The 72,089-nt window shown below is 37.2% G+C and overlaps 1 protein-coding gene across 1 annotated transcript; it reads left to right on the top strand.

Moving 5' to 3' along the window:
- Positions 1-68,574: 68,574 nt before the first annotated feature.
- LOC115992179 (tyrosine decarboxylase 1-like) lies at positions 68,575-70,461 on the top strand. Its single transcript, XM_031116265.1, has one exon. It carries the CDS (start codon positions 68,702-68,704, stop codon positions 70,247-70,249), a length of 1,548 nt encoding a protein of 515 aa, XP_030972125.1. The 5' UTR covers positions 68,575-68,701; the 3' UTR covers positions 70,250-70,461.
- The last annotated feature ends 1,628 nt before the right edge of the window (positions 70,462-72,089 follow it).

The following is a 72,089-nucleotide window of genomic DNA, read 5'->3' as shown; positions in this document are numbered from 1 at the left end:
AAGAAAAACAATATTTAAGGCTATAGAATACCAATTAAGGTTTAGTCACCCCAAACTTCAATTGCTTCTTCAGAAATTTATATCAGACTCCTAAATAAATATTAAATAGTTAAGAAATCCTATACTCCAATTCTCTAGTAATTGCAAAATCATCCCTATTTTTTTCTTAGGATTTGACTTATCTCTAATACTTTTTTAACTAGACATTTCATTTTATTTTAAATACATAATAACAAGTGATAATGGGCTTTTTTCTTATTAAAATAAAAGGAGATTCTAGTTTAAAAAGTACTGGAGGTAAGTCAAATCATTTTTCATGAGTTTTTTTATTAAAAAATTGCGAAAATAAGGTACTTTCTTACCCACTCCCACAAATCAACCCAGGGGTATTTGTCCATCATTGGTTCCAACTATAATTATCATCTACATGTCAAAGGACCAAGCAATAAAACAGCATAGCAAAATCATGTGTATTTTGTGCATAATTGGTTCTCATCCATAATGGCAAAACGGCATAGTAATAGTGTTGTTATTAATCAAAGTTAGGCAAGCTATGGCCTTTTCTTTTTGCTTTTTCTTTTTTGCTATCGGTGACCTAACCGTGGAGGTGGAAGAGCCATGGAAGAGATAGAGAGAGAAACGTGTAAAGAGAAAGAGAGAGAGATGTGCGTGGAGAGAGAAAGAGTCAAACATATAAATTTTTTTGGGTTTAGAAATAAGTATGGAATGTATTAAATAAGGGATAATAAATAAGATCAATTAGAATATTTGCATTAATGAGGGTTTTTATTTTTAATGTTGGATCTATTTAAATACAATGGTTTAAAAAAAGTGTAACTCTTTAGAGTTACACTAGGTGTAACTTGAATCCATCTCTATATATATGTGATTGGTGGAACAAAAAGTAAAATACAAAATGTGGTACAAAGGATTTGTATTATATCTTATATTTCTAGTTTGCTACATTTTTTGGAGATATTTTAGTGCACTACTTATATATTGAGGTTGAGGTTGACAAAGTAAGTATCGATCAGTTTAGTCATGTACTTGAACTCATGTGATTTGGGCTGTTTGGGTTTGGGTTTGTGTTTGACAAGATGTACTTGTGTCAAATTTATAAAAAAAAAAAAAATATATATATATATATATATATATAATAGAAAAGCCCAACAAAGCAAGCAGTTAAGGAAACTCTCCAACTGTTTATTAGGTAAATAAACTTTATAGCTATATACCACTAAGATTTAAACTTATAAGTTAGTGAGCAAAAATTGTAAATTACAAGTAAGATTTTAAAACTAAAGATAATAAATAGAAAATAAAATAACTCTATAATTATCTTTTAAAGTTCATTAAATTTTTTCTTCTTCATGAAATTTTTTTATAAACATTTAAATTTAATTAATTAACATATATATTAGCAATTTTTGTTTCTATTATTTGTTAATTATTGAATCTAATTAGCTAGTTCGTGTATAAGCATATATTTATGTTTATGTTTATGTTTTGTCTCCATATATATTTATTTTTAGTTGCATCTTTGTGCATGCATGTGTATGCTTCTATATATGTGCACATACTTTTTGACACTAACATTTATTTTAAACTAGAAGCAAAAAAAAAAAACCACCCAGATAACCATCACCTTGAGACTATTAGTCCATCTTCCATTTATATCAACATCAAAGTCATTGTCTATGTAAAGCAAAGTTATATGAATTTTCTCTACCCGAAATTAGTATTGTAGGGCCATGATTTGGTTCCAAAGCCCAATGTGTAAATGGATCTAGACCCAATAAGCCCAATACAATGAATTTGTACAGAGTGGGCTAGAAAACTAGGCTCTAATGAGTTGGATAACAGTTAGAATGGATTTAGAAGACAATCAAGCAGAAGTAGATAGGATTTATCTAAGTAAATTCGTCATCGGCACAATCCAAGGAGGTCAGTTCTTGTATATATTAATTGAAGTTGGTTATGGATACAATTTTGATTGCTACAGTGCTTTCTCTCTCAATTTTTTGATCCCTTTCTCTTAAGGTCTCCTTTCTATTTTATACTATCTTCCCCTTTCATCTCTACCCTCCACGTGCAGATTAGATTGTTGGTGTTCGTTCTCGTCCCATCAGCACCTTCCTGAAGTCTTTGAGTAGTAGCTGGAAGGCTGAAAACTACTGTTCAGGTATCACTTCCTTATTAATGCGCCCAGAAAGTTAGCTATAGAGCATTCAATGCGGTGATAGCAACTTTATCTTAGATATTTCCTTGCTTTCATTTGTCCTGTTCCTTCCTAATACTTATCTTTATCTATGGAATGGTCTGGAATGTTACTCTTAATGGCAAACCACATCTTCCGACCTTGGGTTTGATCAGCTGAGGTGACACTCCTCCTCGGACACCTTCTTGGGCGATCATGACCAGACCTTACCCCTTTGCATAGTAACATGGATCCTTATGATTGTGCTTGTTCGTCCTTGGACTAATTAATGTCCTCAGATTGGGCCCCTGGCCCAATACATATGTAGATATATACTCCTGGGCCTTTCACCACCCACAATAGCTCCTTGAAATTCTTCTTTTTGGCTCCTCGGGAAGGAAGAAGGATTTTGATGCCACAATAATTGCTTCGTGCTTGTCACATCTCACCTCTTGATTGTGCAGGTGCCTTTTTAACTGTCCACGGCATGCTCCTGAAATTTTGGCATCCAAGATGGGCCTTCATTAAATTTTTACAGCTCCATGTACCTCACGTTTTATAGCGCGATGCAGATCATCAGCTAAGAATTTTGTTGGAACCCAGGCGGGAATTTTCCCACTTGCAACTTTTCTTTGATATAAATGTTAGGACATATGTGATTCAATGTTAGGAACATATGTCAACATTTTATGTAATTGGCTAATCCTTAGAAAAAAGGCACTTGTAATTTTGGTAGATCTAGGATGAGTTTAATGCTTCAAGAAACAAGGTTTCAAGTTCAAGTGTTAAAGCCATGCAAGTCTGTCCAAGAAGCAAGTCTGTCCAAGAATCAAGTCAGAAAGTGTAGGATTTTAAAACTCGACAGCTAGCATCTATCGAGGTTTAAAAGCTGCTAAAGCCCGTGGCTCGACAGCTAGCTCAATAGATAGTATATCTATCGAAGTTTATGAAGTTCAGTTTTTAAAGCTGATTTTCATCCAATCCGTGAGTGTATGTTTGGGTTTTATTTTCTCCCTAAACATATATAAGGATTATTTTAAGGGCTGTAAAAGATGACGAAAGTTGCGCAAGAGAACAATTCCACAAGTGTGAAGAAAGTGTGACCGGAAACCTAGTTTGTCCTAGTTCTTCAAGAAGCTGCTGTGTTTGTACACTATAGGGTTTTGTGACCAAGCAACTTCATGATCTTCATCATCTGAATGAACTGAAGAACTTTGTAGCCAACATCCTTCTCAAGTTGATGATCTAGTTATATATTGGGATTCGCGCAATTGGTTAGTCACGTACTGGGAGCTGTGCATTGAAAAGGAGAGATTTTCACTATAGAACAAGTTCAATTGAGTATTGGGGTAAGGGTTCAACTGTAGGTTGGTATAAGATACTAGGATTCCTTTACTTGTAACTGCATGTTTTAATAATAGTGGATTCTCAGGAGTTGTGACCTTAAATTTACCCGGTGGGGTTTTGCCTCGGTGGTTTTCCCCATTCGTAAATAAATCACCCGTGTCAAATTTAATTTTCACTGCATTTACTTAATTGGTGATTTGTTTGTGCTACCACACTTATTGCATGTTAATTAACTTAATTAATTCACTTGGCTAATTAATTTATTAATCTTTGTTGTGTGATCTATTGACCCCTGTTTGTCATGGATAGAGGATAGTCTCTTATTATACCTCATTTATTTGATGGCACTAACTATGCATATTGGAAAGTACGCATGAGAGCTTTCTTGTAGTCTTTAGATAAGAAAGTGCGGCAAGCTATGGAGATAGGCTGAACCAAGCCTACAGAAGCGCCGGCTGACTAGGATGATGCTAAAATCAATACGGCAAACTTCAATAGCAAGGCATTAAATGCTCTATTTAGTGCAGTCACGAATGAGGAATTCAAGAAAATATCATCTATTGAAACTACTAAGGAAGCATGGACCACCCTCCAGACAACCTATGAAAGAACCAAGGCTTTTAAGGATTCAAACCTTTAGAAGCTCATTAACAACTTTGAAGAGATCAATATGAAGGAGGATGAGTCGTTTGATGAGTTCTATGCCAAGCTTAAAGACATAGTAAACTCAGCATTTAATCTTGGAGAAATCATTCCTGAACCCAAGATTGTGAGAAAGGTGCTCAGATCTCTACTCGAGAGATTCCATGCCAAGATCATTGCCATTGAGGAATCAAAAGACATTGACAAAATTCCTTTGGCAAAGTTGGTTGGCAATCTACAGACCTATGAGTTGGGTTTGACAAGGATCAAGAAATCGAGCAAGAGCAAGAGCATGGCATTGAAGGCCAAGAGTAGTGATATTAATGAGTCTTCTAATGATGAAGATTCTAAGATGAAGTCCTACATCACTAGGCAATTCAAGAAGTTCATGAAGAATGTCAATGCAAAGGGCTTTGACAAGGACCATAGATAGTCGAGTTCTTCAAGTCTAAGAGCCAAGACAAAGGGAAGAAGGATGCTAGGGATGGCAGTCAATACACTATTCCCTCTGGACCAAAGTGCTTTAGGTGTCAAGGTTTCGGTCATATGAAACAAAAGTGTCCTACGTATCTTAAGACCATTGGAAAGAGTAAGGCACTTGCTGCTACATTGAGTGACACTGAGCTTGATGATGATTCTAATAATGAGGATGATGGAATCCTAAATGCCTTCACTGCCACCGTAAATCCTACTGAAAGGATTGTTGAAGATGTCGATGAAGAAGAGGAATTGGTGGAGTCCAAGTTTGAAAAGATGGATGAGCAAGATGACATCCACACAACCTATGCAAAATTATACAAGGTCTCAGAAAAGCATGAGAAGTTGTATAGACCAAGAAGCTTAGTGATGTGGAGCTTGAGCGGGAATAAATCTCTACAAAGTTTGATGAAGCAAATCTGACCATTGGAGCACTGAGATTTGAGAATAATTTCTTGGCTGAGAAGACCAAGAAGCTTGAGGCAGAACTATTCCAAGTTAGAGCTCAGCTGGAAAGGACTTCAAGTGCTAAGCTCGATGAGAAGCTCAGTCTTCAGAAATATGCTTCTGATTGAACCGGTTTAAGGTATGATTTCTCCTTTTCTAGTATTGCTTCTGCTAATACTACTATTTTTGTTCCTCCTGCTAATAATGTTGAAATTGAGAACAATGAAGTTAAAAATGAATTAGCTAGTGAGAACATAGATAAGGTTAAGTCTATCTTAGGAGCACCCCCTAAACTTGCTAAGAATGAGACTAAAAACCCTAGGGCTAAGAAGAGAAATAATCAAAAGCCTAAACAGAAAAAGCAGCATTTCTGTCATCACTGTGGAGTAGCTGAACATACTCAACCTAATTGATACAAGTGGTTAGCCACTTAAAAGAGCAATAGCATGATCACGTCGAGAGATTAGAATAGGTTTGCATCCTCTTTTGCTCCTTTTGGAGATCTTCTCAAAACCTTCATATTCCTTTCGAACTTGAACGGTTTTAATTTTTCTCTCCCACCACCAGATCAAGGGTTCTCTAAACGAAAAGGTTCTTCCAAGGTGTGGAAGGTAAAGGCCTCAAAGTGATTCTATCACTTTCTTTCTCTCTCTCTCTCTCCTTCGTGTTTTTATTTTTGCATTACTTGTGTGTTTTGCTTTATCGTTTTGAGTCAGTCTAGTTTTATGCATTGCTTTGTTTTGTTTAAAATATTTTTGTTTGGTTAGTTTTCAGTTTTGTTTTATTTTGTTTTTCATATAAAAAAAATTGAAAAATCAGAAAAATATAAAAACAGTGTGTGTATGTGTACATTGGTACTTGTGTACCTTAGATGGCCATTAAAACAAAGGTTTCTAAACTTTGTATCTCTTGTAGCATAGATGAGCATTTCTATGCACAACTAAGCAAGTGAGCTTTGTGACTCGTGTTTGTGATAAGTAAGGTTAAGTAATCTCTTGTACTTAACACTTGTGTCACTCTTTTTGACAGGAAGGACTAGAAAATCCTAAGAGAAAGGCATAAATAACCATCTTACCATTGTTACCTGCCAATCAAGAAATGACATTTATATGCCTTGGCATAGCAAAAGTAGAATGTCAAATGCTTAACATCATTAGGTATTTCTTTTCGATCTCTCATATGCCCATGCATGATATGCTTATTAAAAGAAAAATATGCAAAGAAAAATAAAAGCAAAAAGATCAAAATGCTTTATATGATTGCAAGTGTGTATTCTAGGAGATGTGGGAGTTATAGGATGTACCTCGAAGGTGATAGTCTCCATCAAACAGTTATGATTATGTGTGAGTTAAAGTAATTTTCTCATATCTCAAATCGTCAAAAAATGTAGACACTTATACAATCTTGCGATGTTTTTCACACACAACACACAATATTCTTTACTACTTTTGATACATGTGCAGGTACAATGTGATTTGGCCATCACAAGGAATACATGTGTTATTGTATGCTTATTAAACTGTCTTAACTTGTTTTTGAAATATAAAATTGAGTAGACTTGTTTAGTGTGTGTGTGTTTTGGGATCTATATGCTTAATTTTCTCGATTGAGAGATGTTTTTGAGAGATTAAAATGTTGTTTGGATCCTTGGTTGAGTTGTATATTTGATTGCATTCATGTTAGTGTTTTTCTCTTCTTGAAAAACTATTTTTGAGAAATCTTAATAGCTCCTCGATGCCTCTCAACACCTGGCTTATCTATCAAGCTCTTCAATTTTTTTTATCGCAATCTTCTCGATAGCTCCTCGATCCATCAAGCTTGTTTTTGTTGTGGAAACCTCTGGACAGCTGCTTGATAGCTGTATCTCTTCATGCCTTTAAAGCTCGACACCTCTCTACACCTCTCGATCTGTCGGGAATTATAAGCTTCCTATAAATACGTGCTTCGCGATTCAGATCTCATTTTTCTCGATCTCTCTCGATACTTCTGTGTCTTCTCACCTCCCAAACACATTTCTCTCACTTCAAACTCCTTTTCCAAGAGTTTTTCGGCCTCAAGATAATCTTCTTTCCTCTGGTATGATCTTTTTCACTCATTCTATCATGCATTTCATGTTTTCTGACCTAACTTTTGGGATTCTTGATAAACTTTGGGCGTTTTCAAAATTGGTGGAGTTTTTGTGAAATTTTTGCGATGGGCTTGGTGAAAATGACTTTAAATCATCATACATTGCATCACATGTGCATTATAACACTGCTTCATGCATTTTAGATGTGTGTTTACATTGTTGAAATGATTGTGTGCTGGTAGGATTGGATTGGGTTAAGCCCATGATGTCTTTACTATTGCATATCACATGCTCATGCGTTTTCATGCATACGTACCTTTAATTCTTTATATTTTGATATATTGATTGTGTTGGTGCTTTTCTGCGTGTCTCTCTTTCCCCCATTTCTCCTTCTTTTGGTTAGTTGCGTCCTAAACAAAAATCTACTCCGTCTCGGAAGCCTCTTCATTTCGAGGCATCCACTTCTTCTGACCCCACTCCTTCTCACTTTTGGTTTCATGATGAGAAGGCTAAATCGGACTTCTTTGAGAACTTCTCTAGATGAGGCGTTCATTCGGAATGCCTAGTCATTTTGTCGGACATCTCCGACACTAACCTACCCACTGTCATTCACAGTAGGGGTTGGGAGTCACTGTGTGACGTCCCGGTCACTTTTTCATCCTTGCTTATCCAGGAGTTCTACTCCAACATGCATGGATTTGATTATTCAGTACCTCTTTTTGCTACTCGCGTTCGAGGTACATGCATCATGGTCACTCTGAATATTGTATTCGACGTGCTCCGTGTCCTGAGGGTAGAGCATCCTGACTACCCCAGTCGTGATTGTCTGAGGACTATGTCCAAAGACGAGCTCATATCCTCTTTTTGTGAGCATCCTTCTGATTGGGGTGATCGTCAATTCACCTCTTGTTCGGCCTTTGCTAAAGGCCCTAGGTTTCTTAACATGGTTATGACTTTTGTTTTGCATCTTCTTTCTCACTATAACTCTATTACCAAGCCTCATGCTCGTTTTTTGCTTTCTCTTCTAGAGCATCTTACTATAGATTTCCCTCTCATTTTATTCTCTCCATCATAGATGTATATAGGGATTCGGTGACCCATGATAAGCTTATCTTCCTTTCAGCTATCACGAGGATTTTACGCCATTTTTCTACTCCCTTTCCCGTTTCTGACCACTTCCATGTTATGTATGCCATAGACGCTGCTACTGTTAAATGAAGCGAGGTGCAATTACGTTCGAGGCGGTCCGGGTCAGTAGCTCCTCCCACTTCTTCAGCTCCATCCACCTCCGCTCCCTCTTCTTCTGTGGTAGGTGTGACTCTTGATGCGATCATGGCATAGCTTCAGCGCATGGAGCTCGCCTTGACACTTTCAGTGACGAGTTGTGTTAGGTGAACACCCGTGTTTGTCGTATTTCCAGATGCCAGGCTCGCCTTGGTGGTTTTGTAAAGTCTCCCTCTCCTCCCCCCAAGGCATCTGAGGACGATGACTATAGTGACCTAAAAAGGGGGGTCTTGCATTCCATGGAATCTCATATCGCCTAAGGAAGCACATAGGAATGTATTTATAAGGAATGACCTCCCTTCAATGTGTAGATGCCTTTTCCCCCACTGCTGTATGCTTTGGGGGAAAACAAAACCGTGAGGGGTATGAAGCCCGAAAGTGAACAATATCTACACAAGTGGGGTGGGGTTGTTACATGATGGTATCAGAGCCATGCCCTAGCCAGAAGTGTGGGTCCCACACATGAGGATGCGTGTGCTCGTAAGGAGGGTGGATTGTAATGACTCAAAAAGAGGAGTCTTGCATTCCATGGAATCTCACATCGCCTAGGGAAGCACATGGGAATGTGTTTATAAGGAATGTCCTCCTTTCAATGACGACTCCAACGATGATGATGATGAGGATGAGGATGCTAGCTCACCCAGTGATGACGAGATGTCTATTTGATACTTACCCTTTTTCACCCGTGACAAAAAGGGGAAGTAGTTTTGGCATATGAGAGTAGTCGTACTTGTAGGGGAAAGGTTAGTATAGGAGATTTTTGTTAGGGGGAATGTTCATTTTTTTTAGGGATGTAGTAAGGATTTTATGTATCTTTTTCTTTTCTTTCTATTTTAGATACATTATTCATGTACCTTAGATTTTATGATCATATTGTGATAGCAAACCTTGTACTTGTTGATACATATACATTTGAGGTTGTTATTATAGTTCTTTCACCTGTCTTTACATGTGTTGTTTCTTTTCCTTCTTTATACACATGTTTCTTACTTATTGTATGCAATCTATTATTTCTGTTTCACACTAAGATGCCTTGATGAGTATTGTTTTAAAGTGTTTCAGAAATACAGGTTGTCAAAGTCTACTTGCCATAAGCTCTCTTCTTACAAAATTTTTCAAGAGTTTGTGTTAGGATAGATTTTATTGTATTCAACAAGTGAATATGAGTTAAGTGATTTATGACTTCTCTCATATGTTCATTTGTTTGTTGTGGTTTTGTAATGGATTGCCAAAGGGGGAGATTATTAGGACATTTGTGATTCAATGTTAGGAACATATGTCGACATTTTATGTAATTGGCTAATCTTTTGACAAAACGCACTTTACTTGTAAATGGGTAGATCTAGGATGAGTTTAATGCTTTAAGAAACAAGGTTTCAAGTTCAATCCTTAAAGCCATGCAAGTCTATCAAAGAATTAAGTCAGAAAGTGCAGGATTTTAAAGCTCAACAGCTAACTCGACAGCTAGCATCTATCAAGGTTCAAAAGCTGCTAACGCCCATGGCTCGACAGCTAGCTCGATAGATAGGATATCTGTTGAGGTTTATGAAGTTTAGTTTTTCAAGCTGATTTTCATCCAATCCATGGGTGTATGTTTAGGCTTTTTTTTGCTCACAACCCTAAACATATATAAGGATTATTTTAAGGGTTATAAAAGGTGACGAAAGTTGCATAAGAGCACAATTCCACAAATGTGAAAGAAAGTGTAACCGGAAACCTAATTTGCCCTAATTCTTCAAAAAAACTGTTGTGTTTGTACATCGTAGGGTTTTGTGACCAAGCAACTTCATGATCTTCATCGTCTGGATGAAATGAAGAATTTTGCAGCCAACATCCTTCTCAAGTTAGTGATCAAGTCGCGTACTGGGATTTGCACAATTGGTTAGTCACGTACTGGGAGCCATGCATTGAAAAGGAGAAATTGTCACTACAGAACAAGTCTAATTAGGTATTGGGGTAAGGGTTCAATTATAGGTTGGTATAAGGTACTAAAATTTCTTTACTTGTAACTACTTGTTTTGATAATAGTGGATTCTCGAGAGTGGTGACCTTAAATTCACCCGGTAGGGTTTTGCCTCAGTGGTTTTCCCTATTCGTAAATAAATCACCCGTGTCAAATTTAATTTCCACTGCATTTAGTTAATTGGTGATTTCTTTGTGCTACCACACTTATTGCATGTTAATTGACTTAATTAATTCACTTGGCTAATTAATTGGTTAATTTATCACAATGGGTCAATACGGTCTTGGCCTATCAATAAATACTACCTAAATAAATCAGCTTTCTCACTTTAGCACTTATACATTGAACCTGCACACTTATTAAACCTACTCGAGCCTTCGCCAATCTCAAGAACCTGTCTGAGGAGACCTTTCCTCTTCTACGTAAGTCTTTATAATCCCTTCCACTTATTTTTCCCTTTTCTTTTTCTTTTTTTCTCTCTTTTCCTCCTTAGCTTCTCTTATTTCTCCTAATCTCTTTAGTACCTTCCACTCCCTCTTATGAATGGGTAGATTCGCCTACTTAGTAGACTCTGAGGAGCATTTAGAGAGCTTCAAAGCTCGATGTAGGATTCCTTTAGGGGTATCTATTAGATATTGCAAGGAAGGCAGTGGTTTGCGGAAAGGTGAGGGAGAGAGGTGGTAATCCCAATGATTACCTTTATAGAAGGAGGGATGAGAATCCCTATGGGCACGGTCACTGGGGACTATCTTAGAGCCCATAGGTTAGCTCCTACCCAGTGTGCCTCGAATATGTTTAAAATCTTAAGTAATGTAGATGCCTTTAATGAGAGAATGGGCTTAAACCTCACCCACCACGACATAAACTGGATTTACAACCTCCACCACTTAACCGGGCAGGGGTATTACCTAAAATCTAGGTATCCTGTGTTCAGGCTCATCCAATGCCTTTTTGATTCCAACAAAGGCCTTAAAAAGGGCTTTTTGATTCTATCAAGGGAGTGGCACGAAAGCCTTCCTTGTCCGACAAGAGAAGGGATAATAGGTGGGATTCTAGGTTTAGATTTATAATTTCAAAGTTACCCCCTTTTTCTTTTTCTTTTGTTCGTGTTTGTACATAAAGCTTCCTTTGATTTGCATGATTTTTCGCTAACGATGTTTTTTTGTTTCTCCTGATGTTTTTGTAGATAGGAACGCGGCTATACCTAACTTCAATCTCATGAACCAGCCAAATTAGGATAAAATTTTGAAGGCTGAGGTGTTTGTCCATACAGATGACCAATTAAGGATGGCCCTACTGATCTTGGACTACATCCCAATTTCCAAGAGTTTCTTGGCACCAAAGTGTGTCATTAAAGCTAGGGATCCTCGACTGCATTAGATCAGTGTTGTTGCTCCAGGCTTTCTGACCATCGGCCCAATACCAGAAGACACTTTCGCCACCACCCATTTCCTAGAGGGCATACCAAGGGTAGCACTACCCTTCCAATGCATTGCTAAAGAGGCAACCTTATCACAACCAACCACCAAGAAGGAGGAGGAGGAAGAAGAAAAAGAAGTGGTTGAGTTGACTGACTCTGAAGATGAATTTGCTATCTTCGACCAACCATTATCTCCATAGCCTCAAGTCAGTGATTCTAGCCACCCTTCTTTGGTTCAAGCAAACAACTCCCAAGAAGACACCTCTATCCTTGAAGAGATGGGGATTTAGCACAAGCAAATATCAACTCTCCTGGAGCTTCTGGAGTCCTAACCTAAGGGGAAGGTAGCCCAGACAAAGCTTCCTACCCCACCACCCCTCAACCCACCCGATCTGATCCCGCTGACCACAAAAGGAAGAAAGATCAGAAGGGTCAAGAAGTGATAGAGATGGGAAGAGCCCATCCCTCCCAGGAGGATGAGCCCTAAGGGGGGGCAAGCAGCATAGAGGCATGTAGACAAAGCCAGCCAATGAAAGAGAGAGGAGGGGTGAGCACCGAGTTTCACCCTCAGCCTGGGCTTTACCCTTGGAGCTAGATGGAGCTCCTCTTTCTAGCAATGCCTCCATCCGAGACTTCCAAAGGGGGCATGGCTGGGTATGTAGCTAATGCCATGGAGCAACCCCTACTCCTACCCAAGGATATGGCTGACCTTAGATCCGTGAGAAAGTATGAGGTCTTCCTTGGCTTGAAAAGGGATCTAGCCATGGTAAGTTTTTTTCTTTTTAAATTTTTTTTTACCCTTCTTATTTTCTTTTCTATTATTTATTTATTTTTTTTTTTAATCGTGCTCCTCCTCCTTTCTAAGCCATTCAAGCCACTTTTAGGGTTGAGGAGATGGTGAATAGTTCCCATTACATAATGAAGGAAGAAGAGGGAAGGCGAATTGTAGTTGTGGACACCTTCCATGTGGCTGAGAAGAGTAACCAGGAGTTGAAGACTAAGCTAACTGAGGTAGAGAGGGCCAAGAGAAGTGCAAAAGCGGCCTTGGATAGCATTAAAAGACAGGCCGAAGGTCAGCGAGTGCTCTTTCGCCAGGCTGAGGACTAACTGGCCGCCTCCAAAGAACAAGTGACAGCCTTAAAGAAAAAATTGGAGGAGGTCGAAAAGACAAAGGAGCAAGCAGAGAAGTCTAGGGATAAGGCCAAATAGGGCGGGTACGATATAAGTGTGGCAGAGACTGAGGAAGCCCTTAGGGCTGAGGTCTTGGGGGTATGTAGGAACTACCTCCAAGTATGGAATGAAGCACTCAACCAAGTTGGGGTTGAGGCTTCTTCCATACTTAGGAAGGCAGAAAGTATATACTACCCCCCTGCCATCCAAGCATCTGGTCTGGCTAGCTCTAGGATTGACATCGCCCTCGAGGTGGCAGAAGAGGGCGAGGCCAGCCCAACCAACGTCTTACCTTCCTTTGATAATACTTCCAAAGGGTCCAAGGATCCTGGGGCTGTTGAAAAGGAAGTGAGTGCAACCAAGGGAGTGGCCTTCGATGCCACGAAGCTCCCAACTGGCACTTAAGACCCTCCTGCCGAGAAAGAAGCTCCTAAAAAAATGGAGATAATCCTGGCCACCCTTCCCTTGCCTACTAAGGGTGATCTTAGAAGTAAAGGCTCTGAGGCTCCAGAAGCTGAATCTACTCAGCCCATCAAGGCCCCTCCCAAAGAGAGAATTGTAATAAAAAAGAAATAGCTTTTAGCATAGTTCTCTTTTGTTTTGTTTTGTTGTGTTTTGTTTGCAACTTTTGTTTTGGTTTTCAAAGTTTGTAACCAAGTTGCCCTTTTGTATTCAATCTGCCTTGCTTTAAGGCTTTAATTAATGAAAGTTATGCATATTTTCTTTCTTCCTATGATTCTTATACTAGTGTCCATATAATTTCTATCTTATCTAACACTGAATAAACGTAGTAATGAGGTAAAACTCTTCTCATTAATCTACATAAGTAGCAGATTAGTTATCCCATCTCATATGGTCAGCAGCAAAACAAGTTAAATCTTCTAAGTCCATCATCTCAACAAAGCATAATTTTAACATCAAGAACATACATAGTAATGTAGCATACATACAGGTCTAAACTTCCTATGTTCCCTACTCATTAGTAAGTTTAAAGGACCAGAGGGATAATCAATTCTCAAACAAATACAGGTATGCCTGCAAATTCTTTAAGTGATGCTCATGAGCATCCACTTGAGCTTGTTATCACAGTGAAAATATTTGCTATTTAGAGTGGCTGATTATACTTGACATTCAAGTAATCAATAATAAGTACTAATTTACCTTAAGCATGTAGCCCAAAGAGTCTGAAATAACTAAGACTTTGCCCTAACATTTGGCAAAATGATAGAAAGTATTAATTTACCCAAAGTATGTGGTCCGAGGAGTCAGACATAGCTGAGGTTCTATTTAATACTGAAATAGATAATAGGAAGTATTAATTTACCCAAAGCATGTGGTCCGAAAAACTAGGCATAGTTAAGGTTCTGTTTAATACTGAAATAGATGTTAGGGAGTATTAATTTATCCAAAGCATGTGGTTTGAGAAATCAGGCATAGTTAAGGTTCTGTTTAATACTGAAATAGATGTTAGGGAGTATTAATTTACCCAATGCATGTGGTCCGAGGGATCAGGCATAGCTAAGGTTCTGTTTAATACTGAAATAGATGTCAGGGAATATTAATTTACCCAAAACATGTGGTCCGAGGAATCAGGCATAGTTAAGGTTCTATTTAATACCTAAATAGATGTCAGAACGCATGATACATAATATAATAAACCAAATTTATGGTAAAGGAAGCTTTTATTAATAATAATACCTTCTCAGGTTGTTTACATTCCAGGGATGGGGTACAACATTTTCATCTAGATCTTCAAGATGATATGCACCTATTCTTGCCACTAATGTGATGTGATATGGCCCTTCCTAGTTAAAGCCTAACTTTCCCCAAGTTAGGTTCTTAGCAGTACCCAAAACTTTCCTTAACACTAAGTCTCCAGGTGCTATTGGTCTTAACTTCACGTTGGCATCATATCCTTGCTTAAGCTTGTGTTGATAATAGACTAATTGGATCATAGCATTTCCTCTTCGTTCTTCAATTAAATCTAAGCTCTTCCCCAATAGCCCTCAACACCATAAGTCATTGAAAAGGGCGCTTCCCCTGTTGACCTATAAGGTGTAGTCTAATATGTCCAAAGGACATGTGACAACTCTTCCACCCATTTTCCCTTCGCATCATCTAACCTCTTCTTGAGTCCATTCACTATAACCTTATTGACAGCCCTTAGCTTGTCCATTCCCTAGTGGGTAAGCTAGGGTGGAATATCTATTTGTGATTCCCAAGTCACAATAGTATCTCCTGAAGGCTTTGCTATCAAACTGAAGGCCATTGTTTGAGATGAGGGTATGAGGGATCCTGAACCGAGTGAAAATATTCTTCCAAACAAATCTCTTGGCATCCACGTCCCTGATATTTGCCAATGGTTCAGCTTCAACCCATTTGGTGAAGTAATCTGTGCTGACCAGTGGATATCTCTTATTCCCTACTGCCTTAGGGAAAAGACCCACAATGTCTAAGCCCCATTGAGCAAATGGCCAAGGGTTGGACAGAGGATTAAGGACTCCTCCAGGTTGGTGAATGTTTGGTGCAAATCTTTGACGTTGTCGCACTTCTTAACATATTCTTGTGCTTCCTTTTGCATGTCCGACCTCTAGTATCCCTAAGTGAGGGCTTTCTAAGACTAAGATCTGCCTCCTATGTGGCTCCCACAAATCCCTTCATGTAACTACTCAAGGAGTAGCTCTGATGCTTCAGGGTGTATGCACAACAAGTATGGCCCAAAAAAAGAGTGCTTGTACAATTTTTAGTCCTCAAACAACCAAAATTGAGGAGCCTTTCTTCATACCTTTTCGGCTTTTGGCTTCTCCTTGGGCAAGATATTCCCTTTGAGGAACATCACTATAGGATCCATCTAGTTAAGCCCTACCTTGATTTGATAGACATGGACCATCTCCTTCTTCACCTCAGTAGGCTTGCACAAATCCTTAACAAGTATGACCTGAGGTAAACCCTGTGCCTAGGAGATTGTAAGAGTAGTCAAGGATTCTGCATGTGTGTTTCCACTCCTCGGGATATGCAATAAGTTGAAAGATTCAAACCCTGATTGTAAGTGTCTAACCTGATTCAGATATTCCTACATTCTCACGTCCCTAGCCTTTAATTCCCCCTTCACCTGGCCTACGACCAATCTTGAATCTAAGAACATCTTTACTGCCTTTCTACCCTTTTTTTGAACCACGGCCATCCCCACCAATAGAGCCTCATACTTAGCCTCATTGTTTATGGCCTAGAAACCCAGTCTTAATGACTTTTCAATAGTGATCTTCTCAAGAGATACTAGAACTAGCCCCACTCAATATCCTCGCTAATTTGCTACACCATCAAGATATACTCTCCAAGATACTCTTGTAGGGAGATCAATCCAACTAATTTCCCATCCATGCCCTACTTCTCTACCTCTTCCTTCATGGGGATTCAGCGAACTCGACCACCAAATCTATAAGGACTTAACCCTTGACTAAGGTACGAGGCATGTATTTGATGTCAAAAGCTCTTAGGATTGTACCCCACTTAGCAATCCTCCCTATGTAATCAACACTCCGAAATAGAGACCTAAGCGGAAGCTAGGTTAAAACAACAACTGTGTGTGATTGGAAGTAGTGGGGGAGTTTACGTGTAGCGTGCACCACCACTAAATGGCCTTCTCTAGTGGTAAGTAACACACCTCGGCCTTGTGTAGTGACTTGTTTACATAATAAACTGGCCTCTGTACACCACTATCAACTCGCACTAACACTAAGCTCACCGCATGAGAGGCCACAGCAATATAAGCAAATAAGACCTCATCCACCTCAGGCCTGGACATGATAGGTGGATGAGAAAGGTATTCCTTAAGCTGTTGAAAGGCCAAGGCACAATCATCGGTCCACTCAAATCCCTTCCACTTATTCAACAATAGGAAGAAGGGTCTACATCTATCCATTGAATGAAAGATGAACCGATTCAAGGCAGTAGTTATTCCTGTTAGCTTCTGGACCTCCTTGGGATTCTGAGGTGGTTGTAGACTATTAATTTCTTTAATCTGATTGAGATTGTCCTTAATTCCACAGTGAGTGACCATATAGCCCAAAAACTTGCTTGATCCCACGCCAATAGAGCACTTGGAAGCATTAAGGCTTAGCTTGTGTTTCCTCAATATTTCAAAAATATTCCTGAGGTCTCCCATATGCTCAGTCACCAACTTACTCTTCACCACCATGTCATCTATGTAGACCTCAATATTTTTACCCAATTATGACTCAAACATTCTAGTCGTCATCCTCTGATCGGTAGACCCTGTGTTTTTCAAACCAAAAGGCATTACTTTGTAGTGGTAATGTCTAGTAGGAGTGAAAAAAGCTGTCTTTTCCTAATCACCCAAGGCTACTAGTATCAGGTGGTATCCTTGAAAGGCATCTAAGAAGCACATCCGAGGATGTCCTATGGTTGCATCTACCAGGTGGTCTATTTAAGGCATAGGGAAAGGGTCTTTTGGATAAGCCTTATTTAGATCTGTGAAGTCCACATGCACTCGCCACTTCCCATTCTTCTTCTTCACCACCACAGTATTGGCTAGCCACTCAGGGTAGAACACCTTCTTAATAGCCCCCGCCTGCTTAAGTTTCATCACCTTGTCTTTAACAACATCAAAATGATACTTAGACGAGCACCAAGGTGGTTGGTTTTTGGAGGTGACAGATGGATTGACATTCATATGATGACAGATGAAGCTCAAATCCACCTCCGGAGCTTCGTAGGCGTTCCATGCAAACACATCAACATTCCTCCTGAGAAATTCTATTAGCTCTTCCTTCTCCTGAGGAGGCAACTGAGCTCCGACTTGAAAAAAAAAATTCTAAATCATCACCAATAACAACCTTCTCTAAATCCTCACACTTTGCCTTCTCGGCTGGCCCATTGATAGGTAACGCCGGAGTCTTTGATTGTTACAAGCCTCTCTCAGCAGAGGCCGAGGACTTGACTTCGGGTTGATATAAGATTGCAGCCATTAGACACTGCCAAGCCATTGATTGACTCTTAACAAGCTCTTTGATCTGGTCTCCTGACGAATATTTCAAATTTTGATGCAGAGTTAAAGAAACAGCTCCTAGGGTATGAAGCCAAGGTTTGGCCACAATGGCTGTGTAAGAGGAGTAAGCATCCACCACAATGACATCCACTTCAACCACCTCTGAACCTGCCTGCACAAGCAGCCTAATCTGACCTCTCAGAAATGATGACTTTCCCATCAAAACTCACCAAAGGTGAATCATAGGCTGTCAAATCCTCGGGCTTCAAGTTCAGCCCTTGTATAAGTCAAGGTATATATCTCTGCACCACTACCCTGGTCCATTAGCACCTTCTTCACATCATACCCTCCTATCCTGAGAGTGACCATTAAGGCATCATCGTGTGGCTATATCGTTCTGATTTTGTCCTCGTCTGAAAAAGTCAACGCCGATCGAATCTCTACTCTAGCCCTATTCGGCTCAAAATTAGAGTCCTCAGTTGGTAGTCGAGCTACAGACATCACTCTAGAGGGATGAGAACCGGTTCTCCCAAAAGTAGCAAAGATGACATTAATTATGCCTAAATGAGGTCTTGAAAAAGCATCTCCTCAGGAGTCTGAACCTGTTTGGCCTCCCTGGCCATTGGGATGATACAAAAATTGCTTCAACCTTCCTTCTCGAACCAGCTAGTCCAGATGATCCCACAAAGTTCTACAATCCTCTGTGGTGTGTCCCTGGTCCTGATGGTATTGGCAATGAAGGCTCTGATTGCGCCTCATAGGGTCTCCTCCCATCTTATTTAGCCATTTAAAGAACAACTCATTCTTAATCTTCTCTAGAACTTGGTATACTAGTTCTCGGAATACCGCGTTAACCACTTGTGTATTGGTGGGCCCCAATTACCCAACATAATCTCTCCGAGGAAAATTATTGTTGTATTGGTCTGACTTGAAATCCCTTCCCCTATTACAGGTCTTCCTCAACCCTTTTATACTTATCAATTCAGTCCATGAGCTAGCGCACACTAGTGGCAAGTTTCCTAGTCAAAGACTTCCTTAAACCATGCTTAGCAAGTAGGCCGACCTTGAAAGTCCTGATGGTCACATCATCAAAGTCACCATCTATCTCATTGAACATCACCCAGTATCTGTCTGAATATGTTTTCAGGGTCTCTCCCTCTCACATGGTTAAGGACAGTAAGGAATCCAAAGGCCAAGGAACCCTACTACAAGTAATAAAATGAGAGCCAAATTCCCGGGTGAGCTCCTTAAAGGAATCTATGGAACCTACTCCCAGGCCATCAAATCATCTCATCGCCATGAGCCCAGGCTGGATGGGAACACCTTGCACATCAAGGCCTTGTTCTTGGAATGGACAGCCATTCTCTTGTTGAAGTAGCTTACATGCTCCACAGGGTCCATTTAACCATTGTAAATGGTGAATGTTGGCTGATTGAATCACCGAGGAAGTCTTGTCCCTTCAATCCTGTGTGTAAAAGGCAACCTGAAAATTTGGTTCAATGCCCTACTCATAGTGTCGTTTCCCAGGCCTTTATGAGGTAGGCTCCTATACCTACGTTCATGTTAGTGCTCCTCGTCACAGGAGAGAGACTCACTGGGTGGGGTTTTTTACCTTGGCCTATAGCTAACATCCTCCTCGTCACCAGAGGAAACATTAGAGTTGGAGGGAGTTCGCTTTCTTTGTGCATGGTGCAGCTTCCTCCTCAAGTGGTCAATCTCTAGCTGCATAGCCCTAGCATTCTGCTCCCAGGAGACATGACTCCCACCTTGAGAATGGTTTCCACTAGTATGCGTGGTATGCATGCTAACCTCCCGGTCCCTTTTCCTCTCAAGATTAAGGAAATGATCTTAACGTTGGGACCCCGTGGATTCTCCCTAGTATGGACCTGATCCTACCATGATTAACCATTACACTCACTATCACACAAGTTCTTTCCCATAGACGACGCCAATTATAGGGCCACGATTTGGTTCCCAAGCCCAATGTGTAAATAGATCTAGGCCCAATCAACCCAATACAATGAATTTGTAAAGAGTAAGCTAGAAAACTAGGCTCTAATAAGTTAGATAACAGTTAGAATGGATTTTGAAGACAATCAAGTAGAAGTAGATAGGATTTATCTAAGTAAATTTTTCCTCGGCACAGTCCAAGGAGATTAGTTCTTGTATATATTAATTGAAGTTTGTTACAGATACAATTTTGATTGCTACAGTGCTTTCTCTCTCAATTGTCCAATCTCTTTCTCTTAGGGTCTCCTTTCTATTTTATACTATCTTCCCCTTTCATCTCTACCCTCCATGTGCAGATCAAATTTGGTGTTCGTTCTCGTCCCATCAGCACCTTCCTAAAGTCTTTGAGTAATAGCTGGAAGGCTGAAAACTATTGTTCAAGTATCACTTCCTCATTAATGTAGCCAGAGAGTTAGCTGCAGAGCATTCAATGCGGTGGTAGTAGCTTTATCTTAGATATTTTTCTAGCTTTCCTTTGTCTTGTTCCTTCCTGATACTTATCTTTATCTATGGAATGGTTTGGAATGTTACTCTTGATGGCAGACCACATCTTTCGACCTCGGCTTCGATTAGCCGAGGTGGCACTCCTCCTCGGACCCCTTCCTGGGTGATCATGACTAGACCTTACCCCTTTGCATAGTAACATGGATCCTTATGATAGTGCTTGTTCTTCCTCGGACTAATTAATGTCCTTGGATTGGGCCCCTGCCCCAATACGTATGTAGATATATACTCCTGGGCCTTTCACCCCCCACAAGTATATATTAAAATTTACCAATACAATAATTTTAATTCTTTTTTGAAAAAAGATGACAAATTAAGAAAGGTAAAGGAGATGATCCAAAATTATGGTAACCCCTATTGCTAATTATAATAATAATACTTATTGACATCCAAAATTAAGGTAAATACAAGTCGTCATGGTTATCCTCCAATTATACAGTATTAAATATATTGATTGAAAAGAATAATTTTTTGTAGATTATGGTGCTCACATGTATTTTTTATTTATGACTGAAATAGTAATGGCCCTGCTCATTTTCAATTGAGAAGGATAAATGATTGAGTGCCTTATAAATAGTGAATCTTCTTTTTCGTTAAATCATAGGATATTTCTCTCTGTATATGTTAGCATCGCATTGAGAAGATTGGTAAACAGTAATATTTTCAAGATAATATCAATGACAATGTCATTCAAACTATTATATTTGCTTTATCTTTATTTCATTTCAAACTTATTTAGAATTTTTCCAATTCAAGTTATAAATAATTTTTTTTTTTTTCCAATCACAATTGTAGGATTTTTTTGCTAAAACATTAGTCATTCACTAACATTTAGAGTTTTTTTAGATACCGCTTATTACTGAAAACTAAAAACATTGTAACAAAATAATTTTTAAATGTGTGAATAGTATCGTGGGACCCAGTTTTAAAGTTGATTTTGTCAAATTCCGTACTTGCGGGTCCAAGTGAACAGTGCATGAGACCCACAGAAAACGCAAACATAGGCTATTTCAGCAGTATCCAAACTCTCTCTTATACATATAAGTTGGTGAGCAGAAAATGATATAAATTAGCGTTATAAATCAAAAATAAAAGTGCAAAATAAAATAACTTTATAATTTCCTTTTAAAACCTATTAAATCTGTTCTTCTTTGTTAATTTTTGTATGTAAACATTTAAATTTATGTTCTTAAAGTATATTGTTACTCAATTAGTTGCTTTTTGTTTCTCTAAATTATTAATTGTTGATTTAGTTTGTTAGTTTATTTATATGTATAAGTTTTTGTTTTTGTTTTGTTCATGTTTAGGTGTGTTTGTGGTCTTGCTTTAGCTCTGTCTTTATTCTAAACTACTTGTAAACCTTCTCAATGTGCGGATAAGTCTCAACTCATTCGATTAGATTTGAAAATTTATATTTGTAATTTTTATCTTTTGAAGTTTTCATTATGGTTGGGTATGTGAAGCTCTCCTTTAGTAAAATAAAATAAAATAAATAATAAATATATAAATATATTGTTATGTTCCCGAATTTCTAGACATATAGCTAGTTTTTAGTTTAAGCATTTCCTTATATGATTCTTGAAAAATACTAATCAACGAAGAGTGGGGAACCTCTAGCTGGTTTTTGTTTAGTAAAAAAGAAACAAAATGTTTGATAATTTTAATATTAAGTTGCACAAATGAGAAAATTCATCAAGAACATGTTCAATAATGATTGTAATCAAGTTATGATCTAGAAAAAATATAATGATGAACTTATCAAGTTGATATTACTCATGGATGAAACAACGTTATTTAAAAAAATATAAAAAAAAAAAAAAACATTATTTAAATAATGTTTCTTTAAGTTCAATATAAATCTCCAAGAACACATGTAATGTGACTAAAAAAGAAGCAAGAGACATGAATGCTACATTGTGATTAGCCAAAAAAAACTTTAGTCAATTGATATCTTTCTTTAATGTTGCATGCTCAAGTCTTAGTTTGTCAAAATAAATAAATGGAGTCTTTAAGATTTTCAAACCATAAAATAAAAAATTTTAAAAAAATAATCCCAAGATTTTTCTCTTGCTATATAAGCGCTAAAAAAATTACACTATTAATAGAATTTCTTCTTGCCAAATGGACGTCCTCCGTTTTCCCAATCAGCGGCATAATTGGTAATTTCATCTTCTTCTTTTTGGTAATTTCATCTTTAAGATAGAAGCAACCGAGAATAAGAGCATTAACTTTAAGATAGGAGCAACCGAGAATATTGAAATACAAAATTTGTTAGTACTCCTGTCATAAATATAAAGCCGTTATATATATAAAATTTTAAAATATATAGCAATATTAATTTTTTTTTAGTGAGAATTATAGCAATTTATTACAACCAAGTTTATAGTCAAACTTTCACAATACAAAAATGATAATTTTGACATCCTAATTAAGTGACGAGGAACATGCTAATTAGCTTAATTGTTTTTCATAACTTGAAAACTTCCAAAATATGTTCTCATTTTCGGTGACTCAAGTTCAAAATTTAGAGTTTTGAGTTATAAAGACTGAAAACAAAAATTCAGCCAAACACACTTTCTTAACGTGGGACTTTAGAATTGAGTGACAAAAACTAAGTTTTGAGTTACAGTTATGCTCAAACTAATAGGCCAAAAACGTATTAACCCCTCATGATAAATTAAGTGATTAGTTAGCCATGTTTATTGATTAATCAAATTAACATGCAAAGCACGTGATAGCACAAACAAATCACCAAATAACTAAATTATGCAACGGAAAATAAATTGACACGATGATTTGTTTACAAATGGGGAAAACCTACACAACAAAAACCCCCAACCGAATGATTTTAAAGTCACCATTCCCAAGAATCCACTATTATCAAAACAAATAATTACAAGTAAAGGAATACCAGTACCTTATACCAACCTACAGTTGAACCCTTATCCCAATACCTAATTAGACTTGTTCTGTAGTGATAATCTTTCATTTTCAATGCACGACTCTCAGTACGTGACTAACCAATTGCGCGGATCCCAGTGCGTGACTTGATCACCAACTTGAGAAGAATGTTGGTTGCAAAGTTCTTCAATTCATTCAGACAATGAAGATCATGAAATTGCTTGGTCATAAAACCTTATGGTGTACAAAATATAACAGCTTCTTAAAGAGAATGAAGAACTAGGGCAAACTAAGTTTCGATTACACTTTTCTTCACACTTGTGCACTTGTGCAACTATGCGTAACCATGTACGGCCCTTAAAACAATCCTTATCTATGTTTAGGGTTGTGAGAAAAGAAAGCCCAAACATTTACCCACAGATTGGATGAAAAACAGAACAAAAAATCTGAATTTTATAAACCTCAATAGATAGCCATCTATCGAGCTTGCTGTCGAGCCACGGGCTTCAGCAACTTTTAAACCTCAATAGATGCTAGCTGTCAAGTTTTAAAATCCTGTACTTTCTGACTTGATTCTTGGATAGACTTGCATGGCTTTAATACTTGAACTCAAAACCTTATTTCTTGAAGCATTAAACACATCCTAGATCTACCCAATTACAAGTAAAGTGCGTTTTATCAAAGGATTAGCCAATTACATAAAGTAGTGACATATGTTCCTAACATTGAATCACATATGTCCGAACAATCTCCCCCTTTGGCAATCTGTGACAAAACCACAACAAACAAATGAGATATGAGAGAAGTTATAAATTACTTTACTCATATTCACTTGTTGAATACACTAAAATCTATCCTAACACAAACTTTTGAAAAATTTTGCAAGAAGAGAGTTTATGGTAAGTAGACTTTGACAACCTGTATTTCTGAAACATTTTAAACAAAACCCATCAAGGCATCTTAGTGTGAAACAGAAATAATAGATTGCATACATTATATAAGAAACATGTGTCTAAAGATAGAAAAGAAACAACACATGGAGAGATAGGTGAAAGAACATACATCAATATATATATATATATATATGAAAATCAAATATAAGTACAATGTATGTCAAAATGGACACAAGACCAATATACAAGATGTAATGTATCTGAAATAGAAAAAAATACATCAAAACCTTACTACATCCCTCAACATATGAACACTCTCCCTACCTCCTAAACTACCCCTCCCCCTATGAGTATGACTACTCTCATCTCAAAACTATTCCCCCCTTTTTGTCACGAGTGACAAAGGGGTAAGTACATCAAGTAGACATCTCATCATCACTCAGCGAGCCATCATCATCATCCTCAACATCATCAGCACTGCCGAAGCCATCACTCTCATCCTCAAATGCCTCTGGAGAGGAAGCCATTGTGTAACCACCCATCATAGCCTGTCGTTATGTGATACAACCGACATGGGTGTTCACCTGACACAACTCTTCGCTAAGAGTGTCAAGGCGAGCATCCATGCACACAAGCTGTGCCATGATGGCCTCAAGTGTGACACCACCCGCAGAAGAAAAAGGAGCAAAGGTGGATGGAATGGTAGAAGCTAAAGGAGCTGCTGTCTGCGTCTGGGCTGCCTCAAGAGAAGTTGTGCAAAACTTTGCTTAACGATAGCAGCGTCAATGGCACACATAAAAGAAAAGTGGGGAGACTCCGGATAAGAGACAGAAAAGTGGTGAAGGAGCCTCATGATAGCGGAAGGAAAGATGAGCTTATCATAAGTCGCCGTGTTCTTATAGATATCTATAAGGGAAAGTATAAAGTGTGAGGGGAAATCAATAGTGAGACTCTCAATGAGAGACAACAAAAATCGAGCACGAGGCTCTGTGATAGTGTTGTAATGAGACAACGGATGAAGAATAAATGTCATCACTATGTTTAGAAATCTCGAACCTTTAGCAAAGGCCGAGCATGAGGTGTTTTAATGGTCACCCCATGAAGAAGGTGTCTTACAAAACAGAGACGAGAGTTCATCCTTGGACACTATCCTTAGACGCTGACAGCCAGAGTAGTCAAGATGCGCTACCCTAGGCACGTGTAGTACCTCGGAGACAATCTTCGGAGTAACTACCATGCATATGTCCGAAATGCAAGTAGAAAACTGGGGTATAGAGTAATCAAATCCGTGCATATTGGAGTAGAACTCCTATATAATCACGAAAGGGCATGTGACCGGGTGTATCAGATATGACAAAATAGCAAAACAGATATGACAAAATAGCAAAACAGAATGTTTCGCAAGTATCTTGCGAGAAGGCCTTACTCGCGAGACACTTGTGAAAACCAGCTATCACCATTTGTCATGACTCTTCGCATTCCAATCATTTGCTGAGCACATACTTCACTTCGGGGGAAGGCTTCTTTGCGGGCTACCCGCGAAAACTCCTTTGATCTTCAATTTGCCTTGAGTCTTCACTATGATGCCCCAATTTGATTGATTGTGTGATGTGTGTGGGTGTGTGATGAGTCCCACATCGGGTATTTACTAGGTAAATCTGGACTTTATTAACAACTTCAAGGAGCCTCAATTGTGACTAGTCCTTTTGAGGTATAGCGCAGATGTGACTAGCCCTTTTTTTTGGGTCGTTACATATGGTATCAAAGTCGGCCTGGTAACCCCGTGTGGGCTCAAAGACACTATCCCACAAATTAGGCTCTAACTAAGACGTTAGGGATTTAAGTGGAGGAGATTGTGATGTTCCAATTTAATTGATTATGTAATGTGTGAGGGTGTGTGATGAGTCCCACATCGGGTATTTACTGGGTTGAACCGAGCTTTATTAACAATTGCAAGGAGCCTCAATTGTGACTAGTCCTTTTGAGGTATAGCGCATATGTGGCTAGCGCTTTTCCTTGGGTCGTTACATATGGTATCAGAGCCAGCTCGATAACCCCATATAGGCTCGGAGACACTACTCCACAAAGTGGGCCCTAATGAAGACGTTAGAGATTTAAGTGAGGGAGATTGTGATACCCCAATTTGATTGATTGTGTGATGTGTTTAGATGTGTGATGAGTCCCACATCGGTTATTTACTAGGTAGATTTAGGCTTTATGAAAAATTTCAAGGAGCCTCAATTATGACTAGTCCTTTTGAGGTATAGGGCAGATGTGGCTAGCGCTTTTCTTTGGATCGTTACATTCACAATCTCTCTTACACACAACCCATACAATGAAATCCCATATAAACTACAGGGTACATAAGATGAATGTAACCAAGATAAACACCAAACCAAACATCAAAGAAGCATGTTAAGTACTTAAACACATCAACAACTCTAGATGCAAAGCATTCTTAGATCAAAACACATACTAGACAAGTCTTACCAATTTTATTTTCCAAAAGCAAGTAAGACAGTTTAGTAAGCTTATACTACCACATGTATTTCTTGTGATGGCCAAATCACACTGTACTTGTACAATAATATCAAGAGTAGTAACGAATCTATGTGTTATGTGTGAAACTTTTGCAAGAAAGCATTAGTGTCTCATCATATGAAAAAAAAATGATATAGGAGAATCAGGAACATTCACACACAATCATACTTGTTTGATGGGGACCATCACCTTTGAAGTACATCATATAACTCTCACATCTCCTAGAAACATGCTTGTAATCATATTCAAAAGCATTTTGATTTTTTTTTGGTTTTTCATGTTCTTTGCATAATTTTCTTGTAAGCATATAACGACATATCATGCATGAGTATATAAGAGAGAGAAAAGAATAAGATATGAATGATATAAGATTAACCAAATCATACAAATCACATAATGAGTCACAAAGCTCACATTGCTTTGTTGTGCATGAAGATGCTTATCTAAGCTACAAGTGATACAAAGTTGAGAAAATTTGTTTCAAAGGTCATCCAAGCTACACAAGTAGTGTACACAAATAAATACTGTTTTTGTATTTTTTAGATTTTTTATTTATTGAAAGCGATAAACAAAACACAAAACCAAACATATTAGAAGCAATAAAGACTACACTGATGCAGATGCATAAGGGAGGGAGGAAAGAATCAAGCCAAAGAGCTTACACCAATGTTTTGGTATAAGAATTCAAACTAAGGACTGTGGCCACAAAGGAGAGTATGCCTCGACTGAGGGGACTATGGCAAAGAAAAGTGGAATCGCCACCTAGATTAGGTCTAGGAACCATATTGGGCCTTTTGGGCCAATCACTTACATACATCGGTCCACACACTATATTATGGGTCTAGAGTTTTGGTAAGGCTTGGGATGGTGTTAAGCACCCAAGACCGCCTGGCTTGTAGGCTGACCTCCATTATGTATTGCTAGGCCATATTTAATTAAAGAGTTTATTAAGAGAGCCCTAATCAATAACCTAAACATACATCATGCACTTAAGGAAATAACAAGCATAACATATTAAAAATCACAATATAAAAGGAAACAAATAAAACATAATAAAATAAATAAATTAAATATGGCAAGTTGACAATTAAATATAAACACACAAGGAAAAGATATTAGATAAACCAAATATGGTAAAAAGATTCAAATAAACATAGAAAATAATTAAACTCAATTAATTAACCTAAACATAGACAAACAGAATCAAATATCATGTGAAAAATAACAAAATAAATAAAAATAAGAATTTTTCCTTAATTTGGGTTCCGGGTGCAAACGCATACTCAAAAATGCATACGTATCATTTAGCATAGATTTGCAAATTACATTTTTATAGATTTAATCATTCAAAGATGTAAACATAGAAATCAGATAAGCATGTTAGAACCCTAAGCACTAAACTAACATAAAGGAAAAAAAACAAGGCATCAACATAAACAGATAAACATAAAACAAAACAAACAATTATATTAAACTAACATCAACTCAATAATCATCTCAAACTTAAGAGGAATCATGTGAGAATGAACTAAAGAAACAAAAAGAGAACAAAGACAAAATATGCTAAGCCACGGTGAGATTAATAAACAAAAAAGAAAAAAAAGAAAAAAAGAAAAAGATCATAAAATCAACCTAAACAAGTAAGAACACTTAACATAGCATTAAATAAAGAATCATGTGAATCCTATGTAGCAAATTGGGAAATCATGGAAAAGAGACTTACCTTGCTTTAGAATCACAGATTTGAGATTGTTTAACCAACCCCTCAGTGCCTACATTACAAAGATTAGATGGAAAAGAAAAATATAATCAAAGAACACAACAATAGTTAGCAATCACAACTCAAGAACAAAAAGTTTTGAGAAATCAATTTAGCAAAATAGTTTCTGCCTTAGAACTAACTAAAAAGAGGTTTTTAATTTGTAAAAAATGTGCTAAGGTGCTGCCCTAGGGTTTTGATAAGAGAAAGAAGGGTTTTAGAGAATATGGATTGGGTTTATGGGCTGGGTCATTTCAAATCATGATATTTTGGGCCCTTAAAATGAAGTTTTAAAACCCAGAAAATCAAATTGCCCAATTAGCCTAACTTCAAATGGTCATAACTTACTCAATATAAGTCCAAATTAGGCAAAATTTCTGTTCAAATGGAAGCTCAGGATGTCTAATTGCCAATGAAACAACCCTCACTTAAACAGTCTTTGTGGATTAAAGGTTTTGGTCAAAATAGTGAGCAAAGGTCATTTTTTAGTGTCTATTTCAAAGCAATTTGAGCACTTTTGAGTTGTGATTACGTCCAAACTATTATGAACTCTTTATTTATCCTTGGTTTACATATGTTAAGCTCATCATTGGGGTTGGGGACCAAAATTTATTAATGGGTACAAAATGTAGTATCTACAGATGCTCATCTTTTAACTTTGCTTGCACTGCAAGTATAGTTAAAAGCTTAAAGAGACAACATTTTGCAAGTTAATAAACTTTGAGTCCACACACACAGAGTACACACAAACATGCAAGCAAACATGCAACCATAGGGGCGTGCTCAAAAAGGTGATTGGTGTACTTCCAACAAGAAGTGTGAGAAACCACATAAAAGAAAAAACAGAGATGTTTTCGAGTTTTAAGGACTCTACCTTCATGACACACATATATGCAAGCTATCATGCAAACAAGAAATGTACCATAATAAAATCTAGGATGATTTCAAGTTTTAAGGGCTCTACCTTTGAGTTTTAAAGACTCTTTAGTTGGGGGACCACTCGAAGCGAGAAATTTACATCCAAACACAAATAGACCACATAAGAATGAGAAATTTACACCAAAGGGGACCACTTGATCAAGCAACTTACATCCAAACACAAATAAGCCACTCAAGAATGAGAAATTTACACCAAAGGGACCACTCTACTGGGCAATTTACGTTGAAATACAAACAGGCCACTCAAAAATGAGAAATTTATGCCAAAGACACAAATAATCATACATGACTCACACAAACACACAACCACACAAGGTTTGCAAAAAGAAACACACAGGATTCATGCAAACATGCAAGAATACAAAACATAACTACACATGACTCACATAAGAATAAGAACAAACAAACACATAAGACTCACATAAAACATTAAACAAACATGTGATAACAAAAGATAACAAATGGATGAACACAACAATGTAGGAGGCACACAAATATAACAAAGCATGCAAACACACAAAAAAGCTAAACAAGATTAGCCTAGGGCCCAAGATAAAATGAGGACGGGCCTAAGGCCCGACATAAATCAAGGAGAGGCCGAAGGCCCAAATGGAGTATGAGATGGGCCGAAGGCTCAAGATGGAACAAGGACATAAAAAGCAAACAAACACATGAAAAACCACACCAGGCATCAAACATGTAAATAAACACCCAAGACAACAAAAATAGACAACAAAAGATCATAGAAGTGCAAGGATTGCAAGAAAACTTGAAGATACCAAAGACAAGCACAGACATGACAACTTCTAAAGAAGTGACAAGCACAAAAAACCACAAAGAATGAAGGAGAACAAAGATGACACAAAGGATAAAAAACTCAAGGTCAAACAGACTCTAAGAAAACAAGACACGAAACAAGACCATCTTAAAAGGCATAGTAAAAATAGGAACCGAACACTTGATTCATTATGGATAACTTTTGAGATGTTCATTCATTAGGACGCATCTTCCTTGTGGGGTCCACCTTACCCTTATCTTAACTAATTCACTTTTTTTTTTTTTTTTTTACCCTAACTTTTGCCTAGGCTGCCCTTACGGGTTTTCAACCTAGCAAGCATTTTTTTTTTTTTTTTAACATTTTTTTTGGCCCTAACTTTTGCCTAGACCACCTTTGTGGGTTTTTAGCGTAGCGGGCTTTTTAACTTTGACAAGAAGTAAACAAGCAGGATGCAATGAACAAGTGCAATAACTTATCCTCAAAAAGACTTTTTGATTCAAAATTCTCAATACATGAGTTGTACAATTTAAATGATGTGATGTGGCTGCACCACACAAGGTTGCCTACGTACCTAAAAGGGATCAAGCCTAACGTAGTTCACATGAACAACTTCAATTAATCAAAAAGGACTTTTACTTGGCTTATAATGATGGCTCGGTTCTTGGCTCACAAAGAAATGGATAACAAAGGCTCAAACTTAATTTCTGGAGTGTTATAACTTGGTCATGGATTACTTTTCATCATTTTTGAACTTTCTTCACTTCCACTTCACTTTTCATCTTCTTTTTTTCTTTTTGCATTTCACTTCACTTCACTTTTTCACTTTTTTTTTTTTTTTTTTCCCTTTTCACTTTTGATTCACTTTTTTTTTCCCCTCTTTCCATCACTTTATTCGTGCATTGCCCCTAGTGTAGGGGGTAATCCTTGAAAAGGGTTACCTTGAAAGAATTTGAAGGCTCAAAAGGGTTGAGCAAAGGGAAATGTGTTTAGGATAGTAGAATAATGACCTCTCTTCATCCCAATTTCCATTGTTCAATTACAAGTAAACATGCAACATTACATATTGAGAATCAAATTATCTTGAAACTTTGGGAACTTATCATAAAACTCAAACCATTGCAAACTACTCCCTCCATCCCAATTTGTTTGTCCTGTTTCAAAAATCAAACTTTTTAAAGGAAATTATTTATTGTCTTGTCTATCTTATAAAAATGTATAAGTTTCCAAAACAACCCTTAAATAAATTTATCAGAAAATTGGATTATTAAATCTGAAATTACTTGCACAAAAATTTGCTCCTTACCTATGTTAGCATTTTTGAAATTATATGTACAAATTCTAACTTGTCCTTTTAATCATATTTGAAAAATCTACAACTACCACGATAGAAAAACGATTGGGTATTGGCTCCAAGCATTTTGGATTACTTCAAATACAAATTCTAGTTTATCTTTTAATCAAATCTTAAAACCCAATACTTCTAAAATATAAATTCTATTGGCTCCAAGTTAGGAATTTTATTGGAGTCAATTCTGAAATTTTTTTGAAAAGGGGCGGCAAAAAAAGAATTAATCTACTACTAAGTGAAATTTTTTTGCAATACTCCAATGCCTATAATTCTCATATGTAAATACTCTGTACTCCCTAGATCTAAAGAATTCCTAATCTAAATCCAATCCAACCTTTTCCATTATCCTTTGGCTAATTGGTTCCATGCCAAAATAAAAATCTATCTATTGCCTTGCCTCATCTCCTTCATCACTATCCTCTCTTCAATTCTTATCTTTCCAAACAAATTAAGATGAGTGACTTGATATAAACAAACCTTTTACAACCCAAATTAAGAATCGTGTTGCTGGTATATTAGAGACAAAGCCAATATTGTTAGTGACCAAAGATGTGTAGTGAGATCATGCTGGATTCAAAAAGTTCTTCCTGCAATTCGAGCTAAATGCCCACGTGATATGGAGGATATCATATTTATTCAACAAGACAATGTTAGACCTCACATTGACCCTAATGACACTGAATTTCTTGAAGATGCATCTAGTGATGGGTTCAATATACATTTGTCCTATCAACCACCTTAACATGAATGTCTTAGATGTTGGATTTTTTAGAGCCATTCAATCACTACAGCAGCAAGAAGAACTTTCAATTGTCAATGACTTAGAAAAAGCTTTTAATGAATTGCCACCGCAAAGTCTTAATTGTGTTTTCTTAAGTTTACGACAATGCATGATTGAAGTGATCAAAGACTTTGGGGGGAATAATTATAAGTTGCCGCATATGGGAAAAGAAAAATTGGAGAAGCAAGGTCCTCTTCCTCTCCAACTTGAATGTGGTCCTGATATCAATGAGAGAGTCTTTCTTTATCTACAGTAGATAGAAGTCATTCATTTGCTGCAAAGTTTGTTTTGTTTTGTTTTTTTGTTTTTTGTTTTTTTTCCCTTCTTTTGGATATTTCTTAAATCCTTAAATTTGTAGTGAGGTTTTTTTTTTTTTTTTTTTTTTTTTTTTTTTTTTGGGAGAGAATGGCATGTGTGGCCACACTAAAAAAAAAAAAAAATTCCCAACTTTCGCATAATACATTACACAATTACATTCCACGATAGTGTGCTGCAGACCACTACAGAAAGTAGTATTCGCGTGCCCAAAACAAAAAGGAGCTCATCTTTGCATATTTGATGGTAGAGTGAATCAAGGCCTTATTAAGAGTTAAATATTCATTTGGGATACTTATATATTGTTCAGATCAAAACTAATCTCAAGATGGTTTATAGCCTTTTTCTTATGTTGCTTGTCGGATTGTTCAGTTTATTTTTTTAAATTTTTTTTTCTGGGTTTCATTTGGAGAGAATGGCGTGTAAAGCCACATTAGAAAGATTTTTTATTTTTTATTTATTTATTTTTTATTATTATTATTAAAGAGAGAAAATGGCGTTTAAGATGCAAAGTAAATTGATTCTCATGCAATGAAAAACTTGACTTTGTACGATTTTTTATCAGCTTTTTTTTTTTAATTTTTAATTTTTTTATTTAAAGAGTTATTCTTAATAAGGCAACTAAAAAGGTGCCCTAATTAGATTAATTTTATAAAAAAAAAATTTGTTGATTTTCTTTTCAAATAGTTTTGAAAATAAAGTAGGGGTATAATAGAAACATTAGTAAATTAATGACTTTTATTTTTAGAAATGGGACAATATTTTGAGACATCCCAAAATGGAATAGAGGACAACCAAATTGGAATGGAGGGAGTACTTTATTGATGAATTAAAAGAGTTCATGAATTGAAAGATCATCTGAATTGTGATAAGCCAAGAATGTATTGTGAATTAACCAATTAATTAGCCAAGTTAATTAATTAATTCAAATAGTATGTAATAAGCGTGGTAGCAAAAACAAATCACCAACTAAGTTAATATGTAGCGGAAAATAAATTAACATGGCTATTTGTTTACGAATGGGGAAAATTTACACGGCAAAAACCCCATCAGGTGATTTTAAGGTCACCACTCTTGAGAATTCACTAATATCACAACAAACAGTTACAAGTAAAGGAATCCTAGTATCTTATACCAACCTACAGTTGAACCCTTACCCTAATACCCAATTGGACTTATTCTGTAGTGACAATCTCTCCTTCCAATGCACGACTCCTAGTATGTGATTAATCAATTTGATACACAGATCCCAGTACGTGGCTTACATACCAACTTGAGAATGATATTGGCTACAAAGTTCTTCAGTTCATCATACGATGAAGATTATGAAGCTCTTTGGTTACAAAACCATACGGTGTACAAACACAATAGCTTCTTGAAGAGAAAGATGAACTAGGGCATATGTCTCTGGTTCACAATATGCTTGTAAAAAACTTTTGCATTGCGATACATCAGCTGTGATGGCCCTTAAAACAATCCTTATATATGTTTAGGATTGTGAGAAAAGAAAGCCCAAATATCTATGCACAGATTAGATGAAAATCAGAACTGAGTAAATGATATTCTTAAATCTCAATAGATACCCTATCTATCAAGTAGCTGTCAAGCATCAGGTTTAAACAGCCTTTTAAACCTTGATAGATACTAGTTGTCGAGTTTTAAAATCCAGCACTTCTTCACTTGATTCTTGGACAGACTTGCATAACTTTAACACTTGAACTTGAAACTTTGTTCCTTGAAGTATTAAACACATTCTAGATCTACCAAAGTAAAGTGCGTTTTGTCAAAGGATTAGCCAATTCTATGTTGACATATGTTCCTAACATGATTCACATATGTCCTAACAATCTCTCCCTTTGACAATCTATGTCAAAACCACAATAAACAAATGAACATATGAGAGAAGTCATAAATCACTCAACTCATATTCACTTGTTGAATACAATAAAATCTATCCTAACACAAACTCTTGAAAAACTTTGCAAGAAGAAAGTTCATGGCAAGAAGACTTTGACAATTTGTATTTCTGAAACACTTCAAACAAAACTCACGGCATCTCAGTGTGAAACAAAAATAAAGATTGCATGCAATAAATGAGAACCATGAGCATAAAAAGAGAGAATAAACAGCACATGTAGAGATAGGTGAAAGAACTGTAATAGCAACCTTGCTATCACGAAGTAAGAACAATGTATCTATAAGAGAAGAAAAGAAGACAATACATAAGTCCTCATTACATCCCTTAAAATATAAACACTCCCCCTAACAAATATCTCCTATGATAACTCTCCCCCCTATGTACATGACTACTCTCATATCCAAAACTACTCTCCCTTTTTGTCACAAATGACAAAGGGTAAGCAACTTAAGCAGTCATCTTATCGTCACTAGGTGAGCTAGCATCCTCATCCTCATCATCATCATCGTAGGAGTCACCATCGTTGTCCTCGTCCTTAGATGTCTTTGGAGAAGGAGAGGGAGACTCTACGAAGCCACCAAGGTGAGCCAGTCGTTGAGCAATACAGCCGACACGAGTGTTCACCTGACACAACTCATCACTAAGTGTGTTAAGGCAAGCATCCATACGCTGCAGCTGTGCTGTGCCATGACCGCCTCGAGGGTCACACCACCCATTGATGAAGAAGGTATGGATGTGGAAGGAGTAGAAGAAGCTGGAGGAGTCGCTGTCTCTGTTTATGGCCACTTCGATTAAAGTTGGGTCTCACTCCATCTGATGGTAGCAGTGTTTATGGCACACATAACTGTAAAATGAGGAGTCTCGAGATAGGAGATAGAAAAATGGCGAAGAATCCACGTGATAGCCGAAGTAAAAATGAGCTTATCACGGGTCTCCGTATCCCTATAGACATCTATGAGGGATAGAATGAAGTGAGAGGGAAATTCAATTGTAAACCTCTCATAGAGGGATAACAAAAATCGAGCGCGAGGCTCTGTGATAGAGTTATAGTGAGACAAAGGATGAAGAACGAATGTCATCACCACGTTAGGGAACCTCAGACCTTTTGCAAAGCTCGAGCAATAGGTGTTTTAATGGTCACCCCAAGAAGAAGGTGTCTCATAGAAAAAGAGACGAGAGTTCGTCTTTGGACACAGTCCTCAGACAATCGTAGCCAGGGTAGTCAAAATACGCTACCCTAGGAACATGTAGTACTTCGGATACAATATCCGGAGTGACTATGATGCGCTTACCTCGAATGCGAGTGACAAAATGAGGTACTAAAATATCGAATCCATGCATATTGGAGTAAAACTCCTGTATGATCGCAAAGGGACAAGTGACCGGGATGCCACACAGTGACTCCCAACCTCCACTATAGATGACAGTGGGAGGTCAGCATTGGAAAAGTTGGATAAAATGACTTGGCATTCCGAATGAATGCCTCGTTATTAGAAGTTCTTCGAAAAGTCCTTACGGGCTTTATCATCACTGAACCTGACTTGAAATGGAGTAAGATCAGAGGAAGAAGAAGAAGAAGATGCCCCGGAACGAAGAGGGTTTCGAGACGGAGTAGATTTGCCTTTAGGTGCCATAGAGCAAACTAACACAAGAAAGAGAGAGGGAGAGAGAGAGAGAAACACGCAGAAAAACACCATACAGATCAGTAAAAAGAATATAAATAAATGAAAGTACATACGCATGAAAATGCATGAACATGTGTTCTGCATCATTAAAAAACATCATGGGTTCAGCCCAATCCAATACTACCAACACAACATTTTCACATAGTAGTCACACATCTAAAATGCATGAACATTGTTAAAAATACAAATGTGATGCAATGCATGAACATTTAAAATCTTTTAGACAAAAACCAACCCAAAAATTTGTGGAAAACTCAACAGTTTTGAAAAACCCCAAATTTTTCAAAAAAATCCCAAAAGTTAGGTAAAAAAAAAATGACATGCATGATAAGAATAGAGAAAAAAAGGTCATACCAAATGAATAAATGACCTTGAGGCCAAAAAACTTCTAAGTTTGAGGTTTGGAGTGATTGAGAAGAGTTTAGGTAGGTAAGGAGACAAAAACTGTTGAGAGAAATTGGGAAGAAATGAAGAAAAAATTGCGCGGACCCTATATATAAAAATCCCAATTTCTCGATGGATTGAGAGGTTTCGAGAGGTGATGAGAATTAAAGAGGCGAGAAATAGCTATTGAGCAGCCATCGAGAGGTGTCCACAGCAAAAGGGGCTTGATGGATCGAGAAGCTATTGAGCATCTATCAAGCATATAGAAACTTCCTCGATGGATCAAGTAGCTGTCAAGAAGCTATCGAGATTGAATCTCAGGAATCTCAATGGATTGAGTTCACGATAATAGCTATTGAGAAAAGAAGCTCAAGAGGCTCGATAGATACCTTAGCTGTCGAAAGGTATCGAGAAGCTGTCAAGATTGCTTAAAAACAGTTTTTCAAGGAAGAGAAAAACATAGATATGAATGCAATCAAACATGTTACACAACCAAAGATCCAAATAACATTTTGTGCTCTCAAAAACATCTCTCAACAAGAAAAATGTCAAGCATTTAGATCCAAAACACACACACACACACACACACACACACACTAAACAAGTCTGAGCAATTTTATATTTCAACAACAAGTTAAGACAGTTTAGTGAGTATACATTAACACATGTATTCCTTTTGACTGCCAAATCACATTGTACCTGCACATGTATCAAGAGTAGCAAAGAATATTGCGTGTTGTGTGTGAAAAACATCCCAAGATTGCATAAGTGTCTACATGCTATGATGATTTGAGATATGAGAAAATCACTTTAACTCACACACAATCATAACTGTTTGACCGGGGCTATCACCTTCAAGGTACATCCTATAACTTCCACATCTCCTACAAGACACGCTTGCAATCATATATAAAGCATTTTGATTCTTTTTTCTTTTATTTTTCTTTGCATATTTTTTCTTTTAAGCAAACCATGCATGGGTATATAAGAGAGACAAAAGAAATACCCAATGATGTTAAGCTTTTGACATTGCACTTTTGCTATGCTGAAACATATAGATCTCATTTTATGATTGGCAGGCAATAGTGGTGTGATGGTTATCTATGCCTTTCTCTTAGGATTTTCTAGTCCTTCTCGTCAAAAAGAGTAATACAAGTGTTAAGTACAAGAGATTACTTAATCTTACACATCACAAACACGAGCCACAAAGCTCACTTGCTTAGTTATGCATAGAGATGCTCATCTAAACTGCAAAAGATACAAAGTTTAGAAAACTTTATTTTAATGGTCATCCAAGGTACACAAGTAGCAATGTACACAAAACACACACTGTTTTTGTATTTTACTGATTTTTCAAAATTTTTTTTTTATGAAAACACAAAATAAAGCAAAACTGAAAATAAACAAATAAAAACATGTTCAACAAAACAAAACAATGCATAAACTAGACTGACTAAATACAAGAAAGCAAAACACACAAGTAATGTAAAATTAAAAACAAGAAGGATACAGAGAAAAAATGACTTAATCATTTGGAGCCTTTCTCCTTCCACACCTTGGAAAAACCTTTCCATTTATTAAATCCTTGATCCGGTGGTGAGGGGGAAGAATTGAAACTGTTCAAGTTCGAAAGGAACATGAGAGCTTTGAGTAAATCTCCAAGAGGAGCAAAAAAGGATGGAGACTATTTTTGGTTTCCCGATGAGATCATGCTGTTGCTCTGTTGATTGACTAACCACTTATAGCAATTAGGTTAAGTATGTCCAGCTGCTCCACAATGATAACAGAGATGTTACTTCTTATGTTTAGGCTTTTGAGTGTTTCCCTTCTTAGCTCTAGGGTTTTTTAATCTCTTTCTTATCCTGCTTAGGGGGTGCTCCTAAGATAGATTTACCCTTGTCTATGTTCTCACTAGCTAACACATTTTTCATATCATTGTTTTTAGATTCAACATTATTCGTAGGAGAAACAAAAACAATAGTACTAGTAGAAGCACTACCAGGAGAAGAGAAACCATATCTTAAACCGGTTCGATCAAAGGCAGATTTTTAAAGACTGAGCATCTCGTCAAGCTTTGCACTTGAAGTCCTCTTCAACTGAGCTCTGACTTAGAACAATTCTACCTTAAGCTTCTTGATCTTCTCAGCCAAGAAGTTATTCTCAAATCTCAATGCTCCAATGGTCTGATCGGCTTCATCAAACTTTGGGGAGGTTTCTTTTCATTCAAGCTCCACTTCATTGTGCTTCTTGGTGGCCAACTTATACAACTTCTCATACTTTTTTGAGACCTTGTATAATTTTGCATAGGCTGTGTGGATGTCATCTTATTCATTCATCTTCTCAAATTTAGACTCCAGCAAGTCCTCTTTTTAATCCACATCTTCAACAATCCCCTCAGTAGGATTTATAGTAGCAATGAAGGCATTTAGGATTTCATCATCCTCATTGTCAGATTCATCTTCAGGCTAGGTATTGCTCAATGTAGCAACAAGTGCCTTGCTCTTCCCAATAGTCTTGAGATATGTAGGACACTCTTGTTTCATGTGACCGAAGTCTTGACACCCAAAGCATTTTGGTCCTAAGGGAACAGTGTACTGACCACCATCCCTAGTATCCTTCTTTCCTTTGTCTTGGTTCTTGAACTAAGACAAACTAGACTGCTTGCGGTCTTTATCAAATCCTTTAGCATTGGCATTATTCATAAACTTTTTGAATTGCCTGGTGATATAGGATTTTATCTTAGAATCTTCATCGTCTAAAGACTCATCAGTGTCACTACTCTCGGCCTTCAATTCCATGCTCTTTCCCTTACTAGATTTCCCTATTCTTGTCAAACCCAACTCATAGGTCTACAGATTGGCAACTAGCTCTGCTAAAGGAATTTTATCAATATTCTTTGATTCCTCAATCGCGGTGATCTTGGCATGAAATCTCTCGGGTAGAGATCTGAGTACCTTTCTAACAGTCTTGGGTTCAGGAATGGTTTCCCTAAGATTACAGGCTGAGTTCACTATGTCCTCGAGCTTGGCATAGAACTCATTGAATGCATTATCCTCCTCCATCTTAATCTCTTCGAAACTTGTAGTAAGCCTTTGAAACTTTAAATCCTTGACAGCCTTAGTTCCTTCATAGGTTGTTTGGAGGATAGTCCATGCTTCCCTAGTAGTTTTAGTAAAGGATATCTTCTTGAACTCCTTATTCGTGACTACACTGAATAATGCATTCAATGCCCTATTGTTGAAATTTGCCGTCTTGATCCTAGCATCATCCCAATCAGCTGGTGCATCCTTCAGCTTGGTCCAGCCTATCTCTACAGCTTACCACACCTTTTTGTCTAATGACTACAAGAAAGCTCTCATGCATACTTTTCAGTATACATAGTTAGTACCATCAAATAAAGGAGGTATAATAAGAGACTGTACACTATCCATGACAAACAGGGTCAATGGATAACACAACAAAGATTAACACCTAATCAGAGTGTCCCTGCTCTGTTACCACTTGATAGGCCAAGAATGTATTGACCCCTTGTGATGAATTAAGATAAGTACAATGTATGTCAAATGGTCACAAGACCCATGTACAAGATATAAATGTATCTAAAGTAGAGATAAGAAAAGGATACATAATATCCTCACTACATCCCTCAAAATCAACACTCCCCCTAACAAAAATCTCCTAAACTAAATCTCCCCCTAATTATGAGTTCTCTCATAACCAAAACTACTCCCCCTTTGTTTCATAAGTGACAAAGGGTAAGAGTATCAAGTAGACATCTCATCAGCACTGGAAGAGCTAGCATCTCCAAAATCCTCATCATCAGATGGACGTGTGACAGGGACGTCACACAGTGACTCCCATTCCCTACTGTGAATGACAGTGGGAAGGTCAGTGTCGGAGAAATTCGACAAGATGATTTGGTGTTCAAAATGAATGCCGCGTGAGAAAATTTCTCAAAGAAGTTCGATTTGGCCTTCTCATCACAGAACTAGACATGTGAGGGAGTAGGATCGGAAGAAGTGGATGCCCTAGAACGTAGAGGGTTCCGGGACGAAGTAGATTTGCATTTAGGTGCCATGGAAGTAGACTAACGCAAACAGAAGAGACAAAGGGAGAAAGAGACAATCAGAACAGTCCCAAGCAGTTTAAATGTATCAAAATATATTGAATAGAGAGTACATATGCATGGGACTGCATGAACATGTGACATGCAAGAGAAATTGCATCATCGGCTTAGCCCAATCCAATACTACCAACACAAAATCAGTTTAACATATATAACACACTTTTAAATGCATGAAAATATAGTTATAATGCACATGAGATGCAATGCATGAAGTTTTAAGATCACATAAGCATAACCCAACCCAAAAATTTCACCAAAACTTCATCAATTTCGAAAACCCCCAAATTAAAATAAAATAAAAAATTCCCAAAATCTAGTCAGAATGCATGATGAAAGATAAGAAAAGAGATCATACCTATGAAAATGCAAGCAAACGATCAAGGAATGAGTAAGGAAGATGAAGTGGTTGAGTTGAGAGTGAGAGAGATGAGAAACTGTCGAGAGAAATAGAAGAAGTGAGATTAGAAATCATGACATGCATATATATAGAAACTACGTAAAGCTCAATCGATCGAGATGTATCGAGGATCTGTTGAGCTTTAAAACGTGTCTCCTAGCTGTCAAACAACAAAATTCTTCATAAAGAAGCTCGATGGATCGAGGTAGCTATCGAGGAGCTATCGAGGGGACAAAAAGTTTCTCGATTGATCCACCTAGCTGTCGAGAGGTGTCGAGATTGCGATAATATGCAACTGAAGAGCTCAATAGATAGGCTATGTATCGAGAGGTGTCGAGGAGCTGTCAAGATTGCTTTAAAACAGTTTTTCAAGAAGAGAAAAACACAAATATGAATGCAATCAGACATGCAACACAACCAAGGATCTAAACAACATTTTGATCTCACAAAAACATCTCTCAACAAAAAAATGTTAAGCACATAGATCCCAAAACACACACACACAGACACACACACACAACAAGTGTAACCAATTTTATATTTCAAAAACAAGTCAAGACAGTTTAGTGAACATACATTAACACATGTAAATCTTGTGACGGCCAAATCACATAGTGCCTACACATGTATCAAAAGTAGCAAAGAATATTGCGTGTTTTGTGTGAAAAACATCGAAAGATTGCATAAGTGTCTACATGTTACGATGATTTGAGATATAAGAAAATCACTTTAACTCACACACAATCATAACTGTTTGATGGGGACTATCACCTTCAACGTACATACTATATCTCCCATATCTCTTAGAATACACGCATGCAATCATATATAAAGCATTTTGATCTTTTTGCTTTTTATTTTCTTTGCATGTTTTTCATTTTAAGCAAATCATGCATGGGTATATAAGAGAGAGGAAAGAAATACCCAATGATGTTAAGCTTTTGACATTGCACTTTTGCTATATCGAAGCATACAGATGTCATTTCATGATTGGCGGACAACAATTGTGAGATGGTTATTTATGCCTTTCTCTTAGAATTTTCTAGTCCTTCTCATAAAAAAGAGTGATATGAGTGTTAAGTCTAAGAGATCACTTAACCTTACTCATCACAAATACGAGCCAAAAAAGCTCACTTGCTTAGTTGTGCATAGAGATGCTCATCTAAGTTACAAAAGATACAAAGTTTAGAAACTTTGTTTCAATGGCCATCCAAAGTAGACAAGTACCAATGTACACAAACACACACTATTCAGTGCAGTCACGAATGAGGAGTTCAAGAAGATGTCCTCCATTGAAACTACAAAGGAAGCATAGACCATCCTCCAAACAACCTATGAGGGAACCAAGGCTATCAAAGATTCAAAGCTTCGGAGGCTCACTGCTAGCGTTGAAGAGATCAAGATGGAGGAGGATAAGTTGTTCGATGAGTTCTATGCCAAGCTCAAGGACATAGTGAACTCAACTTTCTAATCTTGGGGAAACCATTCTTGAGCCCAAGATTGTGAGAAAGGTACTTAGATTTCTACCTAAGAGATTCCGTGCCAAAATCACTGCTATTGAGGAATCAAAGGACATCGACAAAATTCCTTTGAATGAGTTGGTGGGAAATTTGAAGACCTATGAGTTAGGTTTGAGAAGGATTAGGAAATCGAGCATGAGTAAGAGCATGGGACTGAAGGCCAAGAGCAGTGACACAGATGAGTTTTTAGATGATGAAGATTCTAAGATGAAGTCCTATATCACTAGGCAATTCAAGAAATTCATGAAGAATGCAAATGGGAAGTGTTAGGACATATGTGATTCACTTGTTAGGACATATGTGATTCACTTGTTAGGAACATATGTCACTATTTTATGTAATTGGCTAATCTTTTGACAAAACACACTTTACTTGTATTTGGGTAGATCTAGGATGTGTTTAATACTTCAAGAAACTTTATTTCAAAATCAAGTGTTGAAGCCATGCAAGTCTGTCTAAGATTCAAGCTGAAAAGTGCAAGTTCATTGAAGCTTAATAGCTAGCTCGACAGCTAGTATCTATCAAGCTTGAAGAGCTATTCTAACCCTGTGGCTCGACAGCTGCTCGACAAATGGCTATCTGTCGAGGTTTATGAAAAATAGATTTTCAGTTCTGTTTTGACTCTAATCCATGATTATGTGTTTGTGCTTTCTTTTCTCACAACTCTAGACATATAAAAGGATTATTTTAAGGGCCATCAAAGGGACACAAGTTGCACAAGTGTTGAGCAAAGTTTGTTCAAGCAAATTGTGACCAAAGATAGAAATCGCCCTAATTCAACATTCTTGTGTAAAAGTTGCTGTGTTTGTGCATTGTAACCAAGCCTCTTCTCGATCTTCATCATGGATGAATTAAAAAACTTTGCAACCAACAACCTTCTCTAGTTGGTCATCGAAGTCATGTACTTGTAATCGCTTGTTGTGATAATAGTGGATTCTTGGGAGTGGTGACCTTAAAATCACCCGATGGGGTTTTTGCCATGTTGGTTTTCCTCATTCATAAACAAATTACTGTGTCAATTTATTTTCCACTGCATAATTAGTTTAATTGGTGATCTGTTTGTGCTACCTCGTGTTTGCATGTTAATTTGATTAATTAACAAACTTGACTAATTAATCAATTAATTTATCACAAGGGGTCAATTCGTTTTTGGCCTATCAAGTGATATCAGAGCAGGCACACTCTCATTAGTTTTAATCTTTGTTGTGTTTGATCCATTGACCCCTGTTGTCATGGCTACAACCGGCTTGAAGAGATCAATTAATTCAAATACATCTTGTTTTTCTAATCTCTGCTTGTTTGAGTGTATCAGAAAATACAACTCTAAAAGTTATTTGAATTCACTTGTGATGACCATTGTAAAAGATCTCAGTTTGCCTAAGAAGAAACTAGACTGTCTCAAAATGAAAATGTGCAAAGGAGTTCATCTGAGAAGAGTGAAAGTTAAAGGTTTAGCTCGTAAAAGGCACATAAGAGAAAGCATCATTCCTACTGATCTGTCATCTAAGCACGAAGTGTGTTTTATGATGAAGTCCGCATTTAAAGTTATGGACATGTGTTTGTGGTACCTTGACAGCGGTTACTCAAGACACATGATTGGAGACCGATCTCTCTTCAAGGTTTTCGAGTCTAAGAAAGGTGGCAATGTCACATTTGGTGATGGGAGCAAGTCACAGATTAAAGGAAAGGGAATCATCTCTCTACCTGGACTGCCGGACATTGCAAATGTTCTATATGTGGAAGGTCTGAGGGTGAACCTATTGAGCATAAGTCAGATATGTGATCAAGACTTCATGGTGCTATTCTCAAAAGGAAAGTGTTTTCTCATGGATGAGTTTGGAAAGAAACTCATAAGTGGCGTTCGCACTCTAGACAACTGTTATGGATTGGTTCCTAATGCTGATATTGTGTTCAATAGCATTCGTTTTCCAAATGAAGATCTATGGCATTAACAGATGGGACATGCTAGTTACAAACATCTTTCTATTGTATCTAAACATGAATCAGTCTTGGGAATACCAAAGCTTAGTAGAATGAGCAATATAGTGTGTAAACCATGTTAACTTGGGAAACAAACGAAAGCTAAGCATCTGGGCACTCAGACATCAGCTATATCTAGAACATTGGAGCTTCTACATCTAGATCTTATAGGTCCAACTAGAACCGAGTCTCTTGGTGGTAAGAGATACATCATGGTTGTGGTAGACGACTTCACTAGGTACACTTGGGTCATTCTCCTACGATCCAAGTTTAATGCTCTTGAGAACATTGAAGCTTTGTGCACAAGACTGCAGAATGAAAAGAGCCTGAAGATTGATCAAATTCGAAGTGACCATGGTAAAGAATTCGAGAACTCATATATGGAGTCCTTTTGCACAAGATCATGTATATCTTAAGAATTCTCAGCAAAATGGTGCAGTAGACAGAAAGAATAGAGTTATTCATGAGATGGCCAGAGCCATGTTACATAACAAGGACGTGGCTAGAAACTTGTGGGGAGAAGCTGTTAACACTGCATGTCATACGGTTAATAAGGTGTACTTTAGATCCGGTACCAAGAAGACTCCATATGGGTTATGGAAAGGAAGGAAGCCGAATGTGAAGTATTTCAAAATCTTTGGAAGTACTTGTTTCATCCTTAAGGATAGAGGGAATGTGGGAAAGTTTGACTCCCAGGGCGATGAAGGTATATTTCTAGGCTACTCCTCCACAAGCAAGGCTTATCAAGTATACAACAAAAGAACTATGAAGGTGATGGAGACAGTGAATGTTGTTATTAATGAATCTTCAGATTTCGGTTCTGAGAAAGGTATTGAGGAATTCCCCAAAGAAATTCTTCCTCTTGAGCCTAAGGAAGTTCAAGAAATTGTTGAACAAGAACCTGCATCTCCAAGTACTCTCGGTACTCCCAGTGTTGTCGAAGATTCTACAGATATACGCACTTCACCAAATTCTGAATCTCATGAAGAGAAAGGACCTTCCTCCAGGATTAAATTAAATCATCCTTTAGAAGTTATTGTGGGAAATATGAATGAACTCACATTAAGGAAACGTAGAGTTGATAAATGTGTTGCTAACTTTGTGGCTTATTCTTGTTATTTGTCACAAGTTGAACCCACGAAAGTTGAGGAAGCTCTTCAGGATGAAAGTTGGGTCGAAGCAATGCATGATGAACTGCTTCAGTTTCAGAGGAATGATGTTTAGACTTTAGTACCTACACCGGAAGGTGAGCACATCATTGGTGTTGGGAAAGTTAGAACCCGATTGATAAAATTAACAAATTTTAAACCCAAGTTGTTAATTAGATTTATTATGAATAAAACTTTTTAAAACAAACAAACATCAATATCATGTCAAAATCATGCAGCGGAAAAATAAATAAGACAAGATATGATGACCTAGGAAAACCAATGAAACAAACTAGTTTTACAGTAAAAAACTTGGGGGGAAACCTTCCCAAAAAGTAATTCACTATAGTAAAGAGAAGTTTCAGATCTAGTACAAAACCATTGTCCCTAGACTCTACAATCCCCTTAGATGAACTTATAGCAGAAACCTTCTACTGCTTTAGAACCTCTGAACTCTTCAATATATGAACGCCACCCTTTTTGATGCACGGATCCCAGTACGTGACTAACCAAAGATGCACGGCTCCAAATACATGACTAACACACCAACTTGAAGAAGATTGTTGGCTGCAAAGTTCTTCACTTCATCAACAATGAAGATCAAGAAGCACTTGGTTACAAAATCCTAAGGTGCAAGACGCAGTAGCTTCTTTTAGAGAGAATAAGGCATCGGTCACCTTTTGCATATGCTCTCCTTGTATTCTTTTATGTGACAGCCTCTAAAATAATCCTTATATATGTCTAGGGTTGTGAGAAAAGAAACCCTACACATACATATCAGCATGGGCTGAAAATCAGATCTAGTAATCTGAATTTTGTAATTTTCGATCGATCGAGGAGGTGTCGAGCAGGTGTCGAGGGGACAGAAATTTGCTCGACCAATCGACCTAGCTATCAAGAGGTGTCGAGATTGTGATAAGAAGCAACTGAAGAGCTCGACAGATAAGCCAGGTGTCGAGTAGCTATCAAGCTTTAAAATTCAGCACTTTCTCACTTAATTCTTGGACAGACTTGATGACTTCAATACTTGATCTTGAAACATAGTTTCTTGAAGTATTAAAAACACCAAAATCTACCCAATTACAAGTAAAGTGTGTTTTGTTAAAGGATTAGCCAATTACATAAAATAGTGACACATATTCCTAACAAGTGAATCACATATGTCCTAACAATTTACACAAAGTGGATATTCCACAATAAGACTGATGAGGAGGGTAATGTGATTTGCAACAAGGCTCAGCTTGTAGCTTAAGGTTACTCACAAATGGAAGGAGTAGACTATGATGAAACATTTGCCCCAGTTGCCCGTATGGAGTCCATCAGAATTCTCCTTGCCCTAGCATGTCATTTGAAGTTCAAACTTTATCAAATGGATGTAAAGACTGCTTTCTTGAGTGGGCTACTTAAAGAAGATGTCTATGTGCCTCATCCCAGTACCTTATACCAACCCACAGTTGAACCCTTACTCCAATACCCAATTGGACTTGTTCTGTAGTGATAATCTCTCTTTTCAATGCATGGCTCCCAGTACGTGACTAACCAATTGCGCAGATCCCAGTAGACGACTTCAATCACCAACTAGAGAAGGTTATTGGCTACAAAGTTCTTTAGATCATGAAGTTGCTTGGTCACAAAACCCTATGGTGTACAAACACAGCAGCTTCTTCAAGAACTAGGGCAAACTGGGTTTTCGGTCACGCTTCTTCACTCTTGTGAAATTTGCTCTTGTGCAATTGTGCGTCACCTTTTACGGCCCTTAAAATAATCCTTATATATGTTTAGGGTTGTGAGAAAAGAAAGCCCAAACATACATTCAAGGATTTGATGAAAAACAGACTTGAAAATCTAAGTTTCATAAACCTCGACAGATACCCTATTTGTCGAGCTATTGTTAAGTCACGGGTTGGAACAACTCTTCAAAGCTCGATAGATGCTAGCTGTCGAGTTTTAATGAACAACACTTTTCACACTTGAATCTTGAATAGACTTGCATGGTTTTAACACTTAAACATGAAACTTTGTTTCTTGAAGTATTAAACACATCCTAGATCTACCCAATTACAAGTAAAGTGCATTTTGTCAAAGGATTAACCAATTACATAAAATAGTGACATATGTTCCTAACATGTGAAACACATATGTCCTAACAAAATTGGTACAAGATTCTTTTTAGGAGCAATGATGGGTCACCTACAAAAGACTTATCCTTATGAGAAACATTTCATGAAAATCACCAACAATAAATTTTACATTCAATTCCCACTTAACCATGCCTCTAGAATAAGACCATAAAGTTTAGACAAGACGCAAAACAATGAAACTTGAAGACACAATAATGAAAACACCAAAAGATAATGAACCTTGACAGGACATGGGCCTAATGCCCCTAGACAAACAAGAGTGTACCTAGGGCCCAAGACAAAGGATGAGATAAGGTAAAAACCCTAGATGACACAACATAGGCTTAAGGCTCCAAAACAAAAACAAGGATGGGCCTAAGGCCCCAAGACACAACAAAGTTAGGCTTAATGCCCCTAAACAAAAGAAGGGTGGGCCTAAGGCCCAAGACAAGCCAAGGACAAAACATGAATGGACCTAAGGCCTAAGATGACACAATAATGGGCTTAATGCCCCTGGCCAAAGCAAGAATGGGCCTTGTGGACACAAGGGGTTGTTGTGGAATTGCTACCTAGTTTTTGCAATGGTCTAGAAACCATATATAACGTCCCTTTGAGGAAGGACCTTTTGATCTTACTACCTGTTAGGACATATGTGATTCACTTTTTAGGAACATACGTCACTGTTTTATGTAATTGGCTAATCCTTTGATAAAACGCACTGTACTTGTAATTGGGTAGATCTAGGATGTGTTTAATACTTCAAGAAACAAGGTTTCACATTCAAGTGTTAAAACTATGCAAGTCTATCCAAGATTCAAGTGTGAAAAGTGTTATTCATTAAAGCTCAACAGCTAGCTATCTATCGAGACCTGTAGAGCTGTAGAAGCTCGTAGCTCAACAGCAGCTCAACAGATAGGCATCTATCAGGGTTTATGAAAAATAGAATTTCAGTTCTGTTTTCACTCCAATCCGTGATTGTATGTTTGAGCTTTCTTTTCTCACAACTCTAGACATATAAAAGGATTATTTTAAGGGCTGTCAAAGTGGGCACAAGTTGCATAAGTGTTGAGCAAAGTTTGTTCAAGAAAATTGTGACCGGAGACAGAATTTGCCCTAGTTCATCTTTCTTGTGAAGAAGTTGCTGTGTTTGTGCACCGTTGGGTTTTGTGACCAAGCATCTTCTTGATCCTCATCGTTTAGATGGACTGAAGAACTTTACAGCTAACAACTTTCTCTAGTTGGTGATTGAAGTCGTGTACTGGGATCCGCGCAATTGGTTAGTCATGTACTGGAAGCCGTGCATTAAAAAGGAGAGATTGTCACTATAGAACAAGTCCAATTGGGTATTGGGGTAAGGGTTTAACTGTAGGTTGGTATAAGGTACTGGGATTCCTTTACTTGTAACTGCTTGTTGTGATAATCGTGAATTCTCAGGAGTGGTGATCTTAAAATCACCCGGTGGGGTTTTTGCCATGTTGGTTTCCCCCATTCATAAACAAATCACTGTATCTATTTATTTTCCGCTGCATACTTAGTTTAACTGGTGATTTGTTTGTGCTACCACATGTTTGCATGTTAATTTGATTAATTATTAAACTTGGCTAATTAATCAATTAATTCATCACAAGGAGTCAATACATTTTTGGCCTATCACTACCAGAGATATGGGTTTGGAGTTTAGGTACACTCTTGGGAAGGTGTCAGGCACCCAAGATCGCCTAACCCTAAGTTTGGCCTCCCATCATTGTATCTTATACCTTAACCCTATTAAAAATTAACTTAACACTTATATCCTAGACTCACACACACACACTAACATGCATCTAGCACACAACATGACATCTTTCATCCCAAACAAACAAACTTATCTATCCACCAAACAAAAGAGAGCCAAACATACAAAAGAAACCCTAGCATTCATCTAAAGCGTGATAGCAAGCATATCATCAAAAGCAAGCAAATCATTTTATGAACAAGGCATTAACTTCATATCTCAAAGGAGGATTAAACAAAAAACATGTATGCTAATGTGAATGCATGACTTACCTTACTTACCAAGGAGCATCTCAGCATCTATGGCATCATGAATGGGCATGTGACTGCACGTTCATGGCATCAAAACAAAAGACAAACATAAAACCCTAATCTAGGCATGTGATAGCAAATAAGCATGTGAAAGAGGAAAACAAGAACCTATAGAAACTAAAACATAAAAAAAAAAAAAGGGCTAAACAAAACAAACATATGAAGGCAGAGACAAAACAAATAAACAAAAATTTAGGATTTTCGGGAAACGACATCATGCACGCTAGAACAGTCCTATGTGCACATAATCAAGCCTGCATGCGTAGGAAAGATTATGCGTATGTAGGTCCTTGCCCAGAAAACCTAAAAATGCAAAAACAGAGCATAACTTTAAAACGAAAATCTAACAACCTAACATGTATAAAACATGAAAAGAACTAAGAAACTAGCTTAAACAAACATACATAAACATAACTTCGTAGAAAACAAGATTAAAATGCAAAAAGAAAGTAGAAAAGTAAAAGAAATAAAGAGAAAGGATTAGACCCAATACCTTAAACAAAAGCTTCCAAGCTTGATTTTGATTGTTTCCTTCAGTCAAATCTATTCACAAACCAATAAGAAAGTGATTAGCAACGTTAAAATAAAGGGATGAGGGCCAGAAAAGGTCTCACTTAAATAAAATTGACTTGAGGGTGCTTTGTGAAAAACTCCCTTTTGATTCATGGGTTTCCAGTGAATCTTAGGTTTTTCCCATGGGATTTCTGTGTGTTTTGAAAAGGTACCATGTAAGGCTTTATATAGTTGAAAAATAGAGGTTTGGAATGGCTCCCAGATAATGTTGGATTCATTCCAAAAATAGAGGTTTGGAATTGCTTTTTTTATGTTTCTGGAACCCTTATTGCATATGTAGACTTGTGCATACATATGCATGTTTGTGCCTGCGTATGCAAACCGAGGGTTTTCTTTGGTCATTTTATTTCCAAAAATAGATTTTTACTCATTTAAAAGGTTATATTTTCCATTTTAACACACCTTAACTCAATTTAATATCTGATTGGGTTCTAAATTGGCCTTGGGTCTTAGATTTCGAGCATCATTAGGAAATAGGGGCTTGAGTCAAAAGGAGTACAAAATGCAATGTCTACAGATGTCCCTCTTTTGATTCGTGAGCTTCTCTAACAGAATCAAAATAATATGAGACAAAACATTCGGTTTTGACGTATGGCTTAGGCCCAACCCACTCACACAACACACATCACGCGTACATTGGGAGAGGTGCAACTCCAAAGTGCTGCGTGGGATTTGTATGTTCGAAGTCCCAACTGTTTTGTCACTGGGAAGTAAATGGAAAATGACTCACTATCTTAGAGTCACTTAAAAAGAAAAAATAAAATAAACAAGGGTTCTCTTACGAGCTAACCCAACAAACAACAAAAGGATATAGTTTCTATGGTGTCCATCTGGGGCTTTTGCCTCAAACTTTTCAGGTGAGGCTCTTGCCTTAGGTTGACCTTGGCCTTTTTCTCTATTACTATCTCTACCTTATTCCATTGTGCCTACATAATCAATTCTCAGAGGATATGTGCACGATTATTCTTGATTGTTGGATCCACTAAGAATGGTGGAAAAACACACTGAGGAGTAGGTGTGCACGGGGAGGAATCTTCTGCCTCTCATTACTTGCATGGGGATGAGAAACTCACTAAGGAGTAGTATGGATGTGTGATCTACTAGGGAAGAATCTTCTACTTCCTTCATAGTTTGCTGAGGACTTTGACGAAGAATCTTATACTTCCTCACTGGGGATTTTTTTGGTGTATGGGACTCATTGGGGAAGAATCTTTTACTTCCTTACTAGAGATACTTTGAGGAAAAATCTTCTACTTCCTCACTAGGGATTGCTTTAATGTGCTTAGGTTCATTAGGGAAGAATCTTCTACCTCCTCTGTGGGGATGGTGCTCGATACGCTTGAATTATTGAGGAAGAGTCTTTTGCTTCCTCTATGATGAGGTTTGATAGGTTTGGTCTATTTAAGGAAGAGTCTTTTGCTTCCTTATTGAGGATGATGTTTTATAGGTTTGATCAATTTGAGGAAGAATCTTCTGCTTCCTTACTGAGGATAGTGTTCTTGATATGCTTGATCTACTGGGGAAGAGTGTGCTTCCTTCATGGGGATGTTGTTTCGATGTGCTTGAACCACAGAAGATGATTCTTAATATGTTTGATCCACTGGGATGGTTTTTGATGTGCTTGATCGAGGGAAGAGTCTTCTACTTCCTTTACCACTCACTAGGGAGTCCTTTGATAACTTTGTGCTTTAATTGGGGTAATCTTGAGATGTCCTTCCTTTTTTTGAAAGGAATTTTTCTTTTTTTAATTGTTCATGGCTAAACTACACGTAGTTTAGTGGTGAAGCCTAAACTACACGTAGTTTAGCCATCAGTTGTGTTCTCACCTTTTCATTTTTCCCAATGGTTATCAACTGTTTCTTTTTTTTATTCTTCTTCATTCTCTTCATCTCCCTCACGTCTTCCTATTCTCCATAACTCTTTTTTTTTTTTCATTTTTTTTCTCTTTCTACAAAAACCTCCTCCTTTTTCTTTCTCTTACTTTCTAACTCTCTCATATTCTTAAACCCTCTCACTTTCTCATTTTCTCTCATTCTCTCATCATCTTCTCCAATGGCACCCAAGGCCAAGAAGTCCTCCTATGTCCTCTCTTCTAATGCATTCCATCTCACCCACTAGAGTGGGGCAATGAGGTTGATGGGGTCTCCACCATTGACATATCGGCTAGAGAATTACATCCCTATGGCTAAATCTGTAAGTTTTTAAACTCTTTCTCATTTTCATGTTCCTTTTTGGTCTTCTGTTTCAATATGTTTCTGGCCATATAAATGCTTGGGTGTTGTTGTGGGGTTGGTTTAGATGAAAACATGACATCTTAGGAGGGGTAGGAATATATTTACGATTAATTTTGGATCATGCATGCTTGAAAATATCAAAGAACTGCTTCTGTCTTTGGGCCTGCGTATGCAGCTTGAATTCATGCATACGCGGCTCTATTCTTGTGTACGTAGGTTTGTTCTTGGGGTTTTGCATACGTGGGAGTGGGTCTACGTATGCAGGGTCCTGTCTGTGTACGTGGGCTTTGACCTGCATACGTGAGAAGCCTAGCAAATGCCTTACTTTGCCCATTTTCACTTATTTTTCATCTGTTTCACTTCGATATGCAATCCTAACAAACCTTTTTGTCATTTTTGCACCCGAATATCACTGTATCCTTCTTTTTATCTTCATCCTTGAATCAAAATATCATTTTTCCTAAATTCTGCTTGAATAAGGAATCTAATGTCATCTCCTTCTTTTTTGTTTGCAGTTGTCATCCCCTTATGTTGGTAGGGGAAGTACCAACAAGGTGATGGAATGGTACAACCTTCTTGTCCCCAAAACCAAGGCCTACATCTGGGAGGCGGGCTTCAAGCCTATCATTGGTCTTCTTTCGAAAAAGTCTGTGAACGCTACCTTGGTGCAATGCCTCATTGAGAGATGACAAAGACTCCCTACGATTTCTACCACATGATTGGCCTTAGCTTCGAAGGGGCTATCGTCAATTTGGATGGTGTGTCAAGCATCCAGTTGGGTCTTGACATGTTGGGGAGGAAGTACTCCACTAAGACCATCCGCTATTTTGACTTGGTTTCAGATTACATGTTCCTTCCACAGAGGACCACGAAGGAGTGTATCCGTATGGCTAAGGCTTTCCTTCTTCACTTGTTGGGGGCCTATCTATTTGCCAATGGTGGGCAAACAGTGTCTTTGAGGTGGCTGACCCAATTTTAGGACTTGGAAGAGGCATAGAGGGCCAATTAGGGGCAGGCATGTCTTGCCTATCTTTACTCCACCCTCGACACTCTCAATCGAGGCACCTTGTGGCAGCTTGTGGGGTGTTGGAAGTTCCTTGAGGTTAGTTCTCTTGGCATTTCTTGCATTCTCATTTGTAGCTTGTAGTCTTGCAAAATGTATTATCTTGCAAACTGTCATCTTGCATCTAACTCGTGGCTTGCGCTTCTTTTTGCAGTGGTGGGTTGTTAGGTATGGCCTTATAACCCCAAGCACTGATCTAGTTTTGAAGGAGTTTCCTCGAGTGAGGGCCCATCTTGCTAGGTCAACTTCGGATGAGGTAATTTTAAGAGTTCTAATTGTTCATGCTTCTTCATGCATTTTTTTTAGAATACTCTTCTTCTAACTTTGTGCCATTATAGGTAAATTGGGCCCCATGGGTCGGCCCGCCCCTTGCTACTACTTGAGAGTTAGAGCCTACCACTTTCATTGCTTTGAAGATTACCCGACCTCTTGAAGGAGTGGGCTTAAGGGCGCCATATTTGGCGAATAGGGTGAGGTACCAGTTGGTGGGTAAGGATGACCCACAAATTTTGATGGACCCTTCTAAGTTCATACTTGCTCCACACTTCATGAGTGATGCTGAATACAACTCATAGGGGAGCAGCATTTCCTATGCTGAGCGACTTCGTGAGGGATTGGACTATAAGGAGTTCAACATCACTAGCCTCATGCCTTCCCTTACTGTTCAGGAATATGCTCAATCTCTTTTTCATTTTTGTTTGTCATGACTTGTAATGTGGGAAATTGTAACGAGGGGACCTATTATCGGTGAGCCCTGGCCTATCTTTTCCCTCCCAACACTCGAGCGATGAGTTCTTTTTTCCTTTTTTCCTTTCTCTTTTTGCCAAATTTCTCTTTTTGTTTCATTCAGCCCTTCCTTTTTTGAACTACAGCCCACTATCCAAGAACATAAAGAGTTGGTGTGGTTGGCTGGGAATCTCAAGTTAGAGGTGACCAACTACTCAAGGGAGCTGTACGGTCCTAGAGGAATGGCCCACCCAGGTGGTGGTGATGATGATGATGATGATAGTGGTGAGGAGGACTTAGAGGCGACTCCTAGCTATCAACTGAGGAAGAGGAGGCACAGTTGATTACTTGCAATCACAACACATATAAGCATACAACACATAGTTTTTTTTTTTTGTTGCTTTTAGTGTTTTTCTTTCCCTTTTAGCGACATTTGAATTTAGTTTGAGACAAAGGATTGTATTAAGAACATCTTTTTACATTTATGCTTTTATTTGGGAACTTAGCACTTAATTTACAAGATATATCATAAATTGTATGTTTCTATACAACTTTGCTTCTTTGATGTTTGCAATCTTGTGCTTGGAATATGTCTTGAATGATTCTTTTAGTCACAAGGGAACAAGGGCTTCTGCCAAGTGCCATGAGTATGTAGAGATGAGCCTGCAGGGTTGACTCTGCGTACGTGAGCCATGAATCAAAAAAACCCTAACCATCTTACTTAAGTATAAAAGTAGCCGTTTGAGTCTAAAACCCTCACCAATGTATTTCCAACCCAGAGAACACTTTTTTGAGGCCCCCCAATGGCAAAAAATTCTCCTTTTGATGTCTCCACTAGGAGTAGGAGATTCCATCGCTCCCTATTGTCTTTCTTGCAACTTTCCATACCATCAAATTAGGGTGGATAAGCCTCTTCTTCGTGCTGTTGCAACCTATTAGGTTCCTTCTAGCATGTATTCCATTTCAACATAATAGAACTATGCCCCACTATTGAGGAATTTTTTTGCTATCATGGGTGAACTGGAGATTGATGACCTTATCTTTCCTTCCATGGGTGGGGATCTTCCTTCCTTGCTGTGAATTGTGTTGGGCATCCCTGCTACCATGACAAATAGGTGGTGTGTCCTTGGCAAACTCAAGCTTATGCTAGTCCTTGATTATTTTTCCGGTTTGGCCCTTCTTGAGGGTGAGAGACCACAATTGTATTTCCTTCTTGCCTTTTACTTATGTTCCCTTGCAAGGTATTTCTTGGACCAAAAGTCGTATTGTGTGGATCTTTGAATGTGCATGATGGCTTACGAGCTAAGGAGAGGTAATTTGGTGGGCTTGATTTTGGTAGAAACCCTTAATGGTTTAGATGCCTTTCATAGGAAGGAAGTAAGCTTCTTTGCGGGAAGTCCTCTTCTTCGTCAGGTATAATCCTTAACTTTTTCCTAAGTTCTCAACCTAGCAGGATTCCTCTCATTTTTCATGGATTGCCTTTTAGTTTTCAACCTATTAAGACACCTTATATCATCTTTCATCCTTTAAAAAAAAAAAAAATCACATGCTCTCTCTCTCTCTCTCTCTCTCTCTCTCTCTCAAATATGGCTACAAGAGAGGCTTTGGTTGCTCTAACCTCCCACCGTTCCTTTCAGCACTTATCTCCCTAGGCACCTTAGGGACTGTCAGCTTCATCCGAATGACATGAGCTTTAAGGCGTACATGGAGCTTATGGGTCACCTCAAGGAGATCGTCATTCAATGGGTCGTGGAATGGTGGCATATCTCAAGCATGGTCCATAGTTGCTAAAAGGACCACTATGTGACTTTAGTTGGGCTTTGATGCTACTCTTACTACTCCACTTGTCATATCTCAAGGCAATTTAGAGAGCGCCAAGGAGCTCCTGATGATGAGGGTGCCTTCCACACCACGGTGTTTACCAATAGGATTTTGGGTAGGATTAGAGAGGCTTGGCCACGCCATAGGGTGACAAAAGGCATTATTCCTCCTCGACACATCTATCCCACTACGGGGTACAAGCAATGGTTGAAGGATGACATGAAGTGGATTCTGAAGGATAAGAAAGCTTACATGAAGACTTGCAGGAAAGCAAGGAGGACTGAGTGACCACCTTGAGGGGCCCCATATTTTACTTTGATTGGATCAAGGCTATAGTACCACCTTAATGCACCTCTTGTGAGTGAGAGGGGAAACGCATGCAAAGTTTTCTTCTTATCTAGCCCTTTCATTTCAGTAATGCTTAGGTATCTTCTTATGTATTGCTTTGGATCCCCAGTCCCATCAAACTTTTTCGCATCGGAGATCTTGAACTTGGGAGGCAATGCAATAGGAGCCCTTGAGCTTACTCCCCCCATGTTATAGAGGTAATCATCCATTCCCTGTACCTTACGGAAGGCAAGTTGCATCTTTTCCATCTTTTCCCTCATAGCCATAATTTCTGTGGTGAGCTTTTCAAATTGCTTGTTTCTTTCGTATTCCACTTTGTCTTTTTCATTCCATTCTTCATCTTCCTCCTCATCATCATGGATTTCCACATGTGGAGGCTTCTTGAGCTTAAAGTCTACCAACCTAGTATGACGCCCTCCCATTCTTTTAAGGCCCTTTCTGTGTTCATCCAAAGCCTTATGGATCTTTTGTGCCATTGGGTCTTCCATGGAGGTAGTCCTTGTTTCTTAGGGATTTTCATCTTGATTAAGCACCTTCCTTTTTCTCGAATCCAAATTGGAGTGGGGACATGTTTTCTTCACTTTGGCGGTGCAATGATGCCCGAAAAGAAGCCTCATTTTCATTAAGTTCATGTCCCAATTAAAGGTTCCTTTTAAACCTTAGATGTCCTTAGAAAATTCTTGAGTTCATTTTAATGAAGGCCCAATTACAATGTTTCTCCCTTCCCTCTCATGGATTTTTTGCCCCTTGTTTCATTGGGCTTTGGTTCATTTACAATAAAACTATCTTCTTACTCTCATGGGCTTTCATTAGAATGAACTTAGAAATATTCAACCCATTGTCTCAAACATGGGCTTACAATGTATTCATCACTTTTGGGCTTTTCATTTTTATTCATTATTTCATCATTTTCTCTCTCTCTTGAAATAGCCCTCTAGCTAGAATACATTGTAGCATTCCTCTCAATGTCTGAAATTCTCATCATTTTGGGCCTATGCATGCAATAAAGAGACCCAAGATTAGGAAGTTCCATTTTTGGTTTGAAAGATGTTGGATGCTAAGTCCATAGCATATTTGTTACCTTAGGTCCAAAGTCCTCTTTTTCAAAAGGGCTTTATCCTCTTAGGCCTATGATAATAATTAATCTATGGTTTATGAACCTTTTAAGTTAAGATATGCCTTAATTTGGATTTAGGGACAAGTCTTTTATATGTGAGAACTTCTTTTTCTTTTATCTCATAACATCTTAGGGTATACCATAACTTTAGGGTCATCCTTTCTATTTTTATAACTTTTGTTTGTCCTTTAGAATTAGGTGAACACATGGTATATGGTTGAACAAATAGGAGATATATAAAGGGCATCCTTTGTGATAGAGTCTAAGATCTCTCTAGTGTGGGTAGGCTCCCTAAGGCTAAAGGGATAGATAAGTAGTGTCGACGCCCGGCTTCGAAAAACAATGGCAGAAAACCGCCGATGTCATCATGGGCCTTCCTTTGACCACTCGTTGTGGCGACGCTACCATGCATGCTGGGGCTCGTTGGAGGCCCCCTCTTGAGTGAATGATGCTGCAAGTGTGTGCGTGTGTGGTATGTGGTGTGGTTTGCACAGGGCTTCGGGTGCTCTCTCTCTGGGTGAAGGAAGGTAGGTCTACCTTTGGTGTTATGGCAGGAATCTAGACCAACTTTTAAGGGATTACCAATGGTAAGTGGAGTCGCCACCAATCATTGGGTTTTTCTAAGGTGTGATTGGTCACCTGTTTTTAGTTGATTTTATTACCAATCCTAGGGTAAGAAAAATGGCATTTTTCCTAATCTAATTTGGTTGGCAAAAAATCTTGATTCTTAGGTTTGGAAGTTTGGTTATGTGTGGGTGATGTGCATGAAATATATACGATAAAGTACTCACATATCTACATATTTAACCTTACTTTTATGTTATTTTGTGACTAATTATATAATATCTTTGTGTTGTAGGTAACAAGGGCTTTACATGCAAAGTGGGGCTAGGCCAATTGAATCAAGCCAACTTACATCCAGCCAGGCATGAATTCAAGAAAAGACCAATCCAATTAAATTTAAGTCCAATTGGAGCAAGGAATCAAAGGAAATATGCACCAAATCCAAGTCCAATTCGGATTAGGATTCCAGACTGCACATCAGTTAGTATTTTTAGCATAACTTTCAGCTTAGATGTCCAATTGAGATGATTCAAGTTGGGCTGGAAAGTTAAATTAAAGGTATACAACTTTGTAGTTTAGAAAAAGTCCGAATTCTGAAATTAAGTGGGCCAAAATTGTCGGTTAAATAAAGCCTAAAAATTTGGAATTTTCTCCAAACGGGAATTCAACTTGTAATAGGATTCCTTGACCTATTTAAAAACTCTTTAGGGCAAAATTCAGAGGGGGCTGAGGCTAGTGCTAGGGCTGAGGGCTGAATGTATAGAGAGTGCGGCTACTTCTTTGCTTTTCTTCCATGACAGTTAGTTTTATTTTATTTGTCTAGTTTAATGTTTAGTATTTTATTTTTGTGTTTTAGTTCAATTACTATGAGTAGCTAAATTTATAATTAGGGTTGAGGATGAAACCTTGTTAACAATTATTAGTAATATTTATGTGATTTGATTTTTCCCACAATAATTGTTCTTTAATGATTTAAATTGTTTTTACTTCATATCAATTGACTAAGATGAGATTCTAGATATGAGTTCAATCATGTTTTTCTCATGATTTAGGATTTTTCTTAATTAGTTGAATGCTTGGTTTATTAATTCTTGATTATAAAATTGGATATCACTTGTGATTTGTCTGTCAATGGATACAATTTATGATTTGATTTTTAGAATTGGATATATCTTGTGATTTGTTTGGCTATGGATACAATTGATGATTTGATTTTATACTTAAGAAGCGAAGAAGAACATGCTTTTGATTTTTAAAATAAGGATTTTAATGATGATATTTTCCATGATATCAAAATTGATTTCTAGATTATCATGCAGTGGTTGGGAAAAATTAATGATCATAAATATATGCTAATATGACTTACAAGGTGGATTCCAAAACCTTAATGCTTTTTTCTTGATTGTTTACATCTTTTTATTGCTTTATATCTTTTGCTTAGTTTAACTATTTACTTAATTTTATTATTTGCTTAGTTTATTTAATTGCAAACAACCAATTTTTATTAAACTAGATTAGGATTAATTTGGTTAAGGTTTAATTAATTTTCCTACGTTCATACAAGTCTCTGTGGGTTCGACCTCGTTCTTGTCCAACTATACTTTGGTATGGTTCGTACACTTGCGAGTATTTTAAAATTTCACAACAATGGGGAAGGTATTAGGCACCCCACAATGCTTGTTCAAGGACAATCATTTGTTTTAATAAAACCTTAACTTTTGAAGATTGGCAATAAAAACATGATTTTGGCATTGGCTTTCGGGGCTTTGCATGCATGGGGGCTTTGAGGTTTGGCTTTTGAATGGGTGTGGTCCAAATCTATGCTTTCCTAAGGCATTCGAGTAAAGTACTAGATTTCCATCGTGAAAATCCGGTGACGTGTCACCTTACTTTCGCGGTGGAAATCGGGCATCGCTATGCCTTAGGTGACATGGACTGTGACAATCACATCGATAGGGGGCGAGTAGGTATATATATATACATACATCATGCAAAATGCTATCACATAGAGTAGGAAAGTAAATGCCTACATCCCTAGAGTATGGCCTAAAATATAGGTGCAGGAAAGTACACAGGGGTCGCCATACTCTAGAGATGAGGACGAATGGTACATGGCATGATATACCTAATACAACCCATCTAAGAGAGAAAAGAGGGAGGAAGGAAGGAGGTTTAAAAGAGTACATAACCAAAAAGGAAAGGCTAAACACCTAAATCTACTGAACATGTTGTTTGGCTTATTTCTACATGCTTGCCTCTGTGCCCTTTTTCCTTGCACTTGGGTGACTATGCCCTAGCTCCAAGCGTCCTCACTCCATGTGTGTACATGCAAAGGGAAAGACAAGAAACCAGCAGAAAAGAGATGGAAGGAAAAGATGCAAAGTGCATATGAAAAGGCATAAATGGGATAAACAAGATAGGCATGGTAAGCAAAGAAGCCAGAAAGCAAGCAAACAAACAAAAAGGCAAACAAGAGAAAAAGCAAACAAAAGGTGGTGTCCACGGGGGACAAATTTAGGTTTGGATCAGATGTCCATGACTTCATTTTGTTAAAGCATGGATGACACACTGGCAAGCAAGACTCAAGCATGGACATATGAGCAAGCATGTGAAGATGCATAGAAAGCCAACGGGTGGCGTGAACAAGCATTGTAGAAAAGGGAGGGGTAAGCACAGAGCGATTGTCATCATAGTGCTGCATCCTAAATGGTTACATCCGAATAAGGCCTCATGGGCATTGAGTGTAACCACACAACCACAAACCCGTTAATGGCGTCAAGCGTGGCAAAGCCTAGAACAAGAAAGGCTATCACAAGCATAAAGCATAGAAGCAAGCTAGCATAGACATGCAAATAAGGATGATCCAAACCCTTTGATGAGGGCCAAGGTGTACGGACAGTGACAAAGACCATAGGGTCTAGATCTGGTCCAAACCAATAGGACAAAACACAAGAAAGAAAGACAAAGTGACAAAAGGGCTACAATAGCACATGGCATGACAAACATAGCCTGGATCTAGGCGCACAAACATGGCATGGAGCACACAAGCACATGGAAGATAGTATAAAGCATGTAAAGAACATAGATACAAGCACACAAGCATGTGGAAACATAGATCTAGACATATAGGCATAGAAACATGCATGTAAACATGTAGAAACTTAAAACATAACCATGGAAGAACATGGATTCAAGCATATAAGCATGTGAAGGCATGGATCTAAACATATAACATGGAAATAAACACATGAAACACATAGATCAAAGCAAGGCATGGCCAACAACATCATAAAAGCATATGTGCATGTAACCCTAACGTCAACCTAGAATAAAAAGAGGCACAAAACATATCAAAACATGGAATAAATCCCAAAGCATGTAAGGATGTAGATCTAAGCATGAAACATGGCAAAAGAATAAAAGCAAAGAAATTTAAGCTAGAAACACCAATAAAGCAAGAAACATGCTAGAGAAAGCAATAAATCATGTTATCAAGGCATAAAAGAGAAAAATGAATGCTATAAAAAGATTTAGAAGGTTAGGGGTATGGATGGTAGCTAAAAAGCTACATCCACACCCTTAAACCCCAAATCCAAAGTGTAGAACCAAGGAAAAGAAGATTGGGTGTAAGAACAATACCTTGTGTTTTCGGTGAAGAGAGAAGAATCAAGAAGCTTAGATGTGTTTTTGGGTGTTTTTTTGTGTTTTTTTTTTCTTTTTTTTTTGGGTTTGGAAGGGGGAAAAATGTATAAAAACCAAGCAGAGACAAAAACTCAAAAAAATCTGATCCTTTCTAGTTTGAAGGGAGCCTTAGGCTTTTTATAAACCTGGCACAAATTTCGAAGCGGCGGCCAAAAGGCCTCAGATGGGTTTGACCTTGACATGTCTCGAAAGGTCCTGAATTCTTGTTTCTAAAAAGGTATGGATCTTGAAACTCCAATGGTCGGATTGAAAGTTATGGCTCTCGAAAGTTAGTGGTGCATCGATCGGTGCATTATCTCGGTTTTTGTGACATCTCGACCATTCTAACTTCGATTTCAACCCATGACCCGTCATTGGAATGAGAATTTAATAATCTTCACAATGGCATTGGTTTCAACCCGTTTTAACAACCGGATCAAAATTAGGGTTTTTGGGCCCACTCGGGATTGACTTCGGGTCAAACTTGGTCGAAGTTGTTAAAAATATCTGAGAAGCTTGGGTTTAATGTAAAATTATGAAAAATGTTGTTTTGTGAGGGTTTTGACCTCATTTGACCTTCAGTTAAACCTAGGGTTGACTAGGGGCATTTTGGTCATTTTAGCTGAAAGAGGCATCTCGGGTGCTCTGATGCCCGAACGAGTTATGCTACATCATTCTGTATGTTCTCACGGTCCCATGGAGAGAAAATAATATTTTGGAATTTTTCAGGGTCCGCCACGCAAATCAAGGGCAGATAAAATACGATATTAACAAGTAGGTCACTCATAACTAGGTGGGCTATGATTCTAACCGAAGGCCTAAATGGACCCTATAATGGATTGTAGTAAACCTTTAATGTACTGAAAACCTATTATAGGAGATGGCACCGATTGTGAGTTTTGGTGGGATGAAATTTGGAAAATTTGGGCCCAAATGAAGCCTTCCATCTTCTCACTCATCACCAAATGCGGTTAAGGGACAAAAGAGAACAAGTGATGTGTGTGCAAACAGGTATTGAAATAATTCTTGTTAAGGTTAAGAAACAGGACACATAGGAATTAAAATCACAAGCCCTAGTGTAGTCACCACTATGGACACAAGGGGTCGTTTTGGAGTAGCAACCTAGTTTTTACAATGATTTAAGCACCATATATATATAGCATCCCTTCAGGGAATGACCTTTTAATCTTACTAGCAAAGATATGGGATTGGAGTTTAGGTACGCTTTTGGAAAGGTGTTAGGCACCCAAGATCGCCTAACCCTAAAGTTAGCCTCCCATCATTGTATCTGTAATACCCGGAAAAAATAAAATAAAATAAAATAAAAGGAGGGGTATTTAAGTAAATTTGTTATGGGGTCAACTTTTATAATTAATATTACTAAGGGGTTTTTAAAAAATAAGGTTGAAACCCTAGTTTATATAGTCTAATTTTAAGTCAGTGTATACTGACAGATGTTTTGAGAAAGGGGACTACCCAAAATACTAAAGTAGAGAAGATTTGACTGCACAATAGAGGTAAGAGCTTAAGAATTTCTTTCTTGTCAAATCTAAGTTTTATTTAGAATTAGAGTATTTTTTTTTTTTATGTGGGTATTTTGGCTAATAGTTAGACTATATAAAAAAAATAAATAAAAAATAAAAAAAATCCAATGAAATATGATGATGTAGGCGAAGAAGGAATTAGATTTATTTTTCCCTCCCGGTGTTGCGGTAACTGGAAGTGTTGCACAGGTTTACCGAATTGAATTTTGGGGAATAGCAAAAAGTTTTTGTGTTGGTCGGTAGTGTGATAAATTATGGAGGTAAAATATATGTCTAATAGTATTTTTTTTTTCTGTAAAAGCGTGTCAGGAGCTTGACTGGTTTGATATAGTGCTTTTCTTAGTTTTGTCCTCATGCCAAAAGAGAACTATGGTCGGCGGCACTAGCAGGAAAGGGAAAAAAAATTAATACATTTATATATGTATATATGTTAAACGAAATTACCACATTGAGAAAGCCAAGCTAGCTCCTTTTCTTTATTGTTATTATTATTATTACTATATTGTTTATTTGATTGGTTGAGGCGTAAAGGGGAAGCAGCAGGTTTGACTAAGTGATTACATATATATATATATATATATATATATCAACTCATGAATATAATAATGGGTGATCTACTTTTAGGCCTATAGATATGGTGTAACTATAGACTTGATTCCTAGGAACTATTAGTGGCAGAAAATAGAGAGAGCAAAAATATTGTAAAGTTACGTTGGATATTGGTGTGAGTGAATAGTGGGAAATTATTGGTTACTTTGAATAGTCTTTAATCCGACTGGATACCGTTATAAGTTTTCTTGAATTATTTGATTATTGAGTATAGTGTTTGAAAATTGTTCTAGGTGATATCTAAAGATTTTAAGGGAACTGTTAAGGAAAAGTTTCTTTTGGAATAGCATTTGGAGGTAAGTAACCTTATCCTAATGGGTTTTATTTTGCGTATTTTAACTACTGAAAATTGTTCACAGTTGTTGCTATTTATTTCTATTGTATTATTGATTTCAAGTAAAGAATAGAGAAATTTCACAAATAAATATGAGCATTGAATATATGATTTATTTATTTAATTATTCCTTTAACTATATTGATTTAAAGTACAAAATATGGAAATATCACAAGTATATTTGAATACTGAAAATATGATTATATATGATTATGGACAAATTGACTATGAATTGATTTTGATACCTAAACCAATTGGGGTTGTTCATTGGTATTCTGATACCCAACCAGTGGGGGTCATTCATTGGTATTCTGATACCCAAACCAGTGGGGTTATTCATTGGTACTCTGATACCTAGCCAATGGGGGTTATTCATTGGTATTTTGATACCTAGCCAATGGAGGTTATTCATTGGTACTTTGATACCCAAACCAATGGGGGTTATTCATTGGTACTCTGATACCCAGTCAATGGGGGTTATTCATTGGTATTCTGATACCCAAACCAATGGGGGTTATTCATTGGTACTCTGATACCCAGTCACGGGGATATAGTGTGACTATAGTCATAAGATTGTTAAGAATATGAATTACGTTTGAGTACTTGAGGCTCTTGTGGTCAGTGAATATCTCACACTGTTCTCCATACAAATAGTGCCTCCAAATTTTTAGAGCAAAAACCACCGCAGCTAACTCCAAGTCATGTGTGGGATAATTTTGCTCATAAGGTGGGGGAGATTGTGATACCCCAATTTGATTGAATGTGTGATGTGTATGGGTGTGTGATGAGTCCCACATCGGGTATTTACTAGGTAGATCTGGGCTTTATTAACAACTGCAAGGAGCCTCAATTGTGACTAGTCCTTTTGAGGGCAGATGTGGCTATAACTTTTCCTTGGATCGTTACATATGGTATCAGAGTTGGTCCGGTAATCTCATGTGGGCTCAGAGACACTACCCCACAAAGTGGGCCCTAACGAGGACGTTAGGGATTTAAGTGGGGGAAATTGTGATACCCCAATTTGATTGATTGTGTGATATGTGTGGGTGTGTGGTGAGTCCCACATCGGGTATTTACTAGGTAGATCTGGGCTTTATTAACAACTGTAAGGAGCCTCAATTGTGACTAGTCCTTTTGAGGTATAGCGCAGATGTGGCTAGCGTTTTTCCTTGGGTCGTTACAGTATCTTATACCTTAACCCTATTAAAAATTAACTCAGCACTTATATCCTAAACTCACACACACACACTAACATGCATCTAGCATACAACATGACATCTTTCATCCCAAGCAAACACACTTATCTATCCACCAAACAAAAGACAGTCAAACATACAAAAGAAACCTTATCATTCATCTAAAGCAAGGCAACAAGCATATCATCAAAATCAAGCAAATCATTTTATGAACAAGGCATTAACTTCATATCTCAAAGGAGGATTAAACAAACAAAATGCGTGCTTTTGTGAATTCATGACTTACCCTACTCAACACCTATGGCATCATGAATGGGCATGTGAATGCATGTTCATGGCATCAAAATAGAAGACGAACATAAAACCCTAATCTAAGCATGTGATAGCAAACAATCATGTGAAAGAGTTAAACAAGAACCTATAGAACTTAAAACATATAAAAAAAAAAAAAAAAAAAAAGAGTCAAACAGAAGAAACATATGAAGGCAGAGACAAAACAAACAAACAAAAATTTATGGTTTTTGGGCAATGGCATCACACATGCTAGAACAGGTATGCGTTCGTATAATCAAGCCTGCATGTGCGTGAAATAACTATTCTAATAACTTTTATTTTCCCAAATTGCTCAAGTGACATGTTGTAATTGGTGTATAACAAAAAGAAATGTTAGCAACAAAATCATGTAAAATTAATGTTTCACCAATAACAACTTACTACCTCAACAATGTTAGGAATATAATTCTTTTCACAATTTGATGAGATGATAAATTGAGTAAATTGTTTAAAAAGTTATATGCCTAAAAGTGATCATCATATATAATATTATATAAAATTTTTATTAACTTCTGAGTAAACCAAACTACATTCTAGATTTAAGAAGAAAACGAAATATTATTATTATTCGATATTTTTAATATAATAATTTTATGATGGAATGATAAAAACCACCTGACACATTGCTATTAATTAAAATTTTGATAATATGTAGTGGTAACTTTAACGAGTATTAAATAAAAGATCAACAATAATTAATAATAAATGTAATTTTAAGAAAAAATTTATAAAATCCACAAATGTGCAAATCATAAACAAGTGAAAAGAAAGTCATTTTGCATGCGAGTGTTTATTATTATTATTATTTCAAATTCGATAATTACAAAGGATAATGAAAAATTTGAACTCTAAATTTTTTTTTTAGAAACATTATGAATTGTCACTCAATCGAGCTATAAGGAATACTTGCATAGATTACATGGACTTTTTCTCCTTTGGATTTGGGAAAAATTCCCCTCCCTCCTCTCAAATGTTACACTATAAAGTGATAAATCAATGTTTTTACAAATTATATATTGTGTAATGAGTGTTACAGCTGTCACTTATTGCTCGTAGATTACCAGGATGAAATGACAATGAGATAAAGAATTATTGGAACACCATTTTAAGCAAGAGGGTGCAAGGTGACAAGATTCATGAACAAGGTAGTAGAATAGTAAAAACCATTGGAAGGATAAGAAAGTTGACATTAGACTCTTATGTAGGAATAAAATCAGTAGCTCACCCTGTGATTCGACCAAAAACAGTGCGGTGCACATAGGCTATCCCCCCATGACTTCTTAGTTAACCGGGTTGGACAATACATTCTGGTTCAGATTTTAAAACTTTAGATTAAAGTGGATCTTTATTTTTATTATTATTATTATTATTATTTTCCTTTTGAAGCTTTAAATAGCACTACTAAAGTATCTGTATTTCTGTGTATAAATTTTTAAAAGTATTGTTTTTAAACATTATATATTAATATATAAATATTTGTAATATTGTAATATTTTTTATATATTACTAAAAAGGAGTATAAAACTTACCTAAAAAATTAAAAACAAATTTACAATTATATATATATATATATATATATAATTTATATGCAACAGTAATTTCGAAATGGTTTGAAAGGTACTAGTACCGAAATATTCTCTTCTATAATCAAACCGAATGATTACTGAAACATTATTCCTAACTTTACTAGGAATTAACCTGATCACATGGGCTGCTTCAAAAAAAAAAAATAAAAAAAAAACTTATCACATGGGCCTATCAAAAAACACAAAAAAACATGATCCATGGGTTTTAAATCAAATTGCACTAGCAAATTGCACCAGCATCTGTAATAAATATCACATGATTCACAATGGCGGCGTTACTTGTAACTCACATGCTCACAGAACTGTCTTAACTTGCCAAAAATTGTATATATATAATTACAAAAAAAAAATGTATATATATTAAATTAACCTGTTTGGACCACCTTAATAAAAATATTGACTACCCTAACTTGAAAATGATAAGAATTTTGGTTCAATAAAAATAGGAATGGTGTTACATTCATAATATTTTTACAATAATTTCATAATAAATGTTATATATTAAGCAGAAAGCGGTTATTAATTTTAATTTTGAATCAATATTGACATCAGTTTTCAACCTACTAATCACAAATTATTGCATAAGATTAACCCACTAATGAGACGATGGTGGTCTATTCAAAGAAAATCACGTGAATTTTATTCCTCACGTAGCTTCATGACATCTATATAAACTTTCCATTCCCTCCATTTTATCTCATCAGCTACAAGATAGTCTCTAGTTTCTCCTTCACTTTTTCCTTTCCACAATTATAACCCTTCCACCAGAAAACCAAAGAATCCTGAACCATTTCTTTTCCCCATAGTACATATATATATGGGTAGCGTCAACTCTGACCGTATGCCCGACCATAATTCTTCCCATAACATTAACCCATTGGACCACGAGGAATTCAGACAGCAAGGCCATATGATCATAGACTTCCTTGCTGATTATTATCGCGATGTAGAAAAATACCCGGTTCTAAGCCAAGTCAAACCAGGATATCTACAAAAATGCCTGCCAGAGTCCACCCCACATAATCCAGAACCCATTGAAACTATTCTTGAGGATGTAAAAAAGCACATAGTTCCTGGTTTAACACATTGGCAAAGCCCTAACTTCTTTGCTTACTTCCAATGCACTAGTAGCATTGCAGGGTTTCTAGGCGAGATGCTTAGCACCGGCTTCAATGTGGTCGGATTCAGTTGGATTGCATCACCAGCAGCTACTGAACTAGAGACAATAGTCGTGGATTGGCTTGGAGAGATGCTTGAGCTGCCAAAGTCTTTCCTTTTCTCTGGCAAAGGCGGGGGTGTGCTACAAGGGACTACTTGTGAGGCCGTTTTGTGCACAATTGTCGCTGCAAGGGATCAAATGCTAAGCCAAATTGGGAAAGAGAACCTCATAAAGTTGGTGGTTTATGCTTCTGACCAGACACATAGTGCAATCCAAAAAGCAGCAAAAATAGCAGGGATCCATCCAATGAATTTCAGAGCCATCAAGACTTCTAAGTTAACATCTTATGCACTATCACCTGACTCACTACGAGCCCAAATTCGCAAAGATGTGGAAGCAGGCCTAGTTCCATTGTTTTTATGTGCCACCGTGGGAACAACTCCAACGGCTGCCATTGATCCACTAGATAAGTTATGTGCTGTGGCAAAAGAATATGGAATGTGGGTTCATGTCGATGCTGCTTATGCCGGAAGCGCTTGTATTTGTCCTGAGTTTCGGCCCTTCATCCATGGTGTTGAGGGTGCAAACTCATTTAGTCTTAATGCACACAAGTGGTTCTTAACCACTTTGGATTGCTGTTGCCTTTGGGTAAAAGATCCTAGTGCCTTGATAAAGTCACTCTCAACCAACCCTGAGTACTTGAGGAATAAAGCCACGGATTCAAAGCAAGTGGTGGACTATAAAGACTGGCAGATAACCTTAAGCCGAAGATTTCGTTCCTTGAAATTATGGTTTGTGCTTAGAAGCTATGGTGTACATAACCTTAGGAGCTTCATGAGAAACCATGTGAAAATGGCCAAACTTTTTGAAGGGCTTGTAGCTAAGGATAAAAGGTTTGAAATTGTGGTCCCTACAAATTTTGCCATGGTTTGTTTCAGGATTTTGCCATCAGCACTAAGTGAGACAGTATACAAAAATGGTAAGCTTGGCATGGTAAGCGAGGAAGATGCGAATGAGGCAAACCGCAAATTGTTGGAGTCCATTAACATGTCGGGCTGTGTCTTCATGACTCATGCTGTGGTCGAGGGAGTATACGTGATACGATTTGCCGTTGGTGCAACTCTAGTTGAGGAACGACACGTTATCACGGCTTGGAAAGTGGTGCAGGAGCATGCAAATGCCATACTAAGCACTTATGAACCATGAGCTCTTCTTGTGTAAGCCTAGCTAGGCTGAATCTTCTTTGCAAGCAGCAAGTAATTTTTTTTTCGTACAATAAATGAGGGTAAGAATTTGAAATTTAGTTCTTCCCAAGAGAAGAATCAATCCCCTCCACCATTTGTTAAAATATTACCGATGTAATTTTGAATTTAAAAATAAAGCATGAATTTGCTAAGTGTGTTTGCAGAAAGATTATAAACTAGCTTTTATATATATATATATATATATATATATATATAAATAAAGAAACCATTACTTCAAATATTGTCTATTTAAAAAATATATATTTTTACAAGTATTTTTTTATATCTTTTTATCTAAAAAATATATCATTTTTTTATGTTTGATTAATATTTTTTTTAAGGTGAATCATGTTCTTCTAACTTCCATTATAGTGTATTATATTTGCTTAATATACAACTAAATTTCATAAGTTTCAAATTTATCATTCAAATTTATCATCTCTTAAGGAATAAGGAAATTATCATAATAATCAAAACTCATTACAAAATTATAATGTTATCTTAGCCAAATTTAAAATGAAACTATAGGAATAAATAATAGACTTTATAATAATTTATTACTCAAACAAGGTAGACATATTCAAATTTCTGTTTCCAAAAAAACTAAGTATTAACCCAAACTAAAATTCAACCAAACCTATAGAAGGGAAATAGAAGACTTTCTGATGGGATATTATAAATTAAAAAATAATAATAATAACACAATACCAAAAAACATATTAAAAAAATAAAAACTATTAACCTTAATTAGAGTTATAAGAAAAAACAAAAATTCACCAAAAGAAAGTAGAGAGAGAGAGGGAAAGTACTCACAATTTTGTGTGGAAAAAATATGGATTGAATGGAAAAAAGATATTAGATTTATACAAAATAAAATGGGTAGAAAAATAGTCAAAATATAAAAAAGAGGAAGGAAGTATAATAGTAAAGTAGTTGGGAAATAAAGAGGCAAAAAGGAAAGGGAAAGGAAGAAGGCGTAATAGTAGATATGTGAACTAATAGGGAAAAGAAGAGTTTTTTTTTTTTTTTTTGAAAATAGGGAGCAGAAAAGTTTAAATAGAGAAAAGAAAATATAAAAAATAAATGAATGATATGGCTGCTGATATGGTTCAATAGGAGCATAGCAACAATAAATATTACGTTTCATTTTTTAGTAATATATAGATATAGATGCTAACTTTTAGGCTTTTTGTCCCATATTATACAAATAATCTATCGAAAATAAACAATTCACAAACGGAGTTCCATTTGAGAACAACTATCTAAAACCTTTTGCTGAAATTTTTTTCCCAAAAGTACTGTAAATAAAATCTAAAAACTAATTAAAATAAATTATTTTTATTTTTAATGAAAATAATATAGAAAAAAAGAAAAAGAAAATCGCAATAATTAAAAAGTAACTAACATATGTGCAAAAACTAGTACAACAAGCAATCAGCTTTTCCTTAATTTTTAAACAAAAGGTTATAGTGAGACCCCTAATGCGCCAAGCTGGTTGACTAATTAAACTCAGCTAAGCCAAAAACACCTTCTTTGAGGGACCGTAGTTTTAAAAAGCTATTTAAGTGCATACCGAACACACCCTTACAGTCTTGCAAAATCTTTTTGTTTTCTCTTTTTGTTTTTTGTCTTAGTTTTTATTTTTTAATTAATAAAACTAGAATTTTTAGAAAATAAATTAGCTTTTAAACTATTATTACAAAGCTAAATTTTACGGAGCTATCTTCGATGATCCGTAACACAGAAGCCTAGTAAATGACGTCTATGACAGAGCAGATCCGCCTCCCCCAAGTAATACCAAT

This window comes from Quercus lobata, chromosome 5 (genome assembly GCF_001633185.2).
Source record: "Quercus lobata isolate SW786 chromosome 5, ValleyOak3.0 Primary Assembly, whole genome shotgun sequence".
Classification (NCBI taxonomy): Eukaryota; Viridiplantae; Streptophyta; class Magnoliopsida; order Fagales; family Fagaceae; genus Quercus; species Quercus lobata.
The sequence above is the reverse complement of the archived record's forward strand: the minus strand, read 5'-3'. Positions and strand labels throughout refer to the sequence as shown.

Excerpts from the sequence above, each read along its gene's own strand:
- LOC115992179 (XM_031116265.1), top strand. The coding sequence starts at position 68,702 with ATGGGTAGCGTCAACTCTGACCGTATGCCCGACCATAATTCTTCCCAT.